The sequence below is a fragment of the Humulus lupulus genome, chromosome 8 (assembly GCF_963169125.1).
Source record: "Humulus lupulus chromosome 8, drHumLupu1.1, whole genome shotgun sequence".
Taxonomy (NCBI): domain Eukaryota; kingdom Viridiplantae; phylum Streptophyta; class Magnoliopsida; order Rosales; family Cannabaceae; genus Humulus; species Humulus lupulus.
Window position 1 is genome coordinate 13548671 of NC_084800.1, and position 71650 is coordinate 13620320.

Below are 71650 nucleotides of genomic sequence, written 5' to 3' on the forward strand. Positions count from 1 at the left end.
GTGGAAAATTCAGCGCCAGGTACGCTGGGCCAGCTCCAAGGCTGGTTATATAGAGGATAGAGCAATGGGCACCAGGGTGACTTATTAGTCCCATATCCTAGGGTTGGGCCCAAGACTTGACTTATAAGTTAAGAACGACATTAGCACGCTGAATGTTGGTCGAAAGTATTGACTTATAAGTCAAGGGCAACAATAGCGCGCTAAACGCCGGTCGATATGGTTATGCCCAATCAGGAGTGCATCATACACTTGTTCGACCTAATGATCGAGGAAAACTAAAGCGTCAGGTACGCTGTAACGACCTCCTTTCTTAACATACATATATATAGTGTAAAAACTAAGTTTAACCTGAATACGACAATACTGAAACTCTGAATTCACAAAAAAAAAAGAACTTTATTAAACAATACATAAAGTCAAGTTGGTCAATCCAATTGAGCATCGCTTATGCGTGGCCCTGACTATTCAAGATTGGCATTGGTCGCGTGTTACTGACCTAAGAGCCAGAAACAGCATAAGCGTCATGAACGCAGAACCGATAAAAGATTAGATCTAATCGACATCTGCATTAGATGACTCAATATGAGCATTAATACCGGACCGACCCTAAGTTCGATGAAAACTAAAAGCGCTTGTCTAGTCTATGACTAGTTACTCAGAGCCAGGGCCAAAGGCCTAGGTGACTGTTTGTCACATGGCTAAGGGAGCGATACCCACGGTTGTGACTCTATGGTCACTCGGTAGGTTTATGGTGGTGACTAGTTCGTCAGATACCTACCTCGTGTAAGCTAATGAAAGGATCACTTATTTATAAAGTCCAGGTGACCCTATCGTCCTGTGGCTAATGAGAACGGAACCCACCTTAGTGACTTCTACAACTGTCACTATTTTATTATGGACTGAAAGTCCTGGATGGTTATTATGATCATCGTTTGATATTGTATTCATGCAGTATTGAGTTTTCTTGCTGGGCTTTGGCTCATGGGTGCTATGTGGTGCTGGTAAAGGGAAAGAAAAGCTAACCCAACCTAGAGTGGAGAGCTTAGGTGGTGATGTGTACATATGCGGCCGCTTGACCACCACGGCCAAGGAGTTCTCAGGGGAACTAGGGGGTTTACCCTATTTTTGTCGCTTAGATCGGCGGGTTGTAAATTTTATAATGTAGTGACCATTTTGCATTGTAAATAACTTGTAAACGTTTTTATGGGCCCATGAACAATTTTATGTTTTAAATAAAATGTATTCTTTCCTTTTGATTGGTTTTCCACCTTAACCTATTAATAACACCTAGCAGCACGTTTTTAACCAAAGAACTCGGTTAGCGAGTTAAATTCACGGTTCAAAGTTCACCGTAAGTGTTTTGGGGTAACCAGGGCGTTACAGTCTACTTCGGGATCAACTGCTATAAAGAAGTTTACAACTTTAGGAACTCTCAGAAGTTCCATCAAAGTTATGAACTTCTATGATTAAAAAAAAGTAAAAAAAATAAAACCTTCTGATCTCACCTTTATTAATTATAGTTGCAAGTTTGTCTTGTCAGCTGGCAAACAATAGCAAAAATCTTATAACTAAGAATACCTAATATGTTACACTAATAGCTATCGATAGATTAGTGGAGTTGATATGTTACTTTATTAGTATCTCAATGTGTATGTTGCTGTCATTTACTAGTTTTGTTGTACACTGTAATGGTTGTTGTCGTTTACCGATTTATTGTCATTTGTTTAGGCTTCTGGAATTCTTTTTCCTTATTTTCCTCAAGTCATCAATGTCACTTTTTAGGCATACTGTCGTTATTTTTTAATTTTTTAAAGCTAATGTCTTTTGGTAGGTATCTGTTTCAGGTTGGCCAATGAGTAACTTCTTCAATGTTGGTCTCATTGAAGTGTTCAGGTTGAGACACGTGGAGGCCAAATTAAGCACCTGCATCATCTCATCATCAAAGCCTTTCCCTCTCAGTAAACTGTCAAACACTTGGTTGTGCTTCTCTTGGCTCCTTTTTTGTTGCACCCACCCGACCAACTCACATGAGATCATATTTGGCTTCAAAACCTCACCTGGCCTCTTCCTAGTGAGAAGTTCAAGTAACACAACTTTGAAACTTTACACTTGTTCTCTCAAAATTTCCAATGACTTACGTTTGTTGTACGAGGAAAAATAACTGATGCTACTACTGTTGGGTTTTATGCCCTTATAAAACCATGTCAGACATGTAGCACGATTTCATATTATCAATAAAAGTAGTAGAAATCATTTAGTTTGACAACCGTGTTGCTTGCTTGTTTTATTACATGATTATTGAAATAATACAAACATTTATAAAATCCCGAACATATGGATAGTTACAATTATAGTGACTAGGTCACAGTGGATTATAATTGTAATTATATGTTCAAAAGAACGAGTCCTAAGATTAGATCAGTGCATTGGATTTTCACTGATTAGGCAATCTACGATATGATCTACTTACACATTCAGGGTGTGATGTCTTGTCCAAGGCTTTGACCAAGTATATAAGATCAGATGTATTTAGTTACATCGGACTAGGACCGATATTGATTATTGATTGATAAATAAATATCGTTGTTATCAAATCTAATCAATGTCACAACGTTGACCATATATTAAGTCGATCTTAATTCTGAGTGATAATATTCTGCTAATTATATTATTTAAATCTTTTGACTTGTTCGTTACCATCTTACTCTACGGTCTAGCCCATACTTACATCTTGGAGATTTATTAGTGTAATTGAGTGGGAGTATTATTCATAAATACGAAATCTATAACTTCTGTATGAGAAGTGAAAAGATGATTTCCTTAATTGCTTTGTTCAAAAGGTTAAATGATTGAGATCTCATTTCTGTGATTAAGTTCATGGGAATATCATTTATAAGAAACTTAGTGGGAGTTAAGGATAAAATACTAATGAGGAGTAAAATGGTAATTTGCACCCAGCTCATTAGTAAGTCATCGATAGAGGATTGACTAATTGTAATGGTTATAACAATGGATAACGTATTTATGGTTTTGAAAATACGTTCTATGAATTTAAGAGTTCAATTCCGAGTCTATAGTGGAGTCACGAGGAATTAATCAGGTAGTGAAATTATTCGTAAATAAATTCACGGTAACTTGTTGAAGCTTGATTTCATGGATCCATGGTCCCCGCATTACCTTTGAGTAAATCATCTAGAATGTCTCAATTAATTGATTTAATTATCAATTAGGATTTTTAAAGTTGACTAGGTCAATTTTGGAAAATTTACATAGATATGAGATTTAGTGAATAAAAGAGAATCTTTGGGTAAATTTATTAATATTGATAAATTGGTATCAATATAAATAAATAATATTAGATCAAGTTTCAAATTATAATTAGTTAATTTGAATAAGGATTTAATTAATTAATTAAAAAAAATAAAAAGTTTTGAATTTAGGCCCAGTTGGGATTTAAATTCAAAACAAAGAGATTGGGCCCAAGTCCATTTATGGCAACCCAAGGCTTTTAATTTTGTTTATTATTTTTAATTAATTTAAATTTAAATAAATCTCATTAAGTTGCCTATATAAGGAATATGATATCTAGGGTTTTCGTAAAGAAGTGAGTTTCAGTTGATTGGTAAGTGAAAACCTAGATAGTCTAACCTTTCTTGGCCACTTCTTCTTCTCTTCAAGATCTCTATCTCATGTGTTGAGAACCAGCCCACACTAGTTCTAGGTTGATAAAAGGCTTGGTGAGGAAGACTGTGTTGCTGATCTTGTTCAATCTCTTGATAATACTCTGCTACAGAAAGGAATCAAGGGTTTTTATACCCGGCTCGAGAGGAGCCTAGGGGTATTTTGGGGATTTTGTAATTTAGTTCTTGTGAGATGATGGTAACTGGTGATTTGGTAACTTGTGTAACTGGTAGTAACCGTAGAGAGTAACAGGTTTGGATGGAGAAATGGTAGAATTGTAATGGATAAGAAATGACAAAAGAACCTTTGAGGTTTAGCTAGGAAAGGGATATTAGAGGAAGGGTAGAATGGTCAATTGGTTGAGGATAGATAAGTATCAGCTGAAGGAAAAAGGTGGTCATGTATAATACTTAGTTGGAAATTGGTTTATGCTGAAAGTTGAGGAAAGTCTAGATGAAAAGAGAAGAAGAGGAAAGCTGAAGTTGGGAGACCTAAGAGGAGAGTTTTGATGGTTCAAGGCAACTAAGTTGAGCATAAGCCAAGATTACTCAGAGGTAAGGATTTTTCTATGTATTGTTTAAGTTTCAAGTCTGTTTTCTTTTAGAGAATAAGCATGAATTGAAAGAAGATAGTGGCTGGTTTTGCATGGAATTCAGAGTTGGAATAATCAAAAGGAAGGTGATTTGAAGCTAAAGTTGAGGAGAATTCAAGCTGGGTTCTTGACTGAGGTAAGGGTTTATCATGTTTAATTTTCGTAATTGGTGTGGTTTAAGACTTTAGAGGCATGAATTATAGTTTTGGAAGCCATGGTTTAAGTTTTAGGAACTTGAAACTCAAGATAGGATCTTGGGTGTGCTTGTATGATTGGGGTTGTTTATGATGTTTATAGGTAGTTAAAGGGTTCATTTGGGGTTTTGAATTGATTTTGGGGCTTAGGTACTTGTTTGGGATGATTTGGAATGGTTTTGGTTCGGGAAAAACGCAGGGAAAAACCCAGATTTCTGGGCTCGTGAAGGAGAGCCGCGGCCGCGGCGCAAGGCTGATTCTGGGCAGGGCAAGCTCTCTGACTTGCTGGGCGCCGCGGCCCTCTAGGGCAGCGCCGCAGCGCTAGGCCATTTTCAGAACACAAGATTTTACAATTTTGAGCCTTTGCTCCGGGGGTTCGGGGGATGTCTTCGGTGTATTGTTTTAGGGATTTGGGAGTTCCGAGAGTGTGGGATTGGCCCCGGAAAGTGGTTTTGGATTGGCTAGCATTAAAGAGTGTTTTATATGTGTTGTGACTATGATTTTGGAGAGGCTTGTGCTAGAGGACCGTGCTTGTGACCGTGGTGCATCGGAAAGCTCGGGATACAGGTAAGAGAACTGTAGCACATGTAGAGCAGGGCTCGGGCCCTTAGTTTTGTTGCAGGGCGCGACCCTAGATTGTATTATTGCTAGGATGTAGCATTACATGAATGATTATGTATTTGATTGTTATTTGAGAATGCTAAATGTGGAAATAGCTGAATGAATGGCAAAGGGCCGGGAACGGCGAAAGGCCGAGAACGGCAGTGGGGCCGGGAATACCACCTAGCACATGGAGTGCTCGTGGCTAGGGTGAGACCCCAATGGATACATGGGTTATCCTTACGGTGTAGACCGAGATTCCAGGTTTTGGTAACGCTCCTGGGACGGCATGGCCGTATGTGTGTTAGATTATATGGACTGTCTGGCTAGATTTGAGATATCTGCTGTAGTGACTGTATGTTATGCATATGTTATGCACTGTTTTAGTTTTCTTGCTGAGCTTTGGCTCACGGGTGCTCTGTGTTGCAGGTAAGGGCAAAGAGAAAGTCAACCAGCCATGAGTACAGAAAGCGTGGGGGCAGCGCATACATGTTCAGTCTGCCCGACTGTCTTGGTTGGGGATATTTTTTGAGAAATGGCTGTATAAACCCTAGTTTTGATGGTTAATTACTTATAATCTCGTTTTGAGTTGTAAATATTTTATAAACTGAGTTATGGGACCCCGAATGTTAAACTCTTAAACTTTTAATGAAATAGAGTAACTTTTAAAGATTACAGCCTAGACTTTCACTTAACCACACTCTGCTTTTAAAAACCTTGTTTAGCGAGTTGGATACACATTTTAACTTCACTTAGTAACGGCTCTGAGGTAGTAGGGCGTTACAAGCATGTTCTAGGAATTTGCATGTTTGTTTGATAATATGTAAATTGCATGAAAATATATAAAGATCCTGCAATGAGTTTATCCAACAACTACTAACAATCTCTGTTGTAATTTCACCATTCTCGTATGTAATGCCCCGGATTCCTTAATGTGGTTTAACGACTGGATTAGTAGGCCGGGAGGGCCATAATTGCTTAATTATGCTGTTAAACGTGTTTATGAATGTTTATGAGAATTATATTATAATATAATGTTAATTGTATGCATGTCGGTGATATATGTTGAGACCACATTATGATGTGGGTTTGTTCGAGCTGTTCGACATGAGACGATCGTAGATTATTGATTAGCGGTTTAGTCACAACGGGATTAAGTGTCGGGACTTGGGTTGAGTCTCGGGGTGATTTTGATGATTAGAGCGTTACCGGGAGATAAAGGGTAACGGGATGTGAATTATTGGTGTTTATGATTTTCGAGAATAACGGGAATTGGAGAGCGTTAATTATGATTAACGAGTTAGGAGGAAAGTACCAAAAATGCCCTTGGGAGTCTTTAGAAACCATTAATTGACCTAGGGGTAAAATGGTCATTTCACCCCTAGGATAGATATAACCCTTATTCAGCTGAAAAAGGTGATGGAAAAACAGAGTGTTTTTTAGAGTCCTCCCGTACCTTTTTCTCTTCACTGTTCTTTGTGATTTCTGAACCAACTTTGAGGATTCTAGCTTGGGAAGCAAGCCTTGGGAGTTTGGGAGTGTGTTCCATCATTGAAGAGCATCATAAGCCAAGCTTTGGGTAAGTTTCTAATCATAGTTTCTCTGGTTTGCTCTGTTTTAGTTTTGTTTTACAGCTGAAATGTTTAGGGTGAATTCATGGGTTTTGTTGGAAGTTTTGGCTAGGGTTCCCATGCTTGAGATGTTTGGGATGTGTTGGGATGGTTTTTGGGTTCATTTGGCATCAAGAATAGGCTTTGGAAGCTTGGGAATCGAGTTAGAATCGAAGGAGATGAAGAAGGTCGGTTCAGGGGTGTTCTGGGCTGGAGGTAGCGCTACAGCGCCCACCCTAGGGCGCTATAGCGCTCCTCAGGGAGGTTTCTGGCACTTGGGCGGTTCTGAGTATAGCGCTGTAGCGCTAGGGGTTGAGCGCTGTAGCGCTACCCTGTTCCTTCCAAACCCCGTTTTGAGTGTTTTTAAGGGTTTTTGACTTGGGGTTTCAATCCTTAAGGCCCGGGATCGATTCTACTCACCGTGTGGGCATGTTTCGAGGTCCCGAGGATGGTGCTTAGGTTAAGACCCTATTATTGTGGATTCTCATTAATGGAGGTTATAATTGGTTGTGACTAGGTAACCGCTAAGGAACTAAAAGACCGATCGTTCTCAGGGGTCGTTTTTATCATACTTCTCGCTCGAACTTGAGGTAAGAAAACAGTGTATGAATACAGTTGCACCCTGTACAGGTATATGACATGCATGGTTTGATATTGAGGCATGTTGTTTGTTATATGTGAACATGGATTGCATATCAAATGCTAATGATTGCTAATCACCTGTTTAAGACACTGACTAGTCAGGGACCGACTCTAAAGTCGATGATCACGCATTGAGTGGCTCTATGGCATTAATGCGGGACCGACCTAAGGTCGAAGAAACTTACAAGCGCTTGCCTGGTCTACGACCAGATGACTATAGCCAAGGTATATGACCCCGGTGACCGTTTGTCACGTGGCTAAGGGACGTTGTCCATAGTTTCGACTCTAGAGTCGTGAGGAAGGTTATGTTGGTGACCAATCACCATGCACCTGTCCTGAACATGCTTATGAAAGAAATCACCTATCAGTTAAGCCCTGGTGACCCTATCGTCACATGGCTAGAAGGAGCGATGCTCATTACTGTGACTTTTGGCTATCGTCACCTATTTGTTGGACTGATAGTCCTGGATGATTATTATGATCGTTGTTGGTATTACATCATGTTCTATTGTGTTTTCTTGCTGGGCCTTGGCTCATGGGTGCTATGTGATGCAGGTAAAGGAAAGGAAAAGCTTGGCCAGCCTTGAGTGGAGAGCTTGGGCGATGTAATGTACATACAGGGCCGCTTGACCGCCACGGTCAAGGAGTTCTCAGAGGGACTAGGGGTTTACCCTATTTTTTTGCCGCTTAGGCCGGCAGAGTTTGTAAATTGAAACTGTAGCGACTCTTTTGTAATACGAACTACTTGTAAACATTTTAAAAGGCTCATGAGCAGTTTATTTACTTAATAAAATGTACCCTTTCCTTTTACTGGTTTTCCACCTTAACCTGATAATAACACTTAGAACACGTTTTTAGCCAAAGGACTCGGGTAGCGAGTCAAATTTCTGGTTCACCGTTCTCCGTGACTGTTCTGGGGTAGCCAGGGCGTTACAACTTGGTATCAGAGCAATGCCAAGGTTAGGGTTCCTGTAGATTGGCTGGGTATGTACACACATCGTCGAAGACAAGCTCGACTCATGGTTTGGTAACTATCTAAGTGGTTACATGTATAATTGTTTAAATGTGATATATATGTGTTACCTGCGTGCATGAGGTATTATGTTGAGCTTGTGCCCTGAGATATTATATCCTCAGCAAATGTGTACTAATTAGTACTGAGATTGCTAGCGCCTGCTTATTAGCATGGTTGTTTATAAGTTATTATGTGATACATGCTGAGTGCTGAGTGCCATAAACATGTATCTGCTTGTGAATACTGAATGACTGTGGAATGTAATAGTTGTCTGTTGTTCTTGGACCGTGAGGCGGCAAGAGGTTTAGTTATTACTACCTGACTGGCCGTATTGATTATTGTTTCAGTAAGGTATCAGTGACAGAATGAATTCAGGACAGACAGACATGTCAGCTGGCCAGAGTGATCCAGGCCAGAATAATAACAGTCAGGGTCAAGAGAATGACCAATCTCAAGTTCCACAGCCAGCACCTGCAAACTGGCAACAGTTGTTTAACGATTTGCAGGCTACAGTGTTAAAACAGGGAGAGGAGCTTCGTCTCCTAAGACAGCAGCAAGTGCCTGTAGTGGCCAGTGTTGCAGAGGCACCTTCTGTGTCAGTGCCAGTTATTGGGCCACTGCCTGGGGTTGAAAACAGATTGGAACCTCTTTATGAGCAGTTCAGGAAACAGCAACCTCCTGTGTTTGAAGGCAGTGCTGATCCCACCAAAGCTGAACAATGGATGAGCATGCTTACCACTATGCTTGACTTTATGAGGGTAGTTGGTAATGAGAGGGTGGCCTGTGCTGCCTATATGTTTCGGGAAGATGCCCGGATATGGTGGGAAGTGGTTGGCCAGACCAAGGATGTTAATCTCCTGAGCTGGGAGGAATTTCAGACCTTGTTCAATGAAAAGTATTACAATGACGCCATTAGAGCGGCGAAGGCTGATGAATTAATGAGGCTACTTCAGGGAAACTTATCAGTGACCGAGTATGCCTTAAGGTTTGACCGTTTGGCAAAGTTTGCCAAGGAGTTGGTGCCCACTGATGGGACCAGGAGAGAGCGTTTCTTACAGGGGCTACAGCCCAGGTTAGCCCGAGATGTGCGCATCACCACTGTGGCAGGAGTCACTACTTATGCACAGGCGGTGGAGAAGGCACTTACAGCTGAAACTGCAGAGATTAAGATCTGGCGTGAGAATGCAGCCAGAAGGGATTTCAGGAGGCCAGGTCCTCCATTTGTGGGTTCTGGTAGGGGTGTTGGCCCCAGTGATCAGAAGAGGAAGGTTCCTGACACCTTCCCAGTTCCAGGTCCTGACAGGAGACCTCGTGGTGTTACAATAGGTCGTCCTGGGGGCAGTGAAGCCTGGAAGTCCTATCCCGAGTGTCCTAGATGCAAGAGGCATCACTTGGGAGAGTGTAAGGCAAGGGCCTGCTTCTCTTGTGGAGCAGTAGGTCATCTGAAAAAGGATTGCCCTAAGGCAAGAAAGGAAGAGCCCAGGAAGGCAGATAGCTCGGCCCCAGCGCGAGTGTTTGCTTTGACTCAAGCAGAAGCTGAGGCTTCTCCCTCAGTTGTTACAGGTCAGCTTCTTAGTGCAGGAACTGTTTATAATGTATTGATTGACTCTGGTGCTACACATTCCTTTGTTGCGAGTAGTGTTATTGATAGATTGTGTAGACCTTGTGATTTCTATGCTGTGGGGTTTGGTACTTTGTTACCCACTGGGGAGCTGGTTGTATCCAGGAGGTGGGTCAGATCTTTGCCAGTGATAGTGGAGGGCAGAGAGTTGTCAGTGGATCTTATAGAGTTGGTTATGACCGACTTTGATATGATACTGGGTATGGATTGGTTAGCCAAGTATGGGGCAACCATTGACTGCAGGAGGAAGATGGTCACCTTTGAACCTGAGGGTGAGGATCCTTTTGTATTTGTTGGTACTGTGCATGGACCCCGTATTCCTATGATTTCTGCATTGAGGGCTAGGGATTTATTGCAAGGGGGTTGCATTGGATTCTTAGCCAGTGTGGTTGATACCACCAAGGTCGTGCCAGTGAGACCAGAGGATACTAGACTTGTGTGTGAGTTTCTGGACGTGTTTCCAGAGGATCTGCCAGGGTTGCCACCACACAGAGAGATTGAATAGGTCATAGAGTCTATCGAATAGGGCATTGAGGATATGATCCCTACATAGAAGATTGTCATCCTCTCTCTTCCTTCTTTTCTCCACCACCTCGGGAGTGTCTTTGTCGGATGGCGCTAGGAGAGATTCAAGGGTGGACTCTAGGATGTAGGCGATCTTGATAATGGTCAAGAAGAATCTCACATTGTCTTGCCACCTAGTGAAATTGGATCCATCAAACCTTTCCAACCTCACTAGGTCTTGGTTCATGATCTTGATTGTGTCACCTTCCATTGAAACAAACAAGGGATAAACTTTTGAATGTTAGAGATAATTATATTGCTTCAATGGAAATTGGAAAAAACTATTACAACTCTAAGCAAAAGAATGCAAAAGACAAAGTGATTGATTAAATATGTTACAACTCTATTGCAAAAAATACATGTAAATATAGAAAGATGTAGATGAAGAGAGTAATAGAAAATACAACTCTATAACAAAATGATACAAATAAACTAAAGGATGAAGAACAAAAGATATAGATGGAAGTACAACTATATAGCAAAAAGATACAACTAAGTATAAAAGAATAAATAAAAAGATGAAACAAAAGAAGTAAAAGAATAAGATAAAAGCAAGAACAAGAATAGAAACAACTCTATCATTCACACCACTAACGTGAAGAGCATTGTGGATCATCAACTTGAACAAAGTTTACAACCTTTGTTCAAAAAGTTATTTTCCCATATCTCAAGCACTGATGGAACTCTCACAATCAGAAATAACTCTATGGAATAAACAAGTCTCTAGGTGAATTTCTAGCCAAGTGCTCTAGTGGATAGAAATTGATGTGTCTTACAAGTGAGCAATATGCTCCTATTTATAGAGTTTTGAGACACCCTTTGAATTTCAAATTCCACCAACCCCATAGCTGTTACCAATGTTTAATTGGATGTGTATGGAATTAAAAATGAATTTTTGGAGTTACGTGAGTTGTTAGAACCGTTCAAAATGAAAAAGGGAATTGGGTCTGGCTGTTAGCTTCTTTGGCCGTGGTCGTGAGTCTCTGTTCTCTAGGCTGCGGCTGGAACACTTGTGGCTACAGCCACAGCCCAATTTTAGCACATCTCTTTTATGCAATTTTCCAAACAACTCTATACTCTTCCCACAAACACATTATGGGGTTAAAATCATGTCTCCTTTAACAAATTCAAATCAAAATGTGTAACTGTTGACCTAAGATTTGGCCAACTGACACGAAGTTAGAATATACTTGATATGAATGAAAGAGATGAGAAGAACGTAATAACACGAGTAAATAAGACACAGTATTTTATAGTGGTTCGGCCCCAGGACCTGGTAATGACCTACGTCCACTTAGAATGATATTGATATAAAAATAAGAAGAGTGATCAAAGAACTAGGGTTCAATGAGTTTCACCACTTTCTGAAGAACAATACAGTATTACTAGGATAATTACTATAATCTCTCACGATTCAAAAGCCAAAAGTCCCATCCCTTTAGCTATCTCTTGCTATTTATATGCTCAAGGGGGATTACAAAAGATTGTTACAGATATTCTTTCCTGAATAATCGGGTACTCAGGAGATTGTGTGAGATAAATTCGAGATTCATAAAGATCTTCCCATTAATGTCGCCTTGTACGCGGAACCATCGACCAGACTGGTCGCAGGTAAGACAGGCTTGCACTGCTTCTAATGTGTCCCCTGGTCGATACTCTAGTAAAACGTTTCCAGGTGTCAGCCACGTGTCCAGGGATCACTTGCCACGTTACCAATGCTAATTTTAAGGATAAAAGTAACATCAAATCTATACATTATTGAGTAATATTTTAGAGTTACAAATTTGTAACTTCAAATGTGTTACAGATTTCAATATTTACACTCTTTTATATGTTATAATATGTGACACTCATTATCACATTATCTAATCTAAATATCATATTATAAAATAATATAATATTAAGTTTTAGGAGCACTTCCTTATTGTAAAAAATAAAAATCACCATGTGTGCATCTAAACAACAATTTTTTTTTTCAACAAATTATATTTATTTAAAAAGGTTCACTATATTAAAAATATAAAGAAATGGATGACTCATCATATCTTGTAGTTTACATTTTGCTACAATAATGTTTCGATATTTAATACTATTACTTTTTAAATTAATTTCTCTATTTTTTGTTCTTTATTTTCATTATTTCTTTAGATATGAAATGAAATATGAAATAAAAATAAATAAGTATATTGTAAAATAATAATAAAAAAAAGAATGATATGCCTTGTATTTGTAAATATTTTATTAATTTATAATATATTATTTTTCTACTAAAATTTTAAGATGGTAATTTTGATATTTTATCAGAAAAAAAAGGGATGGTAATTTTGATAATCCCATTATTCAAGCTGCACATTTGTCATTATATTCTAAATTTTGTATGCTATTATTCAAATTCCATTCCACCGTCTTCTAAAAATTGGTTTAGCTGAAAAGTAAGATTTTTTCTCTTTGAACACATTATTTATTAAAATTAAAGTTTGTATCCGTGAGAAACGGAACAAAAGTTTGAATAATAGTAGAAAACAGAAGGAGAAACGCTCCAAAAGAGAGTTTTCTTTAATATCTGTATCAAATTTGGCAGCGAAAGCGGGAAATTGGCGATCTAGCTCCGTTAACGCGAGCTTCAGTAGCTCCGTCCGAGAGCCCCAACAATGGGGATGATAGAAGATGTTCAATTGATTGGGTTGCAGATATCGCCGGCCGGTCCCAATGGGACTAATTCTTCTGTACCTGCACCTACCCCCGGGAAGGAGCAGCAGGCCGCCGGCGTCGGAATCCTTCTTCAGATCATGATGTTGGTTCTCTCCTTCGTCCTTGGTCATGTCCTTCGTCGTCACAAGTTTTATTATCTTCCCGAAGCGAGTGCTTCCCTTTTGATAGGTAACTTATCTGATCATCAAGTTTCTGACCTAGTTTTTGTGTAGTGAGAGTTTGAGATTGTTGTCCAGGGTATGCGGAATTTAGGATTTTACAATATTAGTTTTGTGGCAGGTTTAATTGTTGGCGTACTTGCTAACGTTTCAAACACTGAAAATAATATCAGGTCCATTCTTTTGTTCAAATTAATCCCTAAATCCTGTTTTGTTTGTTTTCGACTGAATTTGAAGGGAGAAAACGTCAAACCAATCAGTTTTTTGTTGGAGCTGACCCATCACATGTCAATTTGTGCAGGGCTTGGTTCAATTTTCATGAGGAATTTTTCTTCTTGTTCCTCTTACCTCCAATCATATTATATCCAAACTCTTCTATGTGCATTCTTTTATACATAATTTGTATTATTTGCTTATGTTGAGGTTAATTCACCTTCTTAGAATACCAGATATTGTTTTTCTTAACAATCTAGCTCTCACTCAATCAGGGTTCAGTCTTTCACCAGTAAGTTCTTTCTTTCTATCTTTTTTGGTGTGTGTGTTCTAATTTATAACCTCCATGTATGATTCCCTTTACTTAATGGCTACCCTCGTCACAGAAACCTTTCTTCTCAAATTTTGGAGCCATTGTCACGTTTGCTATCTTAGGAACTTTCATATCTTCAATTGTCACTGGTGTTCTAGTGTAAGTTTCTCTCATTCATTAAATTATTTGACTTATTATTTATTGTTTCCTTATGAAGAGGGAAAAATCCTTAATCAATTGACTTTTGCGACTTCTTCTCTAAGTATTACTTTTGTTGCTGTTTCTTCATTCATGGTGCAGTTACCTTGGTGGTCTGGTGTTCCTCATGTACAGGCTTCCATTTGTGGAGTGTCTGATGTTTGGTGCTCTTATATCAGCTACTGATCCCGTTACGGTTTTGTCCATATTTCAGGTGCTTTAGTTGCTCTTCTATCATCTATTTAATTTATGTCTTATTTTTTATATAATATGCTGTAATGGTGAAGCTGTTAACTGCAGGAACTTGGGACAGATATGAACCTATATGCCTTGGTTTTTGGAGAATCTGTTCTGAATGATGCCGTAAGCTTTTACTACTACATTCAACGTTTAATGTTTTTAGTTTGTATTTCTGCCTTTGGAGATTGACTATGTGTGCGGTGTATTCTTTGTTGAATGTTGTTCCACAATCTGGTAGATGGCAATTTCATTGTACAGGTACGTTGAACACTACACAATTTTTTCTCAGCTCTAAAATTATGTTTGAATTTTAGTTTTAATTCAACTACTTTCTGCTATACAGAACTATGGCCATGGTAAAAAGTAATGCAACGTCTGGAGAAAACTTCCTCATGGTGATTCTGAGGTTTCTTGAGACATTTGTTGGATCATTGTCTGCAGGTCAATTTCTCATTTTACGGGCTTATTATATCTTGGAAGATAGTATCAATTTTAACATTATTACTGTGAATTTATATTATGCACTGGTACACCCCATTCTTTTTTCTCATTTGTATTTATTAGTATTCTTCTCGTTACCAAGGTTAAGATATGCACGGCTTTTATGATACTATTTAATTATTTATTTTAAGAATAACCTGTTTCTTCCACTCAAAAAAAAAAGAAAGATCAATCTATTTTAGGCAAGCTTCTTTGTCAATTTCTTGGCAGAATTTTAGTTTTATGGATGAAGAACTCATCAAATTAAATATTACCTTATTAGATTTTGCATAAATCAAGGTAACTTAGGTGAGTGGTGTAATGACTCTGGAAATGAGTTGCAATCTCGCTTTCTGCAGGAAATACATTAAATGAAATGAGTTGCAAAAGAATCACAATCTCGTTCTTTATGTTTTGTTTCATTATTGAAGTAAACTTTAAAGGTTTTAATACACTGCACCATAAGTACTTTCCTAAACAAATTTACTAATTTTCATGGTTTATTCTGCAGGCGTTGGTGTTGGATTTATTTCTGCTTTGATATCCTTTTTTGTTGTTGATAGTTTGTTTAATTAGTCCTTTATTTGGCCTAACATGTTATTTTTTATAAGTTTTTCTAGCAAAAGGTATTGTGAAACCTTAATTCTCAGAACCTTTTTAAGTATGCAGGGTTGGACATTGAAAAGTGAGTATTAAGATAACGAGTTCTGTTGACTTGCGACTTATCTGAATTTCTTTACAGCCATAACATTTTCCTCTTTTTTTTTTCCCTCTGTTCAGTCTGCAGAACTTGGAGTGCTGTCTTTTTGTTCTTTTTCCATATTTCTCGTAAGTGATCTTTGTAATCATAACATATATGTATACCCCACACACACACAAAAAAATTTAATTTCCACAGTTTTGTTTAACTTACTAGATTTTAACCTAAACTATCTTCTTTAGGTATATGCTTGCAGAAGGTCTTGGTCTCTCTGGTATCGTGTCAATATTATTCACAGGAATTGTGAGTGGAAGTGTACATATTTTTCAAGTTTAAATATCTACCTTGTGTTGGGCTTTGTAAAAATATTATTCTTGTTCTGTCTTAGGTCATGAAGCATTACACGTACTCTAATTTATCAGAAAATTCCCAACGATTTGTATCTGCCTTTTTCCATTTGATATCATCACTAGCAGAGACATTTGTGTAAGAGAGCTTATGTTGTCTTTATCCCTTGTCAGGTTACTGAAAATTTTCTACTCATGTCCTTTATTAAAGCTTGCCCTAAATTTTATGTTTCATTGTCAGGTTTATATACATGGGTTTTGATATTGCCATGGAACAGCATAGCTGGTCACACGTCGGATTCATTTTTTTCTCGATTGTATCCTTACATAGATTTATATATTTATTGTTCTATTTATTTTATGTTTATAGAAGCTATATGTTTCCTTTAACTGGCTTCTTCACTTCCTAGATATTTATTGTAATTGCAAGGTGCGTGTAGTGCATTCACTAAATTACAAAACTTTGCTGATGAAATTCCCATGATAATTATTATTATTTAATATTAATATTAATATTCGTTTTAAAGTAGGCCTTTCTGGCTGTGAAATAAACTAGTTTGCGTAATCATTGTTTGTAGGGCGGCAAATGTTTTCTCATGTGGATATTTGGTCAATTTGGTTAGACCTGCGAATAGAAAAATACCATTGAAACATCAGAAGGCCCTTTGGTACAGTGGTAAGAAATAGTGGAATTGACTGATTATTTGGAAATTTGGATTCTTAAGTGGTGATATTTTCTTATTATAGTTATGTGTTTGGGTAGGACTTCGAGGGGCTATGGCTTTTGCTCTTGCTTTGCAATCTGTTCATGATCTTCCGGATGGACATGGGCAGACTATATTTACTGCAACCACTGCCATAGTTGTTTTGACGGCAAGTGATGGGATTTTGAGTTTGACTATTTTTTAAATGCATTATGATACTTAGTACCGTGATTTTCATGTTATTGTCTTATACGGTCTCAGGTATTACTGATTGGAGGCTCAACTGGCACCATGCTTGAAGCTTTACAAGTTGTTGGTGATGACCATGATGGTCCATTGGGTGAAGTAAGTGTTGCAAAACTGAAAAATTTGGATGCTCGTTTACTAGGATATTGAATACCATGACCAATAAAATGAGTAATATATTATGGACATTAATCGCAACTTCAGTAGTATTATTTCACTAATTATCTGGAAAATGAATGACCAGCTAAGAAGCCATTCTATCTGTTTCACATGAAAGTATTTTTAAGTAAATGGGTTAAGGAAGAAAATGTTGGCCTTTTAAATGTTCCAATGGTGGAAGAAAGTTTTAGTTTTGGATTGACTGGGGTATTAAAGACAGATATTTTGATTGCTGAATAGCTGGAAAATTGAGTTATAGATTGCTGTTGTGGTAGCATCGGATGCGAACAAAAAATATAAAAATTCAAAATTTCTGGATAATTGCAACTGATTTATTTATATTGGGTGGGTATTTTGTCATAGTCACAAGTGGTCTAGTTTTGCTGGTTGTGCTCTGGAAGAGTTTTATAGTTGATACTATTTACAAGAAATTACATGAAAAAACGTGATAATTATTCGTCACTTGTTTGGATGCCTGTTCTTTTTCCCAGAGTTTTGAATGTCACTTGTTTGGATGCCTGTTCTTTTTCCCAGAGTTTTGAAGAAAGTCATGGGTATATTGTCCCATCTACTCGGAGTTTTGATGGGAACCATGGGTATCATGCTCCTTCTTATGATGAAGAAGAGGAGGCATCCTCTGGGAGCAAGCTAAAGATGAAACTCAAGGAGCTTCACAAGAGGTATGCAACACAAATTTGTTGTCGTTGGTTCATTTTAATTTATATATTGCTCAACTTATGGTTATATGCTTTCCTCCTCTCTTTTTCCCCCTTTTCCTCCATTCTATTTTTTCAGCACAACATCGTTTACAGCATTGGATCGCAACTACCTTACCCCATTCTTCACGAGTCAAAATGGAGATGAAGATCACGGTAAATCTGACTCTTCTTTTTCTAGTTCAAGATCTTCTGCTGACCAAACATAGCAGCATTGAGATCTTTTATGTCTTACATTTTTCAATTGCTCTCACATATCTACCTTGTCATGACTTTGATTTCATTTTATTCTTTTTTTTTTGGTGCAACAGATGAGCCCATGCCTAGTTCTAGAAGTAGAAAAGTGAGTTTTCATGGTCATACCTAATATGTGATATTTCATTGAGGAACATATATGATGCAAGATGGAGTCCACTTGTATATACCTTACAAACTGTTCCCCAAAGCATAGCTGCCAAGGTGAACTCACAGAGCACAAAAATGTCGTTTCCTTATAGGGGAGATATAGTGTCATAGGGGAGACATTTATCTACAGCACGAAGACTGTTTTAGCACAATTGGACCATTAGCTATCAAATTCGTCCATCATATTGATTGACTCACCACTAATCTATTACACAGCATTTGTAAATAAAAGATTTGGATATTTGGAAATTTAATGCTCACACATGATTCGTCCACTGGATTTGAGTGTAGGGTGTTGCTCATCTTTTTAATCTTTTTTTTTTAATCTGTTGTGCTGCAGTCGGGTTATCATTGACATCTTTTTCTTGTTCTGGTCACAAGGAGTTTGTGGCTCAGCGGTGTCTTTAAATATAAACCAAAGAAAGTGGTTAATGTGTCGTTATCATGAGGAGGAGCACTAAGAAGTAGTTCATGATCTCTCTAAGAAAGTGGTTGTTGTCTTCTATTTTTTTGGGTAACTCTGTTCATTAACAATCGTATAGTTGCACCTAAATTCTTTTCTTTGATGAAGAGTCTTTGTTAGTGTTTTGATCAAAATAACCCTCATTTTGGTGGCCCTGTTGGAGGTGGACTGGACTACGTTTAGTGGAGATGGACCCTCAGTTGATTTCTCCAGTGTACCTAAGATGCTCGAGTCTCTAATAAGGGGTGTAAAGCCCATTTAGACGGAGATTTTTGGGCCTGGTCCGCTTGGAGCTAATGTTCATCTAACTTGAAGCCTAATACAAATCTGACTTTTCTGTAAACCGCTCTGGAATATTTGTGTTTAGTAGTTAATCTGCTGCTTGAACTTGGAACATTAATACAAGGTACTAGATAGGCATAAGCACAGTAGCTAGAGCCAACAAATTTTTACGGACATCTTATTTTTTTGTTTATACATATTATTATTACTGTTTCAAATGTATATATATGTTGACCATGATTTTGGCTACTGTTTCAAATGCATATATATGTTGACCATGATTTTGGCTAAGGACAAGTAGACGTCAAAATGACATTAACTTTTGAATAGAAAATAACGATACAAATAATTTTATAGTTTTATAGTGGTTCAGCTCTAATTTGTTGGTAATAGTCTAATTTACTTAGAATTGTGATATATGTAGTATACACTTAAGATCAAATGAATTTGAGCTAACTGAGTTTCTTAAGTGTAAGTAAAAAAATATAGAGTTTCTCCCTCTAGAGAATACAAACTTTCTCTCTCTAAGCTCTCTCAGAAAATGCTCCAAGTAACAGTCCCAAAGTCTTAAAAAGATCAGATCCCGATGTCACGAGTTCTTTATTTATAGGTTCATGCATCGTATATGAAAAACATCTTGTTTTGAGGGGGCCCTTGTTTCAACCAATTTTAATTAATAAATAATAAACAAATTCAAATTACAACCATATAGCTATTATTTCGAGATATCTGAGAGATTCGCGCGGTAGTTACGAGCGATTCGACTTAAAGTTGTTACTGAGATTCTGTAAAGAAGTCACTGGGCTGTCAACTCCTGAGATTTTGACATAACTGGTCGGATGAAACCCATTCCTGAGATGTCTGGTCGGCTATATCACGTTGTTGAAGTAACTGGTCGGCCAAAGCACATTACTGATCGGCCAAGACACATTACTGGTCGGATGAACTACGTGTCCGGTCAAGTGAGTCCCTCTCCGAGATGACCAGTCGGCCAATCCGTGCGTCTGGTCGGGTGAGACTTCTCCTTGACCAGACAAAAATATTCTCTGATGTAGCTGGTCGGACAAAACACCTCCTGAAGTAACTGGTCAGCCAAAGCACCACTGATCGGGCTTGGCACATCACTGGTCGGGCAAATCACTTATGACCAGCTAAAGTTATTTCCTGACTAGTAATATCACAACTCCCCAGGTCAACTCTCAACATTTGCACTTCTTCAGTCAACACATTTATTGACTATTAATGTGTAATTTACTGACCATGCATTGCCACTTGTCCCATTCGATTGCCACATCATCGAACAAAATTTTGGGGATAACAATATATTTAACGTAAAGATTACTCTGTAAGGGGCCGTTTGGTACGAGGAGTTTACAGTTTTCATATTACTGGCAAAGTTGAAGAGGGTAATCTGATAGTCTGGAAACTTACATCATTGTGTTTGATTGTGTACTTTAATCTTATCTATGATTCCTAGGAATATCACTTTCTGTGTTTGGTTGTGCATTAGAATTTGTTAATTATTTATATTTTCATAAAATTAATATAATAATATATTTCATAAAAATAATTTATAAACAATTTTACTCATGAAATATTTTTTAACAGAATTAAAAAAATACATATATTGAATACTAGAATCAAGTATCATTTTTAAAATTACAAAAATACCCTTATTTTATTTTTAATAACATTTCATTTGTTATTTTAAACTAAAGTAATAATATAAATGTTTTACAAATCAATTTCTTTAAATAAACAAATGTTATTTATCATTTTATAGTTTGATATATGTATATTTGTTTTATATTATAACCTTAAAAAATAAAATAAGTCATTAACTAAAAATTTATTAGTTTAAGATTTTTTTTTTAAATAATAATAGTTTTGAAGTGTTTCACATTCTTGGGTATCTGAAAACTACTTGTCAGATGAGTTTCACTTGAACCTAGAATCAAGATAAGTTAAAACTCCTGAATTACAAAGAAAAAATCAAACTCAGTACCAAATATGAGAAAATGTTCAGATTTTCATTCACGTGTCTAAATTTCTACATACCAGACGACCCTAAAACAACTGAGATATATTACTAAAAAGTCTAAAACCAGTATAGCTTGTCTGGAGAAATTTTGAGATAAAGATGCCTTTAAAAGGTTGTTCGAGTCGTTTAACTAGTAGTACTAGAAATACTCGAAAATAAAATGAGCCCAATCATTTATATATGGTAAAGGTGATCATGCAAGTGAGTGTGGTATTTATACTTGTGCAAAAAAATGAAGGAAGTGGACAAAAAATGAAGAAATGAGATATTATCAGCTAATTATGTTTTCTATAATAATTCCCAAAAATATGTTTTTTTAATTATTATTATAAATATATATGTTTTCTCCCAAAAACAAAATAATAATTATGAATTACTAAGCATATTGCTGTTTGTTAACAGCAACTCAATTATTTCTTAATTGCAACTCATTGACATAGTATTCTTTAATTGTCTTATCAAGACAAAAAAAAGAAAACATGGAAAGCGAAAATACTCAACACCCCTTAATCCTTATTATTATAATCGATTGGATTTAATAGTGGGTAACGCTTTGTTTTCTTTCTTCTTCTTTAATCGATATGTTTTTTACGGTAAACAAGTGACACGTAGGCAGACTGCTTCCCTTGTACTTTTGAAAAAAGAAAAATAACCGTTACAACTTGATACCCCACACCCAACGGCTAGTTTTTGTTCCTCTACAGACTCCATAACGATAACCATTATTGTCTTCACTCACTTGCGCGCTCATCGGGGTTTCTTCTTTCTCACTTTCCCATCGGAACCGCTTGGTTTTTCTTCTCACTCGAAGGATCTCGTGTGGGGTTCTCTTCCGTCAAATCTCCCGATTAGAATTCCTTATCCAAATCTCAATTTTACAGGAAATTTAATCATGGGAGAATTAATGGTTGAAGTTCGAGCATCGAGTACCGGTGTAGATGAGGCGGCGGCGGCGGAAGCGACGGATGCTTATGCTCCTCCCCCTCCTCCTCCGCCACCTGCTCATCCTCGGCGACCGAGGGTTAGGGAAGTGAGCTCTAGATTTATGTCACCAGTGGTCTCCTCTTCTTCCTCCAACTCCGGCGATCATTTCTTGCCAGTCAAATCCCCCCTTCATAAACATAATCTGGGTTCAACTCCAATTCCAAATCATGCTGATCATCAAGCCAGACCACGGTCTTCCTCTGCTAATAGGCGGCGTAGGCAACTCGATATGGAACCCTTATCTTGTTCCGACGAGAATAGAACTACGGATTCCGAACCACCGGCTCAAATTCAGAGTTCTGAAACCCCTTTCCCTCTTGAACAGGTTCCCAATACTCTAAGACGACAACGATCTACAAAGCTTCTCAAAGAGAATATCGGAGGTAGACAATTCCATCATCCCCCACCGCATCATTCTTTATTGAAAAGTGGACATGGAAAAGGCGGTGGCGCCGCTTTCTCGACGCCCGCAAGGCCTGATACGCCAATGTTATCGGCTAGTTTGGATCGGACAATGTCATCAACAGCGGGGAGATACAGACTGACGCAGCAAAGGTCTGCCAACATCGCTTCCTCAGCTGCTGCTAAGCTCTTGCAGTCGAGTGTGATGTCTTTACCTTCTCAATCCTCTGAGTCAACCCAAGACGCTAATTCTACATCCCAAGATGGTCGTTGTTCGGTGAATGCTCTTCCCCATGACGGCAATCACAATCGCCTGAGCTCTTCTATTCAATCTCTACCGGATTTGCGCTCTTCCATGTCGGAGACAGATATGTTGCCGACTGTTTCTGGTAGACTACGGGGGGAGAAAAATGGTATTAGAGGTGGTGGTAGCGGTAGTGCCAATTCAAGTACTGATTCTCTGAAGTTCTCTTTCCCTAACTCCCGCTATATGAGTTCGCCATTTAATTCAGCGGCAGAGGGTGGCGAGAAAGGAGGGACTACTGTATCGAAGACATTGGCGAACTCAATGAAGATGGGGGGCCCCTGTCTGCCTCCAGTCCCGCCATGTGCGAGTACGAAGTCGGCTATGGAATTAAAGAAGGCAAAGAAGGTTTCTAGTCATCAAGAAGATGTACATTCCTTGAAATTACTTTACAATCGTTATATGCAGTGGAGATATGCCAATGCAAGAGCACAGGTTTCCTTACAAGCACAGCAAAGAGAAACTGAGGTTAATCATCTTCTTAACTTTTAGCAAGTCAATTTCTTATTCAATAGGAAAGACAGAAACGATACAAAGAGTCTCACAGTTATGTAGTTACAAAGGTTGTCAGCCACTCTAACTTAGAAAAGTAGTTCGAAAGAATGAGTGATAACTCCCATTAATACTTTTTTTTGCTGCTTGAAGATTGACAATGAGTGTTTCTCTGACATCAAGTAATATATTTTTCATTTTCTCTTGTAGACAAGTAATAACCCATCAAGTAACATATTTTTCATTGTCTCTTGTAGACAAAAGTTAATTCTCTCAGGGTAAAGATGTCAGAGCTATATGATTCTGTGACGAGGAAACGTACAGAACTTGGGATTTTGCAAAGAACGAAAACTCTATCTACAATTCTTGAAGCCCAGGTAAGACTGCTGGCTGTGATCATTGGATGTGGCTTACATATTGGATGTACTCCACTTGCTTACACTCATCGACTTTGCATTTTAGGTTCCATATTTGGAGCAATGGTCTGCTCTAGAAGAAGATTATTCAATTTCTGTGGCTGAATCCATTCAAGCTTTACTGAATGCCTCAATTCAACTTCCACTTGGCGCGAATGTTAGGGTATATTTTTCATATCCAAGTATTCTTCTACAGTTCAGTAAATCTTCAAATCGCTACGCTATACTCATGAGATGAGATATAAACCCTGTAGGTTGATGTGAAAGAGCTTCAGGAGGCCCTGAACTCGGCTATGAAAGTGATGGAGATAATAGTTTCCCAAGTTCAACATTTAGTACCAAAGGTACGGTTCAAGAAAGATCTCTGCTAGAGGAATAAAGAATATTCACATTAATATCATAGTTTGTAAAGAGTATCCTTTCACAGAAAGAAAAGAAAATAAAAATTGCTCTGCTTATGAAATATGCACACAATTTGTGTACTACAAATCTGATTTTCCAAAGTGTATATTTTGTTTTGGTTTGCTATTTACAGGCAGAAAAAGCAGAGATTCTTATATCAGAACTAGCCAGAATAGCTGGTGGTGAAAGAGCTCTTGTGGAAGAATGTGGAGATTTGTTGTCAAGAACATTTGCATCACAGGTATGCATGCCTCAATCTGTATATTGATATATTTGCCTTACGTTCTAGTAGTTCCAAATCTTTGCTTTAAGTTCTTTTTGTTTGAGATTATCCGAACACGTCATAATAGCTTGCGTTTGGTCTTTAAGATTAGATATCTTAATCTTATGAATGCTCATCTTCTCTTCTTTACTTTTTCTTCTAGGTGGACGAGTGCAGCTTAAGGAGTCAAATAATTCAATTGCATAGAACAACATGTGCTACTAAGGATAATGTTTTGATGAGAGAACTAGAAGTGAATAACTAATCACCGCACTCCTTTACCTGAGGCCGACAAGGTGTACATACACATAAGTTTTCATTAACAAAATCGTTTGTTTGTTTTTCCACCTCAATTTTTGTGTTGTTTACAAGGGTAAAAAAAAGCTGAGATACACCAGCCAATTCTTTCATTCTTTGCAATTTTCTATCAGCCTTGTAATGATGGATTTGCTTTTGATTTGGAGTTCACATATATTGTAACAACATGGCAACTTTAACTGTTTGTTAGATCAAAGCGTTGCTAGTAGCATTGTTGTTGTTCATAAATCAAGGGATAAATATGGTAGCTATATATGTCTTTTTGTTTTTTTGGCCAATAAATGACAAACTTTTTCGACAGCACATCAGCCATTTCTAAATGAGTATTGCTAAAGTGGTGCCTAGCATCATTTTATGTTGATTGGTGTATTTCATATCGGGTGCCACATATGTGCGATCTGTTATAGCATGTAATTTGGTGGTGTGGTGGGCACCAATAGTATCTTTTAACATTAATCTCTTTAAATTAGAAGTCACTTGAAATCTATAAAAATAATTTAAATTCCATTCCATGCTTATCTTTTTACCTTTCAAAACAATATCTCAATTTGCTATCTATATTTTTTTTTGTCTGTCCTCCATGAAAGCAATTATTTAAAGTAAATATAATGTTTCAGTTTATAGGATTTAATTAAAATAATATGTATTTCAAATTTAAAAATAAAATAAAATTATTACAAAAATAATAATATTTATATAACAAAAAGAATTATTTCACAACTTGGTACAAACTAGTATCAGAACCAAAAAAATCATTTTTTATTATTGAAAACCTCTTTTAAAAGTATAAGTTATTTTTAGGTTTTTCAATAAACAATTTCCCAATAATTTTGTGAAAGTCATATAACTCGATGAGTTGTTGACATTTTTGAGTGATTCAAAAAACGTGACATCTAATTTTTCCTAATAACAACTTCCCAATTATTGAAAACCTAATAACAACTTCCTAATAACAAAAACGTGACATTTTTTAGTGACATTTTTTATTATTGAAAACCTCTTTTAAAAGTATAAGTCCTTTTTAGGTTTTTCAATAAACAATTTCCCAATAATTTTGTGAAAGTCATATAACTCGATGAGTTGTTGACATTTTTGAGTGATTCCTAAAACATGACATCTAATTTTTCCTAATAACAACTTCATCCAAAAACGTCACATAAAAGATGGGATTTTGGCTAAGTTATACTCAATAATTAAATTTATGATATCTGACTTTTGGACTGTAGGGGTATTAAAGTAATCTCTGCTATAATAAATGTCGCATGTGTGTGTATCATAATTTCAAGTTTACCACTTTGGTTCATATTAATTCCTAAAATATTTTATGAAGAGATCTTAAGCTAAAGATAAGTAACCAAATTAAAATATATTACATTATTAATATATTAGAATGCACATAAAAGAGTAATTGTTATTATTATTGATTTATATTATTCTTAGAGTTTGGCCAAATAAGTAACTATTATTGTTATTCAATATAAGTAATATTTTTCTATGGTTAATGATTTTTATCTTGAAGCATGATAATTGTCCATGTTTTGATAAGTGACTTTTGTCTCGAAGCATTCCATGGTTTGGTAAATGTCTTTTGTCTTGAAACATGAAAATTGTCCATGGTTTTGTAAATCATAATTGAAACATGATATTTTGCGAGACATTAATTTTCCCTACAAGTTGTCGTTAACTTTTGTGGTGATATAAATATGTATATATATTAATAAAATATGCAATTTCAATAAACACTATCGGCTACCAAAATAGCCTCCAAGCAAATAGGTATAAACCCCACATTGGTAATGCGACCAAGGGAAGAACAAGCAGACTGAGTCAACCAATTGACCGCCTTGTTCTCGGATCGTTTTACAAAAGAGATAGAAACATTTGATAAGGATTGTAACAGAGCTTACAATCATCAACAATAAGTCCAAACGGAGAATTTAAAAAGACTGAATTACACAAAGCTTGTACTAAAACTAGACAATCAGATTGCGCACTAGTATGAGTGCCATGAAGTTGCCAAAATAATGCAAAATTATGAGGTTGGGCCATGATCCAACTTAACACCTCCTTTAAGCTAATTGCTTCAGCAATTAGAGGTTCCACATTCCCCGAGTGAAAACCAACAGCTGCCTCCAACAATCTCCCATCATGGTCACGAACCAGCCATCCAAAGCCATATTTATTCTTGGAACTAAAGATTGAAGCATCATAATTAAACTTAACAGTACCAATATCTGGTTTAGTCCAACGCTCCTCCACACCAGCCATGTTAGCTGACGCATTCAGGTGTTCGCAACCATCTTCATGAGCTAATTTCCATGAGTCAAGAAAAGTAATTGCATTACTTACCACCCGTGCCGCTATTGGAGTTTTTTGGCTCCACACCAGATCATTATGGGAACGCCAGATTGCCCAACACACTACTGAAATGCGACTGACAATATTAGTAGCATACCTCTTGCATAAATCTTCATACCAGCTAGGAAATTCAGCCAACCTTCCTAAGTAAATCCCATAATCACTTGAGATAGCAACTCTTAGCGAAAGAGCATTCAACTAAACAGTGGAAAGTAGTTTCCTGAGCAGCAGAGCAAACCGTGCAAACATCTTTCATAGGGACAAACTACCCTTCAGATTAGAGAGAGTTGGAAGGCAATTGGTCAAGGCTCTCCACAAGAAATTTTTAACTTTAGGTGGTAGTTAAAGATGCCAGAATTTACGCCAAAAGCCAGAGTTGTCTGTTGAACTCCACCTATCATTAGCCTCCTGAAGAAGTTTATAAGCACTTCTAACAGAGTACACCCCAAAAGTGTCCTTTGTCCGGTACCAAAAAGCTCTACCTTCATTCTCACTTAGAGGAATACTATAAATAAGAATTTTGTCCCTATCCTCAAATAAATTATCTATAATATTGTTGCGAGATTTTAATGCTACGCAAGTATACGTAATCGCAATTCGTAATAAAACCGGTAAATCTGGATATCGTCCCACAGAGACTGATTTATCAATTACCAAATAATTAATTTATGATTTCTATTTGGTTAATCGAATGTTTGATTTTCAAAATGTAGAAATTAAAGCATAAACAAAATAACTACAGGTAAAACTTAAAGCAAAATTCAAAATAAAAACATAAAGAATTCAAGAAATTAATTCAATAGAAGAATAAAATTAGGGAATTCAATCTCATCAACTATCAACTCTAATATTCATCAATGCAAGAATTACAATCTGTCTTCTTATTAAGATGGCAAGTTAACAAAATCTTTTTATATTCAAGTTACGAAATAAAAAACTCAACCTAGAGCAGAATTTTCTATATTTCAATGACAAATTAAGCATTAAGAGGCAATAAGAACAATAACTCAAGAACCACACAAATAATCATGATACTTTCGTTCAATGATCAATTTTATGTCCAATCAATTATAGCATATCAAAATCTCAATTTTCAGGTTTTGATTCAAAATCATATAGGTTATGAAAATAGATGGTCAATCAATTTTCAAACAATAAACATTAATTGACAAGATATCAATAGAGGAAGAAAGCCAATAAAACTTTGCTTTAATTCATAAAATAGTTTCAAGTGATTCAATTAAAATCCCTAATACATAAATTAGTTCATGTTCATCATTAAGAAATCCATAAACTAGAAATTAACATAAAGTAAAGATAAAAAGAAAAGAACTCTATGTCGATCTAAGCTATTCTCCAAAGTGATCCCAATACTCTTCTCCCAGTCTAGGTGTAATGCCCCGGATTCCCTAATGTGGTTTAACGGCTGGATTAGTTGGCCGGGAGGGCCATAATTGCTTAATTATGCTGTTAAACGTGTTTATGAATGTTTATGAGAATTATATTATAATATAATGTTAATTGTACGCATGTCGGTGATATATGTTGAGACCACATTATGATGTGGGTTTGTTCGAGCTGTTCGACATGAGACGATCGTAGATTATTGATTAGCGGTTTAATCACAGCGGGTTTAAGTGTCGGGACTTGGTTTGAGTCTCGGGGTGATTTTGATGATTAGAGTGTTACCGGGAGATAAAGGGTAACGGGATGTGAATTATTGGTGTTTGAGATTATTGAGAATAACGGGAATTGGAGAGGGTTAATTATGATTAACGAGTTAGGAGGAAAGTACCAAAAATGCCCTTGGGAGTCTTTAAAAACCATTAATTGACCTAGGGGTAAAATGGTCATTTCACCCCTAGGATAGATATAACCCTTATTCAGCTGGAAAAGGTGATGGAAAAACAGAGTGTTTTGAGAGTCCTCCCGTACCTTTTTCCCTTCACTGTTCTTTGTGATTTCTGAACCAATTTTGAGGATTCTAGCTTGGGAAGCAAGCCTTGGGAGATTGGGAGTATGTTCCACTAGTGAAGGCCATCATAAGCCAAGCTTTGGGTAAGTTTCTAACCATAGTTTCTCTGGTTTGCTCTGTTTTAGTTTTGTTTTGCAGCTGAAATGTTTAGGGTGAATTCATGGGTTTTGTTGGGAGTTTTGGCTAGGGTTCCCATGCTTGTGGTGTTTGGGATGTGTTGGGATGGTTTTTGGGTTCACTTGGCATCAAGAATAGGCTTTGGAAGCTTGGGAATCGAGTTAGAATCGAAGGAGATGAAGAAGGTCGGTTCAGGGGTGTTCTGGGCTGGAGGTAGCGCTACAGCGCCCACCCTAGGGCGCTATAGCGCTCCTCAGGGAGGTTTCTGGCTCTTGGGCGGTTCTGAGTATAGCGCTGTAGCGCTAGGGGTTGAGCGCTGTAGCGCTACCCTGTTCCTTCCAAACCCCGTTTTGAGTGTTTTTAAGGGTTTTTGACTTGGGGTTTCAATCCTTAAGGCCCGGGATCGATTCTACTCACCGTGTGGGCATGTTTCGAGGTCCCGAGGATGGTGCTTAGGTTAAGACCCTATTATTGTGGATTCTCATTAATGGAGGTTATAATTGGTTGTGATTAGGTAACCGCTAAGGAACTAAAAGACCGATCGTTCTCAGGGGTCGTCTTTACCATACTTCTCGCTCGAACTTGAGGTAAGAAAACAGTGTATGGACACAGTTGCACCCTGTACAGGTATATGACATGCATGGTTTGATATTGAGGCATGTTGTTTGTTATATGTGAACGTGGTTTGCATATCAAATGCTAATAATTGCTGATCACCTGTTAAAGACACTGACTAGTCAGGGACCGACTCTAAAGTCGATGATCACGCATTGAGTGGCTCTATGGCATTAATGCGAGACCGACCTAAGGTCGAAGAAACTTACAAGCGCTTGCCTGGTCTACGACCAGATGACTATAGCCAAAGTATATGACCCCGGTGACCGTTTGTCACGTGGCTAAGGGACGTTGTCCATAGTTTCGACTCTAGAGTCGTGAGGAAGGTTATGTTGGTGACCAATCACCATGCACCTGTCCTGAACATGCTTATGAAAGAAATCACTTATCAGTTAAGCCCTGGTGACCCTATCGTCACATGGCTAGAAGGAGCGATGCTCATTACTGTGACTTTTGGCTATTGTCACCTATTTGTTGGACTGATAGTCCTGAGTGGTTATTATGGCCGTTGTTGATATTACATCATGTTCTATTATGTTTTCTTGCTGGGCCTTGGCTCATGGGTGCTATGTGGTGCAGGTAAAGGAAAGGAAAAGCTTGGCCAGCCTTGAGTGGAGAGCTTGGGCGATGTAATGTACATACAGGGCCGCTTGACCGCCACGGTCGAGGAGTTCTCAGAGGGACTAGGGGTTTACCCTATCCGCTTAGGCCGGCGGAGTTTGTAAATTGAAACTGTAGTGACTCTTTTGTAATATGAACTACTTGTAAACATTTTAAAAGGCTCATGAGCAGTTTATTTACTTAATGAAATGTACCCTCTCCTTTTACTGGTTTTCCACCTTAACCTGATATTAACACTTAGAACACGTTTTTAGCCAAAGGACTCGGGTAGCGAGTCAAATTTCCGGTTCACCGTTCTCCGTAACTGTTCTGGGGTAGCCAGGGCGTTACACTAGGTTTGCAAAAAGTGCTTTTTTTCCTCTCCAAAATTGTGATTTAAATCTGATTAGCGTTTCTCCTAAACATGAAATGACCAAAACATCCTTCACTAAAAAATTGTGTTTTTCACATTTCTGGACATATCCTACGGCTGCAGGATGGCATTCCTATGGTTGCAGCTTTTGCTCTGAAATGCTCGTTTTGCCATTTTTTTGTCTTTTTGTCGGGATTTCCACCTAGATTCCATACAAAAACCCCCAACTCCTTCGACACCTGAAAACACACTGAAACAAGCATTAAATAGAACAAAACAAACCTAAACACCTAAAAGCACACGAATAAACGAGTCTAAAACTCGTTTATCAAATATCATCATCTCTCTGCCCAACTTTGAATAGATCCCTATCCACCCTGCCTTACAATGCCTCATGGTTCAAATGCACAAAAGGATCCTCAAAATGAGGTAACCACGATTGGTTAAGAATTTAGATCCCTTGACCCGAACCCGCCCTCCAACGCACTCCCATTTTCACAATTCTCTTAGCCTCCCAAGTGCTTCTCCAAATGTAGCTCGGATTACTACCTACCTTAGCATTAATGTAAGAACTATTGGAGTAATATCGGGCCTAGAACACCTTCCCCACCTATGAATGAGGTTGAGTAAGAAGTCTCCAACCTTGTTTTCCCAACAACGCTAGATTAAAATCCTAGAGATTACGAAAGCCTAGTCCACCTTTATTCTTATGAAGACACAACTTATCCCATTTCTTCCAATGAATTCCTTTTTCACGAGAAGAAGATGTGTGCCACCAAAATCTGCTCCTGAGCCGGTCTACATTCTTGTACAATCCCTCCAGTAATAAGAACACACTCATAGCGTATGAAGGAAGGGATTGAACAACCGTTTTCAATAAAACCTTTTTACCCACCCTAGATAAAAGCTTGTTATCCCAACTTTGCACCTTGTTTCTCACTTTATCTTTCAAAAAGCCAAAAACCACATTTTTACTACGACCAATAGCACTAGGCAAACCCAAATAAAGACTACCTTCATTGGCCTCTTCCATGTTAAGAATCAACTTAATCTCCTCTTTAGTACTTGACAAAGTATTAGAACTAAAAGAGATAGAAGATTTTTGGAGATTGACTTTTTTGCCCGAAACCCTCTCATATTTCCTCAGCAATTCTAAAACTTTGGTTGCCTCTAGAGCATTAGCATTACAATACAAAAAAAATTCATCCACAAAAAGCATATGTGTCATAAACAGGGCACCTCTAGCAACCTGACACCCATGCAATAACTTTTTCTCTTCAAACCTACGAACAAGTGCAAAGAAGCCTTCCGCACAAATAATAATTAAATACAGGGATAAAGGATCTCCCTGTATGATGCCTCTAAAATGTACAATAGGCCCGATTACCTCGCTCCTATGAGTGATATTATAACTAACTGACCGTACACAGGCCATGATCAAGTTCACCCAAATATCCGCAAAACCCATTTTCCTCAAAATAGCTTCAATAAACGCCCACTCCAGCGTATCATAGGCTTTACTCATGTCTAGTTTTAAAGTCATATAATCCTGAGAACCCTACTGCATTTGCTTAAGATGATGAAGAACCTCAGAAGAAATCATCACATTATCAATGATAAGTCTCCCCTGAATAAATGCGCTTTGATAATCTGAAACCACAGAGGACAATAAACCCTTCATCCTGTTCGCAAGCACCTTCGAAATCACCTTATACAATACATTACAGAGTGCAATAGGTTGTAAGTCCCCCATAGCAACTAGATTCTTCTTCTTAGGAATAAAAAACAAATTCATGTCGTTCAAATTATTAGGCAATACTCGCTGAGCAAAAAATTCTGGAACTGTCTTTACCACATAATAACCGACAATATTCCAACATTTTTTATAAAATGTTGGAGTCATTCCATCCAGACCAAGGGACTTGTCAGGATGCATCTGAAATAAAGCCTCCTTCACCTCTTGACCCTCCACTGGCCTCAACAAATTCATATTTTGTTCTGTAGTAACCGAATATGGAATACAATCCAACACATCGTCCTCCACCAAACCTGAGGTAGCAAAAATATTAGTAAAATAGTCTGCCATAAGTGATGAAAGGCCATTATCCCAATCTACCTAATCTCCATTTTCATTTTTAAGCCTGTGAAGCAAATTATTTTTATGACGCGAACTAGCTGAGGCATGAAAAATTTTAATATTTTGATCCCCGTCTTTGAGCCACAGTTGCTTCGATCTTTGTCTCCAATAAATTTCCTTCTAATATGCAATACTTCAGCAAGACCTTTTTTCGCATTTTCATAACCAGCCACTGAGACAGAATCAACTTTATTTCTCAGCCTTTTCATCTGGCTTTTACACTGAATAATACGCTTGTTGACCCACGATTTGGCCAACTGACATGGAGTCAAAATATGAATGATATGAACAAATATAAAGAAAGTAATATAATGACGAAAGTAAAGAAAACACAGCAATTTATAGTGGTTCGGCCCCAGAATCTGGTAATGACCTACGTCCACTTAGAATTATATTGATATGAAATCAGAAGTGTGATCAGAGAACTCAGGTTCAATGAGTTTCAGCACTTCACTTAAAGCAATACAAGTGTTTTGGCAGAAATTCTATCTCTCTCCTTTTTTCCTCTCGTCTCAAAGGAAAGGTCCCCTCCCCTTGAGCTATTTCTTGCTATTTATAGGCTCAAGGAGGGTTACCGATTATTTGTTGCAGATATTATCCCCTGAATAGTGGGATACTCGGAAGATTGCATGAGATAAATTCGGGATTTACAAGGATCTTCCCATAAATGCCGTTCTGTTAATGGAACCACTGACCAGACTGGTCGCGGTCTAGATAGGCCTGTCATGCTTCTGGTGTGTCTCCTGGTCGATACTCTAGCATATGCTTCCAGGTGTCAGCCACGTATCAAGAATTTATTTGCCCCGTCACACATGCTGATTTACCTGATAACATTTGCCCCCCAAAGTTTATTTACTACGAACAGTAAATAAACTTTGAACGAATGACTCTTCGGTAATGCCTCCTGACGTGTCAGAACCCTTCGTGCGCCCTTGAAAAAAGCAACCCACTCCTGTCTATTCAGGACTTTTCAGTTTCCCAGAAACAATTTCGACGGCTATCACGTTTCCCCATACTTCGAAAAGGGAAACTTAATGATCACACCTTTTGAATATCAGAGACAAACTTATATAAGATCACCAGAGCCATTTCTTTCCTTTTCACGCACGCCACTACTCTGCTGAAAAACTCTAAAAACCATAGCTTTACTTTCTCCGGCGAACTTTCCTTTGTGCTTTTTAGACTCAGACGGTGGGCTCCTTGACTCCCGAAGCTCTCATTTCCATCTCCACGACCATTTTCCTTGGTAAGTTTTTTTGAAACTCCATGCTTCTAATTTTTTGTAGTGCACTGTTTAAGTCTCTCGGTTTTTAGTTTTTGAATGCCTGCAAATAGGATATTTTTGTAGGCAGAGTAGGCTTATGAGTAAGTTTAAGACCTAGGATCAATGCTTTTTAGGACGTAAAATCGAAGTAGTATTTCGATTTTTAGGCTAGTTGAAAATAATTTTTTTTCCCGCCCTAAGGGGAGTTGAAAAAGCTTTTCAGGAAAACTTTTCACTTTCACCCTTTTGATCCGTTTCTTAAACTGTTCGCACAGAAAGACTTAGTTTCTTGTTAGAATAATGTTATATAAAGGCTTAGCTTTTATATTCGACCAGTGTTATTCTGAAAGCCTTCTAGATTCCTCTGACCTCGCCTCCCCATTCTTCTGTTTGCAGATTTTAATGCCAGATTTGTGGGGAGGTGAGAGACCCATCGACGACGACCTCCTCGCCCAACTGCTCGAGGGAGAAGATCATCCAGCACCGCCTCTACCAGATACCTTTCTCACGAACTTCTTCCAGGCCTCACCCTTCTCCTCCAATGGCTCGTTCAAAATCTTCTGGCAAGAAAAGGCCCGAGTCTGAAAGTAACCCTTCTTCTCCTGCCCAGCCTGATTCGCAGGCGGGGGCTCCCTCGACCAGTGGTTGAGAGAATCTTGTTCCTGACCCTAATATCTAAACTAGGGCTCGTCCTCGCCATCGGAATCCGCCTGATGTCGAGTGGTATACTCCCCCAGCCAGTTCGATGACCCTCCGGATGGTCGCCAACTGCTTCAGAAGATACCCCCTAACGGGGGTAACCATTACGCGCCCCACTGCGGATCAGAGGGCTAATCGTCCAGGAGGAGCGAACAACGCCTGGTCCCGGTATCACATTGAAGCGGGGGCTTATCTCCCTCTTCATCCTTTCTTTGTAGGGGTGGCCAACTATTTCGGCGTCGCTCCTTTTCAAATAACTCCTAACAGATATAGGATGTTGCCTGCACTCTATGTCCTGTACAAACTTAACAAATGGCCAGAACCTTCACCCCATGAGGTTAACTACCTCTTTGACCTCAAGTCCAATCCTCAACACAACGGGACGGGCTTTTTTCACTTCTGTCACCAGGAAACTGGCCGGACGTTTTTGAGTGGCACCACCCATATATCGAACGTGGGGCATTACAACAAGGAGTATTTCTTCACTCCGGATATATCCAGTAACAGCTTGGCCTTCGCGAGAGGAGGTATAAATTTGTCTTTGCCTTGGTCGATATTTTATCACGGAGTATTTCCTTTCATCATTTCTCAAACTTGATCTGTTTTTCAGGCCCCTGGTTGCGTCCGACCCCAACACCAGACATGGTGTTGAGGTTTAACACCCTGGCCAAGATGTCTGCTGCAGCCAAATGTGTCAAAAATCTGACACTAGAGAAGAACTTGAGGTCTTCTGGCCTTCTGGCTTCTCGCCATGAAAATAGAGGGTCCGTAGCGGACGATCCTACTGCCGAGGGGGTTCCCGAGCAGCAACCTCTTGTGCCCTCTCCTAGGAGGAGGCCCACAGGAGTTACGATCAGGGAACCCACAGGTAGCCCTTCTGCAGAAAGGCCTTCTGCTCCCCAAGGCAAGGGGAAAGAAAAGGCCACAGATACTGTCGTTGATTTGGAGGAATCTTCTGATGACAATGGTAACGTTATTTCGCTTTTAAATGATTTTCCAATCCCTTGTCATATGTTTGACGGGGATGGTAACTTTACATATGCTCCCAATCTAGGGCCAAACTTCTTCGTGCCAGAAAATGAGTATATGATTAATAGAGTCAATAGTATAGCGACCAGTAGTTGTAGCTCGGGTATTCACTTTATTATCTTCTTTCTATTGTATTACTTACCTTCACCTTTCTCTTCCCTTACTAACCGCTTGTGCTTATTTTCATGCAGACAGGTCGACTCCCAATATTTTTGACATGTACCAGGCCGAAGAGGAAGAGGAAGTCCCTCAACTTCAATGGAGGTCAAAGAAGCGGACTGGTGAAACCAGTCAAGGTCCTTCGGCTAAGAAGAATCGACCAGAAGACCTTCCTCAGGGTACACCAACTGGGCAACGTCCTGCGCCAACTGGGCGAACTCCCACTCCTCCTCCAGCTCATTCTGAACAGCAAAACACTCCTGCTCGGTCCAACCCTCCACCTGCGCCTGCTAGGGAGCAGCTTTCTCGCGAAGAGGCCCATGAGGCCAGGCTCGTGAGCCGTACCATCCGATCCGCTAAGGATCGAATTGAACGCATAGGCAAAGGTGAGCGTGTTGGGGCCGCCATGATCCAAGCTGAAGAGTTACCAGTCGATCAGATCCTAAACAGGGCTCTGAACGAGATCTCCAGTGTAAGTATTTCTTTATTCCTCGAGTCTTTGTTTTTTTTTTTTTATCCTTCGTGATAAGTCTTGACTTCTTTTTCTTTCGTTTACAGGCCTTACTTTCTGCCATTACTGCTCGTACCCGAGCCCAGGCCTACTTTGAGCAGATTGAGGCTAAAGTTCTCGAGAAGCATCAGGTGAAGGCGGCTGAGGAACTTTCGGCTGCTGAGGCCAAACATGCTAAGGAGTTGGAGACGGTGGTCCGAGAGAGGGATGCAGCGGTAACCAAACTGTTCGCGGTTGAAGCTGTAAAAGATGCAGCGGTTAAGCTGAGGGAAGAGTACCGGTCGTACAACAAAACTCATCTCCGCGAAATCAAGCATCTGGAGGGGGTAGTCAAGTCTAAAGACGAGACTATTGCTGTAATGCCCCGAATTCCCCGATGAGTTTAACGGCATGAATAGTAGGTCGGGAGGGCCATACTTGTTTAATTATGTTATTAATCGATTAAATGCATGTATATGTTGATTATATTATGATATGATGTGAAATGCATGCATATGAGTCCATATTTACAATTACAGGGGTATGATGATAATTTGGCCCGTTGAGGGTAATTTGTGTATTTGGGTGCATAACTTGATTTGTGAATGAGATTCTATTATTATGGAGATATATTCGAGCTAAGCAACATGAGACGGTTATTTTTAGTGGATTAGCGGTTTTACCATAATGGGGTCAATTTTGGGGTAATAGAAATGTTCATTTCATGATAAATTGGGAATATTTGTGATCAGGGTGAAATTTTGGAGGTTTTGACTATAATGTCCCCGGGGGTGTTTTCGGGACCCCGAGCATTAGGTTTTATTTGAGGTTACTTAAGGTTGAAGTAGCTTATTAGATAGAACATACGATAGAAAACCTTCCGTTCTCCCTTTTCAAAGTTCGTTTTACCGTTTGAGCCTTTTTGACGAAATCTTGAGTTCTAGGAGTCGGAATCGAGTGAGGATCGAGGCATAGCGATCCTAGGGAAGATTAGAAGCTTCTTAACTGAAGGATTCGACAGAAAACAACCCAATTGAAGGTAATCGAAGTTTAAGTTTTGAGTTTTTCCGAGTTTCTAAGCTTTGAATTGATTTTGTGAATTGTTGAGTTTTCGGTTCGTTCGAGCCTTGGGTTTTGAGGGTTTTGATGCATGGGGAAGCTTGGGAACTTTGTCTTGATGATTGGGGAATGTTTAGGGATGATTTTGGAGTGTTAGAAACGCGGTTGGGAATGGCCCAGGGTGGAGTGCCGCGGCCCTGTTCTTGAGGCGCCACGACCCTTCTTTGAAGAAGCAGGTGGAGGCCTTGTGCCTGCTGGGCGCCGCGGCCCTAGCCTCTGGGAACCCTGGGGGCCGCGGCCCAAGGTGCTAGGGCCGCAGCCCTTGCCCTGTTTTCGCCCCGTTTGCTCGTTTTGACCCCGGAAACCTAGTTTTAGGCCTCGGGAGTGTCCTTGCTACTTGGATTAGCTTGGATTGATCTCTTGGAGGTTAGATAATGGTTTGAGACCCTTGATTATCTTTATTATTAATGGTATCCCAAATGTGTTGTGATTAGGTAACCGCTAAAGGACTAAAAGCTAAACCGTTCTCAGAGGTTGTTCTTTTGTTCATTCTAGCTCGACTCAAAGGTAAGAAAACTGCACCCCAAAGTGTGACATGCATGGATATTTGTGAGGCATGTTGATTGTATAAATATGGACATGGATTGAATACAGAATCGACAAAAGTGTTAGTATCAGCTGTGAGGCTGTGACTTACTTGTCAGGCTCGGCAGTGTTACTGGACACAGGTCAGGAAGCGCTGACTTACTTGTCAGAACGGCCTTAGCGTGAATCACGCAAGCCAACAGAGATTAGATCTAATCGACCATTAGCATTGAATGACTCAAGGAGCATTAATGCCTGACCGACCCTGAGGGTCGATGAGCAAACAGAGCCTGGAGGCTAGTGGCTTACCTATCAGCCACTCTCCCGCTACAAAGCAGAGCTTGAAAGCTAGTGGCTTACCTATCAGCCACTCTCTTGCTAGAAAATAGAGCTTGAAGGCTAGTGGCTTACCCATCAGCCACTCTTCCGCTACAAAACAGAGCTTGGAGGCTGGTGGCTTACCTAGCAGCCACTCTCCCGCTAGAAAAGAGAGCTTGGAGGCTAGTGGCTTACTCAACAGCCACTCTCCCGTTAAAATCATGTGATGTTCATTTGCTTGTTTGAAAGCTTTATGTTCAGTATGATTATAATGATAATCATTTGATAATGTTTATGAGAAATGTTATGTTTTCTTGCTGGGCTTTGGCTCATGGGTGCTATGTGGTGCAGGTAAAGGGAAAGAAAAGCTCACCTAGCCTTGAGTGGAGACTTGATGTGGTGTTGTGTACATATGCGGCCGCTTGACCACCACGGCCAAGGCGTTCTCAGAGGAACTAGGGGGTTTACCCTATTTTTGCCGCTTAGGTCGGCGGGATTGTAAATTTCAAACACTAGTGACCATTTTGTACTGAGAACCTCTTGTAAATGTTTTGTTTAGCTCTGCAGAGCAGTTTGTAATAAAATCTCCATTTCCTACCTTAACCTGTTAATCATACTTAGAGCACGTTTTTGACCAAAGGACTCAGGCAATGAGTCAAATTTCCGGTCCACCGTTCACCGTAACTGTTCTGGGGTAGCCAGGGCGTTACAACTTGGTATCAGAGCAATGCCAAGGTTAAGGTTCCTGTAGACTGGCTGGGCATGTACACACATCACTGAAGTCAAGCTCGACTCTTGGTTTGGTAACTCTTTATGTAGTTATGTGCATAACTGCCTAAATGTGGTGCAAATGCTTTACCTGTATGCATGAGATATCATGAACTGTTATATGATACATGCTGAGTGCTGAGTGCCATAAACATGTATCTGTTTGTGCATATTGAATGACTGTGGAATATGATAATTGTCTGCTTGTTCTTGGACCGTGAGGCGGCAAGAGGTTTAGTTATGACTACCTGACCGGCCGTATTGATTGTTGTTTCAGTAAGGTATCAGTGACAGAATGAACCCAGAACAGACAGACACTACAGCTGGCCAGAGTGGTCAGGGTCAGAATAATGACAACAGTCAGGGTCAAGAGAATGACCATTCCCAGATTCCACAGCCAGCACCTGCTAACTGGCAACAGTTGTTTAGTGACTTGCATGCTATAGTGTTGAAACAAGGGGATGAGCTTCGTCTCCTGAGGCAGCAACAAGCGCCTGCAGTGGTTAATGTATCAGAGGCACCTTCTGTGTCAGTGCCAGTTATTGGGCAACAGCCTGGGGTTGAAAACAGATTGGAACCTCTTTATGAGCGGTTCAGGAAACAGCAACCTCCAATGTTTGAAGGCAGCGCTGATCCTATCAAAGCTAAGCAATGGATGAGCATGCTTACCACTATGCTTGACTTTATGAGGGTAGTTGGTAATGAGAGGGTGGCCTGTGCTGCCTATATGTTTCGGGAAGATGCCCGGATTTGGTGGGAAGTGGTTGGTCAGACCAAGGATGTTAATCTCCTGAGCTGGGAGGAATTTCAAACTTTGTTTAATGAGAAATACTATAATGACGCTATAAGAGCGGCGAAAGCCGATGAGTTTATGAGGCTATTGCAGGGAAGCTTATCAGTTACTGAATATGCCTTAAAGTTTGACCGTTTGGCAAAGTTTGCCAAAGAGCTGGTGCCCACTGATGGGACCAGGAGAGAGAGATTTCTCCAGGGGCTACAGCCCAGGTTAGCCCGTGACGTTCGCATCACCACTGTGGCAGGAGCCACTACTTATGCACAGGTGGTGGAGAAGGCACTCACAGCTGAGAGTGCGGAGATTAAGATCTGGCGTGACAATGCAGCCAGAAAGGATTTCAGGAGGACAGTTCCTCCATTTGTTGGTTCTGGTAGGGGTGTTGGCCCCAGTGATCAGAAGAGGAAGGTTCCTGATACCTTCCCAGTTCCAGGTTCTGACAGGAGACCTCGTGGTGTTACAATAGGTCGTCCTGGGAGCAGTGAAGCCTGGAAGACTCGTCCTGAATGCCCTAAGTGCAAGAAGCGCCATTTGGGAGAGTGTAGAGAAAAGGCCTGCTATTTGTGTGGAGTAGTGGGTCACCTTAGGAAAGATTGCCCTCAGATAGGGAAAGAAGAACCCAGAAAGGTGGACAGCTCGACCCCAGTTCGAGTGTTCACGTTGACTCAAGCAGAAGCTGAGGTTTCCCCCTCAGTTGTTACAGGTCAGCTTCTTAGTGCAGGAACCCCTTATCATGTGTTAATTGATTCTGGTGCTACGCATTCCTTTGTTGCTAGTAGCATTATTGATAGGTTGTGTAGACCTTATGATTTTTATGCTGTGGGGTTTGGTACTTTGTTACCCACTGGAGAGATAGTGGTGTCCAGAAGGTGGGTCAGATCTTTGCCAGTGACAGTAGAGGGCAGAGAGTTGTCAGTGGACTTGATAGAGTTAGTTATGACTGACTTTGATATGATATTGGGTATGGATTGGTTGGCAAAGTATGGGGCAACTATTGACTGCAGAAGGAAGATGGTCACCTTTGAGCTTGAAGGTGAGGATCCTTTTGTATTTGTTGGCACTGTGCATGGACCCCGCATTCCTATGATTTCTGTGTTGAGGGCCAGGGATCTTTTGCAGAGAGGATGCATTGGATTCTTAGCCAGTGTGGTTGACACCACTCAGGTCATGCCAGTGAGACCAGAGGACACTGGACTTGTATGTGAGTTTCTGGATGTGTTTCCAGAAGATTTTTCAGGATTGCCACCACACAGAGAGATTGAGTTTGTTATAGAACTGGCACCAGGGACGGAGCCAGTGTCCAGAGCACCATACAGAATGGCCCCAGCTGAGTTGAAAGAATTGAAAGTGCAGTTGCAAGAGCTGCTGGATATGGGTTTCATTAGACCTAGTTTCTCACCCTGGGGTGCGCCAGTTCTGTTTGTAAAGAAGAAAGATGGTTCTCTGAGAATGTGTATAGATAACAGGGAACTGAATAAGTTGACAATTAAGAATAAGTATCCTTTGCCAAGGATAGATGATCTGTTCGATCAGTTGCAAGGTATGAAGGTATTCTCTAAGATCGACCTTCGTTCTGGTTATCATTAGTTGAGGGTCAAGGAGGGAGATATACCGAAGACTGCTTTTCGTACTAGGTATGGGCATTATGAGTTTCTAGTTATGTCATTTGGATTGACTAATGCCCCTGCTGCTTTTATGGATATGATGAACAGAGTGTTCAGGGAATATTTAGACCAGTTAGTGATCGTCTTCATTGATGATATTCTGGTATATTCTCAGACTGAGTTGGAGCATGAGCATCATCTGAGGTTGGTTCTACAGAGACTGAGAGAACACAGATTGTTTACAAAATTCAAGAAGTGTGAGTTCTGGTTGTCTCAGGTATCCTTTCTTGGACATATTGTCAGTAAGGAGGGGATTAAGGTAGATCCAGCAAAGATCGAAGCGGTCAGAGATTGGCCAAGGCCAAAGAATGCTTCTGAGATTAGAAGTTTCCTTGGATTGGCAGGTTATTACAGGCGGTTTGTGGAAGGGTTCTCAAAGATTGCAAGTGCTTTGACTGAGCTGACACGCAAGAGCCAGAAGTTTGTGTGGTCAGATAAGTCTGAGAACAGCTTCCAGGAATTGAAGCAGAGGTTGATTACAGCTCCAATTCTGAGTCTTCCTACAGACCAGGAGAAGTTTGTGATTTACTATGACGCTTCTCTTCAGGGTTTGGGCTGTGTTTTGATGCAATCAGAGAGGGTTATTGCCTATGCTTCTCGTCAGTTGAAGGAGTATGAAAGGAGGTATCCTACTCATGATCTGGAGTTGGCGGCTGTGGTTTTTTCTTTGAAGATATGGAGGCATTATCTCTATGGAGAGAAGTGTGAGATCTATACAGACCACAAGAGTCTGAAGTATTTCTTCACCCAGAAAGACCTGAACATGAGGCAAAGACGTTGGCTGGAGTTAGTAAAAGACTATGATTGTGAGATCTTGTATCATCCAGGGAAAGCCAACGTGGTAGCTGATGCCTTGAGCCGGAAGGGTCCGGGGCAGATTCATGGTATGAGGCTGATAGCCAGAGAGTTAGCAGATGATATGACCAGGGCTGGTATAGAGTTGCTGGTGGGCCAGTTGGCTAACATTACGCTACAGTCTACATTGTTAGAGAGAATCAAAGAGGGTCAGTTGAGTGATCCACAGCTGATCAAGATTAGAGAGGATGTTCTGGCTGGAGCATCCAGAGATTATACAGTGTCTGAGGTAGGCTTGTTGAGATACAAAGGACGGATATGTGTTCCGTTAGACACTGCATTGAGGCGAGAGATTCTGGATGAATCTCATACTACACCTTACTCTTTGCATCCAGGCACCACGAAGATGTACCAGGATGTGAGATTGTTATATTGGTGGCCGGGGATGAAGAGGGATGTAGTAGAATATGTGGCTAAGTGCTTGACATGTCAACAGGTCAAGGCTGAGCATCAGAGGCCGGCAGGGTCACTGCATCCTCTGGATATTCCTGAGTGGAAGTGGGAAGACATCACGATGGATTTTGTGGTGGGCTTGCCCAGGACTACTGGTCAGCATGATTCTGTTTGGGTGATAGTGGATCGCTATACCAAGTCAGCTCACTTCTTGCCAGTGAGGACTACATATACAATTGATCAGTATGCAGATCTCTATGTGAGAGAGATCGTGCGGCTCCATGGTGCACCTAGGTCGATCGTGTCAGATCGGGACCCCACTTTTACTTCCAAGTTTTGGGGGAGTTTGCAGAAAGCCATGGGGACGAAGTTGAAGTTCAGTACAGCTTATCATCCTCAGACAGATGGGCAATCTGAGAGGACGATTCAGATTTTGGAGGACATGCTGAGAGCATGCGTACTGGATTTCGGTGGTTCTTGGAGTAAGTATCTGCCTTTGATAGAATTCTCCTACAACAACAGCTACCAGTCTACCATTGGAGTAGCACCTTATGAGATGCTATATGGTAGGAAGTGCAGATCTCCCATCCATTGGGATGAGACAGGAGAAAGGAGATACTTAGGTCCTGATGCAGTTCAGAGGACCAGTGAGGCTATAGAGAAGATCAGAGCTAGAATGCTTGCTTCTCAGAGTAGGCAGAAGAGCTACGCGGATCCTAAGCGCAGGAACGTGGAGTTCCAGGTAGGAGACTATGTTTTCCTCAGAGTCTCACCGTGGAAAGGGGTGAGAAGGTTTGGGAAGAAAGGCAAGCTGAGTCCTAGATTTGTAGGTCCATTTGAGATCCTGCAGAGGATTGGTCAGGTGGCTTACAGATTAGCTTTGCCTCCGGCGTTGTCTGCCGTGCATAATGTGTTCCATGTATCAGCTCTTCGGAAGTATATATCTGATGTGGGCCATATTCTGAGTTGTGAAGATCTGGAGCTTGAGCCAGATCTCTCCTTTGAGGAGCAGCCAGTTCAGATACTTGATAGAAAGGACAAGGTCCTCAAGAATAAGACAATACCTTTGGTTAAGGTATTGTGGAGGAACAGCAAGGTCGAGGAGGCGACCTGGGAGCTGGAGTCGGATATGCAGAGTCAGTATCCCGAGCTGTTCAGGTAAATTTCGGGGACGAAATTTCAGTAAGGAGGGGATAGTTGTAATGCCCCGAATTCCCCGATGAGTTTAACGGCATGAATAGTAGGTCGGGAGGGCCATACTTGTTTAATTATGTTATTAATCGATTAAATGCATGTATATGTTGATTATATTATGATATGATGTGAAATGCATGCATATGAGTCCATATTTACAATTACAGGGGTATGATGATAATTTGGCCCGTTGAGGGTAATTTGTGTATTTGGGTGCATAACTTGATTTGTGAATGAGATTCTATTATTATGGAGATATATTCGAGCTAAGCAACATGAGACGGTTATTTTTAGTGGATTAGCGGTTTTACCATAATGGGGTCAATTTTGGGGTAATAGAAATGTTCATTTCATGATAAATTGGGAATATTTGTGATCAGGGTGAAATTTTGGAGGTTTTGACTATAATGTCCCCGGGGGTGTTTTCGGGACCCCGAGCATTAGGTTTTATTTGAGGTTACTTAAGGTTGAAGTAGCTTATTAGATAGAACATACGATAGAAAACCTTCCGTTCTCCCTTTTCAAAGTTCGTTTTACCGTTTGAGCCTTTTTGACGAAATCTTGAGTTCTAGGAGTCGGAATCGAGTGAGGATCGAGGCATAGCGATCCTAGGGAAGATTAGAAGCTTCTTAACTGAAGGATTCGACAGAAAACAACCCAATTGAAGGTAATCGAAGTTTAAGTTTTGAGTTTTTCCGAGTTTCTAAGCTTTGAATTGATTTTGTGAATTGTTGAGTTTTCGGTTCGTTCGAGCCTTGGGTTTTGAGGGTTTTGATGCATGGGGAAGCTTGGGAACTTTGTCTTGATGATTGGGGAATGTTTAGGGATGATTTTGGAGTGTTAGAAACGCGGTTGGGAATGGCCCAGGGTGGAGTGCCGCGGCCCTGTTCTTGAGGCGCCGCGACCCTTCTTTGAAGAAGCAGGTGGAGGCCTTGTGCCTGCTGGGCGCCGCGGCCCTAGCCTCTGGGAACCCTGGGGGCCGCGGCCCAAGGTGCTAGGGCCGCAGCCCTTGCCCTGTTTTCGCCCCGTTTGCTCGTTTTGACCCCGGAAACCTAGTTTTAGGCCTCGGGAGTGTCCTTGCTACTTGGATTAGCTTGGATTGATCTCTTGGAGGTTAGATAATGGTTTGAGACCCTTGATTATCTTTATTATTAATGGTATCCCAAATGTGTTGTGATTAGGTAACCGCTAAAGGACTAAAAGCTAAACCGTTCTCAGAGGTTGTTCTTTTGTTCATTCTAGCTCGACTCAAAGGTAAGAAAACTGCACCCCAAAGTGTGACATGCATGGATATTTGTGAGGCATGTTGATTGTATAAATATGGACATGGATTGAATACAGAATCGACAAAAGTGTTAGTATCAGCTGTGAGGCTGTGACTTACTTGTCAGGCTCGGCAGTGTTACTGGACACAGGTCAGGAAGCGCTGACTTACTTGTCAGAACGGCCTTAGCGTGAATCACGCAAGCCAACAGAGATTAGATCTAATCGACCATTAGCATTGAATGACTCAAGGAGCATTAATGCCTGACCGACCCTGAGGGTCGATGAGCAAACAGAGCCTGGAGGCTAGTGGCTTACCTATCAGCCACTCTCCCGCTACAAAGCAGAGCTTGAAAGCTAGTGGCTTACCTATCAGCCACTCTCTTGCTAGAAAATAGAGCTTGAAGGCTAGTGGCTTACCCATCAGCCACTCTTCCGCTACAAAACAGAGCTTGGAGGCTGGTGGCTTACCTAGCAGCCACTCTCCCGCTAGAAAAGAGAGCTTGGAGGCTAGTGGCTTACTCAACAGCCACTCTCCCGTTAAAATCATGTGATGTTCATTTGCTTGTTTGAAAGCTTTATGTTCAGTATGATTATAATGATAATCATTTGATAATGTTTATGAGAAATGTTATGTTTTCTTGCTGGGCTTTGGCTCATGGGTGCTATGTGGTGCAGGTAAAGGGAAAGAAAAGCTCACCTAGCCTTGAGTGGAGACCTGATGTGGTGTTGTGTACATATGCGGCCGCTTGACCACCACGGCCAAGGCGTTCTCAGAGGAACTAGGGGGTTTACCCTATTTTTGCCGCTTAGGTCGGCGGGATTGTAAATTTCAAACACTAGTGACCATTTTGTACTGAGAACCTCTTGTAAATGTTTTGTTTAGCTCTGCAGAGCAGTTTGTAATAAAATCTCCATTTCCTTTTTATTAGTTTTGTACCTTAACCTGTTAATCATACTTAGAGCACGTTTTTGACCAAAGGACTCAGGCAATGAGTCAAATTTCCGGTCCATCGTTCACCGTAACTGTTCTGGGGCAGCCAGGGCGTTACAATTGCCACTCTCGAGGGCAAGGTGCAGCAGCTGGAGCTTGACAACTCCAAGAATCTGGGGAAGTACAAAAGGACGACACTCCGATGTTTCTATAACTTCTGGAAACACAATCAGGGTGCTGACTTTAGTTACCTTTTGGAGGAAGTCAGAGCTGCGGAGTTGGCCCGGTGCGCTGCTCAACTGGCTGATGAGGAGGCAAGAGCTGCGACTCCTGCAACCCCAAGCGTCGTTGGTTTGGAAGAAGAAACCATCGAGGAAGTGACTGACCAGGTTGCTGCCCAGGACCCTCCTGCCCCCCATGCTTCTTAATTTATTATTAACTATTTTTCTTTTTTTTGAACATGCGACCCACGGGTCGTGATGTAAAGACAATAGTTTCTTTTTAACTTTGCTGCACGGGCAGTAAGTCTTTTTGTTTGAACAGTTACATCCAAGTAGCAATGCTTGCGGTGTAAAAGCTTAACTCTTGGTGCTATAATATTTTTAATTATTATAACGTTTGTCCGTATGACCGAACTTAGCATAGTACTTTGGCATGATTTAACAAAACATATATTTTGAAAAAATACTCTAAGTACTTGAAGCATGCTTTCACTCATTTTGTTCATGTGTTTACATACCTTGAGAGTATGCTTTGCTATCGATGTGCCTTATATGCCCCCCAAGAGATCGAGGAGCTTTAGGTCCTTGGTCACTTGCCTTGACCTTTGCCTGTCCGAACATTCCTGTTCGTGCGGAAAAATGATACTTGTAATACAGCAAAACAACACACGTAATGAACAAATACTTGCAAATGTAAATTCACAAAGGTTGGCAAGAACGACTGGCTGAGCACAGTCCCTTATAATTTCGTATTAAAAATAGACTAATCATGTCTTTACGAATGATTCTGAAACAGAATCTTACATATACGAGCAGTTAGCCATACATTGTGGCTAACCCTCTTTGCAAAACTTGTAAAAATTAATAGAAAAATTTAAACAAGCCAGTCCTTTAAGAATGGCTGTTTATTGATAATACTTGCACAGGTGTTCTCCATTCCAGTAGCGCGGAACGAGATCTCCGTTTAAGCGTGCAAGTTTGTAGGTGCCTGGGTGAAGGACTTCTTCAATCTGGTAAGGTCCTTCCCAGTTAGGTCCGAGCACGCCAGCAGTGGGGTCGCGGGTATTTAAGAAAACTCGTCGTAGCACCAAATCTCCGACGTTGAATCTTCTCTCTTTAACTTTGGTGTTAAAGTACCGGGCGACTTTTTGCTGATAAGCAGCAACTCGGAGTTGAGATTTTTCTCGTATCTCGTCAATTGAGTCTAAGGACTCCAGCATTAGCTGGCTGTTTTGGTCTTGATCGTACGTTAAACGCCGATGTGAGGGGGGATCTATCTCGACGGGTAACATGGCCTCATACCCATAAGCTAAGGAAAATGGGGTACGTCCTGTGGCTGTTCGATGAGATGTTCTATACGACCAGAGGACTTCAGGTAGTTGTTTTGGCCATGCTCCTTTAGCTTCTTCAAGTCTTTTCTTCAGGGTGTCCTTGAGGGTTTTGTTTACAGCTTCGACTTGCCCATTCGCTTGGGGGTGTGCGACTGAAGAAAAGCTCTTAATTATCCCATGCCTTTTGCAGAAATTGGTGAACAGGTCGCTGTCAAATTGGGTCCCGTTGTCTGAAACTATCTTTCTGGGCAAACCATAGCGGCACACAATGTTCTTGATGACAAAGTCGAGAACTTTCTTGGTCGTTATGGTTGCGAGTGGTTCAGCTTCAACCCACTTTGTGAAGTAATCAATTGCCACAACTGCGTACTTTACTCCTCCTTTTCCTGTTGGCAGTGATCCAATTAAGTCTATTCCCCATATTGCGAAAGGCCACGGGCTCTGCATCTGCTTTAGTTCGTTTGGAGCTGCTCGTGGGATTTTGGAGAACCTTTGACATTTATCACATCTTTGTACGTACTCCATTGAATCCTCATTCATTGTTGGCCAGAAGTAGCCTTGTCGGAGAATTTTTTTCGCCAAGCTCTGCCCCCCAGCGTGATCTCCGCAGAAGCCTTCATGTACCTCTTTCATGAGTTCCTTGGCCTTCTCTGATGTAATGCACCTGAGCAGTGGCATTGAATATCCTCTTCGGTACATAACACCGTCGAGTAGTATGTACCTAGTAGCTTGCCTTTGCAGCGTTCTGGCTTTGTTTCTATCTGTTGGCAATGTCCCATTTGTCAAGTACTCCAGGTAAGGTGCCATCCATGTATCTTCTATACGAATTTCCATGCTGGCTTCGGCTGCATCGATGCTTGGTTCACTCAATCTCTCTACTGGGACTATGTTCAGGGCGTCTGCCTCTTTAGCACTTGCGAGTTTGGCCAAGGCGTCTGCATTCGAATTCTGGTCTCGCGGAATCTGCTGGAGGGTATACTTTGTAAACTGTGCTAGAAAATCTTTCGTTTTGTTGAGGTAAGCCATCATCTTTAATCCTCGCGCTTGATATTCTCCCAGGAATTGATTCACGACCAGCTGAGAGTCGCTGTAAACATCGAGCGCTTTTATATTCATATCCCTGGACATTCTCAGCCCAGCGAGGAGTGCCTCGTATTCCGCTTCATTGTTTGACGTTGCGAAGTCAAACCTGATTGCGCAGTGAAATCGATGCCCTTCGGGCGTTATCAATATCACTCCCGCTCCAGCGTGAGATCCATTAGACGATCCATCCGTGAATAGCTTCCATGAAGGAGTCTTGTCTTGAGGCATGGATGCTTCAGGCTGTTCGCACAACTCGTTGTTGGGGAGTTCGGTGAACTCCGCAATAAAATCGGCCAAGACTTGCCCTTTAATTGCTGTTCGTGGTGAATAAGTTACGTCGAACTGTCCTAATTCGACCGCCCATTTTAACAGTCGACCAGCCGCCTCTGGTTTTTGGAGGACTTGCCGAAGGGGCTGGTCGGTCAGAACTGTGATAGGATGAGCTTGGAAGTACGGACGCAACTTTCTGGAGGCTAGAATTAGGCAATATGCTAATCTTTCGATCGGAGGATATTTTAATTCTGCACCGATGAGCCTTTTGCTGACGTAATAAACAGCTTTCTGTACACCTTCTTCCTCCCGTATTAGTACCGCACTAGCAGCAACTTCGGTAATCGCCAGATAAATATACAAAGTCTCTCTTTCGATTGGTTTTGATAGGATGGGAGGTTGCGACATATCAGTCTTTAAGGTCTGGAACGCTTGCTCGCAATCTTCCATCCACTCAAACTTCTTATTTCCCCTGAGTAGATTGAAGAATGGAACGCACTTGTCAGTTGATTTTGAGATGAATCTGCTCAGGGCAGCGATCCTTCCAGTCAGGCTTTGTACATCCTTGATTTTCTTCGGTGACTTCATGTCGATCAGGGCTTTTATCTTGTCGGGGTTGGCCTCGATTCCTCTTGAATTTACTATGAACCCCAAAAACTTCCCCGATCCGACTCCAAAGGAACATTTGAGGGGGTTTAGTTTCATCTGATACTTGTTCAGCACGTCAAAGCATTTATGCAAATCCCTCACATGTCCTTCTGCCTTTTTGGACTTTACGAGCATGTCATCCACATATACTTCCATGCTTATCCCAATTAGCTCTTTGAACATGTGGTTGACCAGTCGTTGGTAAGTCGCACCTGCGTTTTTCAGTCCGAAGGGCATTACTTTGTAACAATACAAACCCGTATCGGTCCGAAAGCTGGTGTGATCCTCGTCAGGGGGGGTGCATGCTGATTTGGTTGTAACCTGAATATGCATCCATGAACGAGAGGATCTCATGTCCTGCAGTTGCATCGACTAGCTGGTCGATCCTCGGGAGTGGGAAGCAGTCTTTTGGGCAGGCCTTATTGAGGTCTGTAAAATCCACACAGGTCCGCCACTTGCCGTTTGGCTTGGGGACCAGCACCGGATTTGAGACCCACGACGGATAAAACGCTACCCTGATGAACCCATTTTCTTTAAGTCTTTCGACTTCTTCTTTTAAGGCCTTTGATCTATCTTTATCGAGCAGCCTTCTTTTCTGTTGCACCGGTGGAAAGGCTTTGTTTATGTTCAGGACATGGCTGATTACTGCAGGGTCTATTCCAACCATGTCTTTATGGGACCAGGCGAAAACTTCTTGGTTCTCTTGCAAGAATCTTACCAGTGCCTGCTTTGTGGTAGGTTCTAAATTTTTTCCAATCCTTACGACTCTGGTTGGGTCTTTTTCATCGAGTTGGACCTCTTCCAGGTCCTCGATGGGTCCTATATTTTCTTCAAAATCCCCAAAGCGAGGATCCAAATCTATATCCTCACTTTGGGCAACACCCTATTTGGTGACTTTACCACCTGATTGGGTTTGACCGTCCTGTGTCATCTGTAATCGTTCTGGGGTTGCGCTCCTCAATGCTCCACTTTTTGCCTTTGTAATTGATGCGTTGTAACATTCTCTGGCCTCTCTTTGGTTCCCTAAAACGCATCCTACCCCTGCGTCTGTTGGGAACTTCATGGCTAGATGCCACATGGAGATGATGGCCTTCAGTTCAACTAGTATGGGTCTTCCAATAACGGCATTATACGCTGAAGGACAATCGACCACTACAAAAGTGGTGAGTAGTGTCCTCGAGGCAGGCGCTGTACCCGTTGTTACTGGGAGTTTGATCATCCCGGCTGGTGCGAGTCCTTCTCCAGAGAAGCCGTATATGGTTTGATTGCAGGGCTCCAAGTCTTTCACAGACAATTTCATGCGTTCCAGCGTTGATTTATACAGGATGTTCACTGAACTTCCTGTATCGACCAGTATTCTTTTTACCATCATATTGGCCATCTGGATATCCACGACCAGCGGATCGGAATGTGGGAACCGGACGTGCTGGGCATCGCCCTCAGAGAAGGTTATCCCGTACTCCTCTGAGCGGGCCTTTTTCGGCGCGCGGTCTTCCACAGTCATCATCTCGATGTTCTGGTCGTGGCGTAGAGTTCGAGCATATCGTTCTCTGGCCTTTCCGCTATTTCCCGCGAGGTGCGGGCCTCCACAGATGGTTAAGAGCGTTCCGGCTACGGGGGCAGGCTGTAATGGTGGCGAGCGCTGGCGTGTAGACGCCTGCTCGTTGCCACCTGGAGCTTCTCGTTGGGAAGTTCCCGAGGCCCGTACGTACCTTCTCAAGTGTCCTTGTCTTATAAGGAACTCGATTTCGTCTTTTAACTGGTTGCATTCATTGGTGTCATGTCCGTAGTCGTTATGGTAACGACAGAACTTGGTGGTGTCTCTTTTCGAAATGTCCTTTCGAATGGGCCCAGGTTTCTTGTAAGGCACACTAGAGCTCGTGGCCTGGTAAACCTCTCCTCGAGACTCGATGAGGGCAGTGTAGTTAGTGAACCTAGGTTCATAACAATTACCCTTGGCACATTTATTGTCGGAGGTGGAGGGCTCGTTATATGGCCATTTCCTGCCATTTTTGTCATTACCGTTGCCGTTTTTATGGCCTTTGTCGTTGCCATTAGGTTTGGACCCATTGGCGGCTTTGGAAGGTTCGGCGGCCTTTTTTCCCTTGTTCGAGGGTTTCCCATCGTCAGCAATGGCTTCCTCGAGCTTTATGTAACGATCGGCTCGATCCAAGAACTCTTGGGTTGTTTTAACTCCGTCCTTACAAAGACTTTTCCAGAGGGGCGAACGGCGCCTCACTCCCGCGGTTATAGCCATCATTTTTCCTTCGTCTCCGACTGTCTTTGCTCCGGCTACCGCTCGCATAAAACGTTGGATGTAATCCTTTAGTGATTCCCCATCCTGCTGGCGGATCTCGACCAGTTGGTTTGCTTCGGTCGGGTGGACACGACCTGCGTAGAACTGTCCGTAGAACTCCCTTACGAACATTTCCCAGGAAACTATGCTTACCGGTGGGAACTTAAAAAACCATTCCTGCCCGGCTTCAGAAAGTGTTGCAGGGAAGATCCTGCATCGAGCGTCTTCGGACACTTTCTGAATGTCCATCTGGATTTCAAACTTATTCACATGCGAGACGGGATCCCCGTATCCATCAAAGTTCGGGAGAGTAGGCATTTTGAACTTGCTGGGAGTCTCTGCGTTGGCTATTCTTTGGATAAATGGAGTGCCCTTTCTCCTATCGTGGTCGATGTAAGAGGTCCTTCCTCCGACCAGCTGTTGCACAACCTGATTTAGCGCGTCTATCTGGGCTTGCAACGCAGTAGGAATAGCTACGGTTTCTGCTGCTGGGGGAATGCTATCACCATGCTTCTCCCGACGATCATTGAGTATGTCTCTTAGATCTTCTTCTCTTATTCGTTGCTCGCTACCTCTGAGCAGGTTGAAGACATTATTTTGCCTGGGTTGCCCCCCAGCATCTTGTCTATTTGGTTGGTCATCTTGAGGTATTTGGCTCCTGCTTTTACCTCTATTTCCGTTCCTTCCATCAGCATTGCCCTTGCCTGAGTCAGCCTCGTTGTAGCCGTGGCCATCTTTGAATTTTGATTGGCTGTGGTAAGATTGGCTGTTCCCTCTATTCCCGTCTCTGGCAGAAGCACCTCGAGCGTTAGAGGGTGGCCTGCGCTGGTCGCGATGTCCCCTTGCATTATCATGCCGTGGGGGTCCACGGACCGCAGAGCCTAACTCTGAGTCCCTCCTGTTACCAGGAGGGTAGTGACCTCTGTTCGCTTGGGGTGGCCCATCATTCTCGCGGCGTCTAGGACTACGAGGCTGTCGCTCAGCCCTATTCTGCCTTTGCTGCGGGGGATTCCCTCGAGAAGCTTGGGATGGTGGATTTGGCTCGGGGCCCAGTGGGATGTCGTCCTGGGGCATTTGAGGCTGCTCGGGCCTTTGCGGACTTGATGGATGGATTGGTGGGCTAGGATTGGGACTCTTCTGAGGTGGCCCATTCTCAGGTTGGTTAGGCTGCGAGGCAGGCGCGGCCTGATTTCTGGCAAACAGCAAGGCCGCTTCAAGGGCTGCCATGGCCTCGGTCTGGCGGCGATCTACCTCTGCTTGTCTCTCGCTCAACTCCGCCCGCTGACGATCAAGTTCCTGCTGCTGCCTTGCCATAGCTTCTGCAGCAGTCTCTTGATTGGCTCTCAGACTAGCCAGTTCTTCTTGCAACGCGCCCAGGGTGCTCTTCAGCGTCGCGTCGTCCATTTCCTCCTCTTCAAAATCCAGTTGCGGCTCATCTTCCGCCATGCTTGCGGGTGGAGGAGGTGGTGGATTCAACGGTGCGGCGGCAGTTTGGCCAGTTTTCCTCCTGCTTTCGCCATCGGTTTTCTTAACAACAATGAATTGTCCTCTCAGTGAAAGCACCAGAATGTTGACCCACGATTTGGCCAACTGACACAGAGTCAAAATATGAATGATATGAACAAATATAAAGAAAGTAATATAATGACGAAAGTAAAGAAAACACAGCAATTTATAGTGGTTCGGCCCCAGAATCTGGTAATGACCTACGTCCACTTAGAATTATATTGATATGAAATCAGAAGTGTGATCAGAGAACTCGGGTTCAATGAGTTTCAGCACTTCACTTAAAGCAATACAAGTGTTTTGGCAGAAATTCTATCTCTCTCCTTTTTTCCTCTCGTCTCAAAGGAAAGGTCCCCTCCCCTTGAGCTATTTCTTGCTATTTATAGGCTCAAGGAGGGTTACCGATTATTTGTTGCAGATATTATCCCCTGAATAGTGGGATACTCGGAAGATTGCATGAGATAAATTCGGGATTTACAAGGATCTTCCCATAAATGTCGTTCTGTTAATGGAACCACCGACCAGACTGGTCGCGGTCTAGATAGGCCTGTCATGCTTCTGGTGTGTCTCCTGGTCGATACTCTAGCAGATGCTTCTAGGTGTCAGCCATGTATCAAGAATTTATTTGCCACGTCACACATGCTGATTTACCTGATAACAACGCTCATGGAAATTTCCAGTAATATTCTGCCCCCATTCATGTAAAGCACCCTTACAAGCCTCAATCTTTTCTTGAACAAAAACAAAACCACTATTTATCCAATTGGCCCGCACAATATCAAGATATAAAGGCTCTCTAAGCCAGGCATTCTAAAAAAAAATATATATGGCCAATTGGAGTGAGTAAAATACTTGAGATCGAGAAAAATAGGGTTGTGATCTGATGTTGAATTCTCCAAATTGAATAGGCGAGCAGAAATAAACAAGGAATGCCCACGTGAACACGCCAAAGCTCTATCAAGCCGAGCCTCAATCCAATGAGCAGTACGTCTGCTCTTCTCCCATGTGAATGGGTGCCCAAAAAGTTCCAAATCAATTAAGTCACAATCCCCCAAAGCTTGTTTAAAGCTCTTTATAAGCCAAGAAGGTTAAGTATTACCTCCTTTTTTATCTCCTTGACTAAGAAAATTGTTCAAGTCACTAATAACACATCAAGGCAGTGAAGACTCATCTTTTATACTCCTCAACAAATTCCAGGTATTCCTTCTAAAGGAACGATTTAGTTATCCATACATGCCTGTTAAACGCCAGTCTTCCATACCTTTTACCTTTGTTATACTCTCTATGTGATTCTGGGAAGATCCCAACATCTCGGCTTCATCCTGAGATCTCGAAAGCATCGCCAAACCCCCTCATCTCCCAATCGGATCAACTACGAAAAAACCTTCAAAGTTTAGTTGTCGAGCTACAACCACCACTCTGGACCGAGAACATAACGTCTCAATAAGAAAAATAAATCTGGGCCATTTTTGATACACTGTATCCTTTAGGAATTGAATAGTCCCTGGGTTGCCAAGCCCACGAAAATTCCTGCTCAAAACACTCATAATTACTGGTGAGCCCCATTCTCGAAGCCCACCAATAGCACGTTTTTTGAAGGCCTAAATTCTACTGAGCCCGTTACCACATCTGTACCCCCATTAGGCCCAATAAGCCCAGACACCTCTTCGTCCTCTGTACGACGTCGCTTAGGGTCCACAATTTCCATTACTTCAAGTTGACTTTCATTTGTATTTCACGCCTGAATACCTACTCCCTTGCCAACTTTTGAAATAATATCCTCCTCCATTCTCTGCCCGTGATTATAATAACTGCTCCTATGATCCTTGCCCTTCCCATGATTACTGGTATCACACAATCCCCTAAATCCCTCCCCAAATCGCACCCCTCCTACATAACGGGATTATCTCTTCCACCTTGTATCGACGGACAATGGTCGGACCATGATGAACCATTTGATGAAACGATCCAGAGACTAACCATTTAGCTCCCCACGCATACTTGTTAGGTCTAGGTGCTGCCTTCATGAAAACGTCGTATGGTTTGATAATTGTTTCTGCAAGTTGATCAAACAAATAAAAACAATATCGTTCTGAATGGCCAATGATGCCACAGATAAAGCAAAAGGTTGGGACAAACTCATATCGAAAATTAACCCAAAACACATCCCCCTCCTTTCTTTTTGAATTTCATTCTGCGCTTCAGAGGTTTATTGATATTCATTGTAACACACACCCAAAGATATTCCCTCCATACCCCTATAAAATTGTAATGCACTGGTTATTCCAAGACTGTTACTGTGAACTTTAAATAATGCTTAACTTGTTAAACGAGTCATTAGATTACAAATGTGCATCTAGGTGTCATTAATAAGCCAGGGTGAAAATCCTGATCAAAAGGAATGAGTATATTTAATTTAAAAATGTTAAACTCTATATGGGCCCATAAAAGCGTGTACAAAGTTATTTACAATCCAAAATGATCATTACAATACACAAAATTACGACTCGCCGACCTAAGCAGCAAAATATAGGGTTAACCCCTAGTTCCTCTGAGAAATACCTTGGCCGCGGTGGTCAAGCGGCCGCATATATACACATTGCCACCTAAGCTCTCCACTCAAGGCTGGATGAGCTTTTCTTTCCCTTTACCTGCACCACATAGCACCCGTGAGCCAAGGCTTAGTAAGAAAACTTATTACTACATGTATACAACATCAATAAATGATTTTGGGGCTTGCAGCCCTAATCAGATAAGTGAATATCAATAAATGATTCTGGTAATCATACTGGGGCTTGTAGCCCTAATCAGATAAGTGACTAATGAGTCACACTTTGGGGATCTGCTCCCTGAATAGATGACTAATAAGTATATCTCTGGGGCTCTGCACCTTAAGCCATGTGACGTTTCAGTCACCTGAGCCTTTTGGCCCTGGCTCTACTTAACGAGCCTTTAGACTAGACAAGCGCTTTTGTTTTCATCGAACTTGGGGTCGGTCAAGCATTTAATGCTCATGTTGATTAGATCTAATCATTTCGGCGTGTGTTAAACACACTAATATCGTTCTTGACTCATAAGCCAATACCATACGACCAGTGCTCAATACTACTGCCGAACTTGACTAATAAGTCATAACTTCACAATCAGACACCATTGTCGTCTCTAACTAATAAGTCATTACCATTCACAAATAAGCAAAGCTGCTAAGCATTTACAATGCAATCAATGTCCATATATAGAGCACGCAACATGCCTCATCAATAACCATGCATGTCACATACTGGGTACAGTTTTCTTACCTCTGGTTCGAGCGTGAAATAATAAAAGAACGACATTTGAGAACGATCAGTCCTTAAGTCCCTTAGCGGTCACCTAGTCATAACCAAATGTGAAACCCATTAATAAAATAAATCAATAAAAGGTTCATGGTCTAAAACCTCGTTCTTGGGACTTCGAATCCTACTGATAACTCTACAAAATAGAGTTATTTTACCACTTTTTATGTGCTAATTATTGCTTAATTCTTGAGTTTTTAAGTAATTTATTAAGTTTTTAAGTAATTTTGAATTTATTAGTCTTATCATGATTTTATATACTTTTGTGTGTTTTTATAGTTATTTTGTTGTAAAATATTGTAGTTAATTATTTGAATTATTATTGTTAAGTTAGTGGTAAAAAAATGTTGTATTATTGAACTTAAATATAAAATATAAATTAAGTTATAATTAATATTTTCAAAGAATTAAATTGATTTATTTTGTAGTTGAAAATATTGTATTATGATTTATTTTATATTTATTTTGTAGGGAGTTTATGCTCTTGAAAAGAAAGAAAAATAAAGAAAAAGTGTGGCATTTTCAAGAAAGAAAAGAAGAAAAGTGGCAAATGGCCAATGCCACCAATCCTCCATTCAGCCCCAGGCCCAATGAAGCTCCCCAGGCCCAACGCCATCACATGCTCCTTCAGTACCCTTTGGCCTAGTGCACAACAAACCCCATGCCTGCTTCAATCAATGCCCCCTCTTCATGAAATGCATCCAGCCGATTCAGTTAATTGATGCCATCCAAAGCTGCCACCTGCCCAGGCCTATGCCTGCCTTCAGCCTCCCACATAGACCCAACAGCCACAAAGCCAATTTTTGAGCCCAACAAATACACTTAAGTGTTCCCTTTGTCCCCTTGTCCAAAAATACCACATTTTTATCTCACTTTCTACACATTTTACTCCAAAACATCATTATTACACCCTATATTTTACCCCTATTTGCCATATTATAATTAATTAAATTAATTTAAATTGATTATTTTAATCATCATTTTTGGCTATAAATAAATGATTTAGGGTGTGTCATTTGGGAGAGAGGTTACCATACCAAAAACTCTACACATTTCAAAACCTCTCTATTATCTTCATCTTCTTCTTCTTTTCATTTTTTTTCTATGTATTTTTAGAGGAAAAATTTGGGGGTTTCTCCTCCAAATTTTCCTATTTATGTTTGTAATTTTTAGTGTGTATTTGCTATTCTAGTTATGTGTTTCTAATATTTTTAAGATTATTAAGGTGATGATGAAACATTTTGTAACTAGATAGTATTTATTTTGTATGTTGATTTCTCATTTTGTGCAACAAAGTTTATGGAATTTTCTTCTTCAAATATCTTCTTTCATCTTAAATATCATGTATTTTGGATTGTTAGCACATATTTAAACTTTGTTCTTCATTAGTGCAAATACATAATATTCTTTGTGTAAGATGTGTCATTAAATTGTACACATCCATGCTTAGAACAAAAATATTATGTTTTGCCTTATAAATAATGTTCATTGATTTATTTGTTATTTCATTAGATTGATTTACACTAAATGCTTTGAAATTATAACTTTGAAAAGTGAAGAAAAATCATATATTTTTTGAAGAAATTTGTGCTTAAAATTATAAATCTATTTGGAAAATGATAGTTTGATTTATCTTAACTATCACTAAAATTTGGGAATCAATATACCTATAAATATTATTGAACTTATATTTTGTGGATTCTAATCCTTAATAATCTTATTTTACCATCTTGATTTCTAATATTAATTTATTTTTATGTATTGTCTTAAATTTCTTTATTATTGTCTCTTATTAGATTTTATTGTCACAAATTCTCATCAATCTTTGGTACTAGGTTAGAATTTATTACTTTTGATTTAAAATAGTTTTCTTTTCGATTTTAGACAACTCCTTTGGGTTCGATCTCGTGCTTACACGAACACTATATTCCATATACGATTCGTGCGCTTGCGAGTTATAAATATTTAAAACATACCCGTTTTGGGTCCATCACCTACTAAAACGGTAAGTTGATTCGATCCCGAGCCTTAAGAATTGAAACCCCAAGCCTAAAGCTCTATAGAAACCCATCCTGGCACAAAAGGGAGGGGTGGGTCGCGACTTGGCCTCGTGAGTCGCGGTGCACCCCCAAGACAGAGAGCATCTGTCTAGGGTACCAGGGGCGGGCAGCGACGCGCCTACTTCACAGAGCCTAGGGGAGGCTCTGGGTTGGGTCTAGGTCGCGACTTTCCCTAGTAGGTCGCGACTTGACCTAGCGAACCCAGCTCCCCTGCCATTTTCTCAATTCAAACCATCCCAAAATCAAAACCAAGCATCAACACAGTATATACACCAATTAAACAACAAATCCTAAGTTTTAAACCACTGAAAACCACACCAAATAACCAATTCTAAGATCCAAACTCTCAAGCTCAAGAACTAACTCAAAAACATAAACTATGGCTGGAATCTTACCTTAAACACAGGTTTGAATCCCCGAAGTTAAAGGGTATCATTTAACTTCAGTTTTTATATAATAATCGAAGTTAAAGAGTACCTTTTAACTTCGGTTATTACATAATAACCGAAGTTAAATGTATTTTTTCTTAAAAAAATATTTTTATTTTATTTTATTATTATTTTGGTTTTTATAAAATATTTACATAATTATTTTTTAATTCTACTTTGTAATTATTTTAATATTAATAAATATATTTGAACATTCCAATAAACTTAAAATAAAATAAAATAAATTCACAAACTGTATAGACTTAATGTACATGTATATATACATTTATACAAAAATAAAAGATAAGTATCACATAAACATCTAAAGTGTTCATACAAGTTCATCTAAGTAATTATTTGAAATATTGAAATTTCTTATGTATTAAATATTTTAAAAAAATTTAGCAGAATTTTCCCTATAAATAGTACTACCAAAACTTGTAGTTCAAAGTAACATTATCTAATCAAGAGGAATGATAAGGTTACTTAAAACTAGGGACTTATGGTTATCAACGCAACACACAAATTCTCAATATCCTATTAAAAACCTACCGCCAAACCTAAAAAGTTTAAATTACAACCTTATGAATAAATACTACATATTTAAAAACATGTTCAATTAATAAATCCTAAAAAATTGGGCAGAGTTTCACATGTTTCTATAACATATCCCAATTTCATAAGTATCTATTAATTCAATACAAAGAAAAATAACAATCAACATGCATAATTCCATCCTTATGCCACCGTAACACACAAATTTTCTAAAACTTACTTCACTAGTTTTCAAACTTACTTTCCACTAAATTCAATATAAATTAACTATAATTCTATAAATATGTGCAATAATAATAAATAAAACTAAAATATTTACTCATCTTCAATTTAATCTACAAGTTAGTAACCACCAATTCAAAACCAAAATACCGCCAAAACAATAATCGTCCTAAAAAGTTTAAACAAAAATAAAGTATTAAATGATTGAGTTTATATATAACTTGTACCAAACATATTTAATATTTAATACAATCTAAACATTGAAACATATTTATACAAATGACTCTTTGAACAAAATATTAACTTGATTTTTTTTATAACAACAACATATTAATTTGTTTTTTTTCAACAACAAAATATTAACTTGATTAATATACTAAATAATTATTATAAATAATAATATTTTATAAAATAAAAAAATTATCAATTTATTAATATAATAATATTAAATTCGAATTAATAAAGAAAATTATCATAATAACATAGTTGGAAGATTCATACCTTTTTAAATAGTCAAATGCAACTCCAAATCAAGATTATCAACCTTAAAAACCTATACATTATCAATATATTACAAAAATATAATAAATCCGAAATAATAAGCAAAAAAAAAAATCATATGAATAAATATTTAACGATTTATACATATTTCAAAACTAAAAAACGTGTTTGGATGTTGAAAATCCATTAAAAAAATCTAAAATAATGAGCATTTTCGACCACCACCCATACTCATTATAAAATGAACAACTTTTTTCTCTCAAAACTAAATATATTCAGTATTCTATGATCAAGATGAGTTTTTTAGCAAAAATGATGGAGGAAATGGGAAGAAAACAAGAAAAATGATGGAAAATAAGTGAAACTATTTTATCTCTCATGGTGGTAATGAGGGTTTTCGGTCTGTTTGCGTTTCAAAATGATGAGATGTGAAGGTGGAAAAGGGTTTTAATAGGGAAATTTGATTAATCATACTTACATTAGCTTAATAATTAAAATTTGAACCAAAGTTAACCACCATATGATATCAATGCTCATCTTTCATTTAATACCAAAAATACCCCTCTCATAACACCTTTCCTCTCTATTCTCCCTCTTCCTCTCTACCTCTCTTCACCATACCTCTCTTCACCATACATTCTCTCTCACTCTCTCTTCACCATACGTTTTACACACAAGATTTTTATACTAAAATCTTGCAAGAAAGATACACATTCGGACATTGTGGATTGTTTGAGGAGAAACACCAAGCTTTGTGTTATTTTTGCTCATAGTGAAGATATTAAATGGGTAAGTGATTTTCTTTGATTCTTGTTGTTGTTGGTTGCTTTTATGATTCATAATGCTGTTTATATGTTGGATCTGTAGTTTGTTGGTATTTTTTGCTGTTTTTTTGGGTGAAAATCGTGTTATGTGAAAATCTGCGTTTTCTTGGGTTCCCTGAGTTTTTTTCTAAATGCCCGATAGTGTCCGATAGAGACCCGATACAGGCACGATAGTTGTTGAGTTTCAAGGTTAGGGATGAAGGTCCGATGGCAACCCGATGGTTGCCCGATAGTTTGGTTACCCGATGGTTATAAGGGTACGATGGCTACCCGATGGTTGCCCCGATTATTATTTTAAATCTATACACCCTTTTAAGTACGATAATGGATCGATAGTAGTCCGATATATGCCCGATTGTTATTATTAAGTTACTGCGGACCTAATAGTACGATGGTACTCGATGTTACCCGATACTTGCCCGATATTAGTGTTTTAAGTGATCAAAAAACATAAATAAAACTTTGCCTGATACCGCCCGATATGGCCCGATACTGGTACGATGCCAAAACATTTGAACTAAATTTCGACATTTTGTTGCCATTTACTGATTTTATTTCTTTGTACATGATAGGGTCAACTTTGTTCGCGTACTTAATGTATAATGGTGTTTGGGAGCGTGAAGGTAGAGATTGGGTTTTTAATGGAGCCGAAAATTTAACGTTCGAGTTGGAGAAGGACATAACTTACTCACAACTTGTTGAACTTCTGTACTCAGAGCTGGAGGTTGACAAAGTGCAGTATGACCTGAAATTAGAAGTGAATTATAAGTACATGAAAGGGTTAATGTATCGGCCTGAACTTATAAGGAATGACAAGGGTGTAAGCTTATATTTGTCAATGCTTTTGAAGAAGCCAGATGAATTTGTTCCCCTTTTTGTGACTTTGGTGGAGAAGAATATCATTGTTGATCGTAATCCTCCACCAAGTACTGTTAAGGATACTCGTAGTGAGGTTGGGACTTATGTTCCAGAAACAAATCCGGAGGTGCTGGTAGCCACTGCTATACCTGAATCAAACCCTTTCATACCAACAGTTGACCATGTAGCACAGATGCCATTTCATGATGATTTTCCTGATTGTCCTGACCCTGAAAATGATTTTGAGGGCAATGACGACCAAGAAACAGAGGTCCGTTCTCAAGCTTTGAGCCTGAGTCCACTGTCGTACCAAATACCGAGGCAAACAACATGTAGAAGTAGACCCCGTAGAGAAGATCGCCAAACACCTGGTACTAGTAGTAGTCGTCCAGACGGAACAAATGATGCTAGAGAATTTAGTGATCCACTCTCTTCTTCGACATATTATAGTAAATTCAAAGCTCAGATGTTTACAAGAGAAGACATTGAGGATAATAGTCACTATATATCTATGGGTGGCACATCGGGCGGGGAGATTCATTTAGGAAAGTTTTTCAGAGACAAGGAACATTTAAAGAAGGTTGCTGGCTTGTTTGCAATGAAGAAGGGATTCGACTTTATAGTTAAGAAGTCTGGTACTGATGTTTGGTATATTACATGCAAGGATCCTGATTGTGGGTGGAGGTTAAGAGGGAAGAAGAAGCAACTTTCTAACATGTTCGAGGTGACAGCATTTGAAAATGTACACACATGTTCCCTCGATGTTCGAAAAAAAGATAACCGTCAAGCATCACCTTTGGTAGTTGCCGAACTGATCAAGGATAAATTCTCAGTTAACGGTTCAGATTATTTAGCCTCCAAAATAAGAGAAGATATGAAGAATTCTTTCGGGATCGAAATGAGTTATGAGACGGCTTGGAGATGCAGAGAGAAAGCACTCCACATAGTTAGGGGTACGCCTGAAGCTTCATATTTGAAGTTACCTGGGTACTTGCACATGCTGCAGTTGAACAATCCCGATTCCATTACTGATTTCAAGGTAGACGAGGGTCGCTTCAAGTATTGCTTTTTTTCTCTGGGTGCTTGTAGGCAGGGATTCAAGTTTTATCGACCTGTTATATGTATTGATGGGTCCTTCTTGAAAACTAGGTATGGTGGCCAAATGTTGTGTGCCGTGGCATTGGATTCAGACAGCCACATATTTCCGATTGCTTTCGCAATGGTTGACAGTGAGAACCACGACTCTTGGACCTATTTCATGAGGAAGTTGAAACAAGCGATTGGTGATGTTGAGAACTTAGCATTCGTATCGGATAGGCATCAAAGCATTGTTCATGCTTTGGAACTTGTCTTCCCTGATGCACCCCATGGCGCATGCTACCACCACATCATTATGAACGTGGCTAGCAAGTTCAAGACTGATTGCTTCACGGATCATATTTACAGTTGTGCATACTCGTATAAGAAGACAGATTTTGAAAGAGAATTTGAAAAGATAAAAGCAATGGATGTTCGAGTTGCACTATATCTTGAGGGCATTGGATTTGAAAGATGGGTTCGTTCGTACTTTCCAGGGGACCGTTACAATGTAATGACAAGTAATTGGGCTGAAAGTTTCAACAGCAAAACTAAGGACGCAAGAGCCTTCCCGATCACTGCTTTTGTTGAATTCATCAGGTTTACTATTCAAACATGGTTTGCTACTCGAAAGGAAAACGCTGAAAAGTGTAGCACGACTCTATCACCAGTTATGGAGGGGGACTTGTCATGTCAATTTGAGAAATCTCGGTTCTTAAGCGTCGACAGAGCTGGACCTTATACATTTAATGTCCACCCCGGAGGAACAGTTCAGAGCGGTGGTATAGTTGATTTGGAGGCACGACAATGCAGTTGCGGCCTATTCCAAATCATGAAGATTCCTTGTCCACATGCATGTGCTGCTGCTCAAGAACGAAATATTAGCATGTACGCATTGTGCTCTCAATATTACACAAGAGAGAGTTGGAAGAGCACATATGAGGGGACAATTATGCCAGTTGGTGATGAGGATGATTGGGAATTGCCTGAAGACATTAAGAACATCCAAGTTGGAGTACCGATTGAGAAGAAACCTGTAGGCCGACCGAAGAAGCAAAAGGTCGGACGAATTAGGAAAAATCGATATCCTTCTAATGGAGACAAGGTTGTGATACAACGATGTTGTAGCAAGTGTGGTGGTAAAGGGCACAACAAAGCGTCTTGCAAGTACCGAGGTTAACTTGTTTTGTTTGTATTCTAGTTGACCTATTATGTTTTATTTCTGCTTGAACTAGTAATATTTGTTATGTGCTGGATTTTGCAGGTTTTTTTATGTTTTTTTCTCCATTATGAAACTCTTAAATATGTAATAATCCAGTGTTGGTTCGATAGTGCACGATGCCGGTACGACAATGCACGATATTGTTTGTTGTAGGATTATTTAAATGTATCTTACAATATGGTACGACGTTGCTCGATGTAGTACGATAGTTAATGTACGACATTAGGGTACGATAATGTACGATATTGGTCCGATAATGGTACGATGGTATGGTTTCAGTACAGTTCGTGAAATTTGTGAGGCAAGTGAGGGTACGATAGAGTACGATAGTGATCGACGATAGTACGATGCAAAGATTAAGCACATTAAAATGTAGTAATTACAAAAAGAGCAATAAAAAAACTTATACAATTCAAAAAAATTAAGATCGTTCAACATAAGTTTTGGTAGAATAAGTCTACACACCACCTTTGCCTAAAAAGTTTCATATTATTGTCAGTTACATTATCAAATGGTAGTTGTAGAAGCTTATGTTCAATATGCTCAATTACGTAACATCCGCAATCGCCACTGCATTAGAAAATAAACAATAATTTAATAAAGTTTTGTAATTAAGAAATAATAATTAATATGTGATATTTAATAAAGTTCACCTGGATTTTGTTTGCGGTACGAATTCACGTGGAATGAGTTTCCAATCGAAGGGTCTGACCTGACTCTCTGATGCTGTCAACTGAGGCGCGAGTATAACGTCATGGTTCTCAAATAAACCGGACTGTCGCAAGACCGACGGGAAAATGGTACACCAGTCAACCATCAAGCTGATCAAATCATTTTCGGAAATTGATCCAATACTGGAGTCAAAGATGTTGAGCATCCACCCATTCAGGTCTGCCTCTACAGCTACCCAATGCATTTGGTCTTTCAAGAAGAGGGCAAAATAAATGAACTCCTTGTTCTGCCAACTCGGTAAGAACTGGACTGCATCACCCCTAACCAGGTCCAATATACTGTCATCCCAACTAAATCTAGAGTAGTCAGAACCTGGAAAAGCGTCCCACCGACCCTTCAATGATTCGGGAAAAATTGTAGGCATAACAACACATTTCTGAGGGTACACGTTAGGATAAAATTCTAGACGCCTCCTCATGAGATGGAATGCTGCATCTAAATGCTACATTAAAGGAAAATTAAGTCAGTAACCACAATATCGTACCAAAATAAACAAACAAAAAACTATCAGACATGAATATAGTAACTATCGTACCCCAATCGTACCATTATCATACCCCAATCGTACATGAATATAGTAACAATAAAACCTTCTATCGTACCAATATCGTGTTAATGTCGTACCATCATCGTACCTTTATGGCAAAAACTAGTATTATACACCATCGTACCCACTAGCGTCCCACTGTCGTACCATCATCGTACATTATCGTACTACCATCGTACCTAAATTGTCCCACTACAAATTCTAAAATTATGATGGTAATAGTAACTACTTAACAAATTATATCGTACCACTATCGTGCTAATGTCGTACCACCATCGTACCATTGACATATAAACAGTTTATAATTTGACACTTATAATTATCGTACTACATTCGTACCATATCGTACCCATATCGTACCACTATATATAGAAACATTTAAATAAATTTTCAACATTATTTAATTATGAAGTTATAGAAAACTTACAGAGTCAGAAAGCCATGTCCTCGGAGTATGCAGTTTCAGGAACCAAGCAGCATCATGTGTCCCTGAGAAGCATTCCCTCGGATATTTATTCCCAATGGTGCCAAGCAACCACTTGTGAAAGGTCATAAGTAATTTACCATCAACAACCCTCAATGGATCCACATTCACTGCTGTCTTCGATTTCTTATTCCTTTTCCTCATTGCAGTGTACTCATCGAACCACCTAGGCCTCTTTCTTTCTCTCCTCTTCTCCGGTGCTGGTGGAGCTATGTTTAAGAATTGTACTTCAGAATCTTCAGTATCTCCGATTACAGTAATTTGCATATCCTCTGGTGTGCGAAAAATGTGATCATCTACATCATCAGGTCTGTAATCGTTAGGGAGAATGTCTTCATCTACAGGAGACTGAGGGCCTTCTTCAGTGGACTGAGGGTGTGGATCTGGAACTGGCCTACTAAGATCTTCCATCATTGTCATCAGCTTCTGCAATTGACCCAAGATCTCGGACTGACCTTTAATAAGGGCACTTTGTTGCCCTTCAACCTTTTCCAACCTGGCCAAAATCATAGAGTAGCCTGGTTGCTCAGCTTGGGAGGAGGTGCTGGCATGAGGTGTTGATGGGGGAACCTCAGGTGCCTCAGGTTGAGCTGGTGGAACCTCCTTAAAAATATTTGCTGCTTCTGCTTGCTCAGCTAACTTTTCAGCAAGCTTTTCAGCCTGGCTCTGTAAGGCTTCCTGTGTAGGCTGTCCATCGGGACCCACCTCTAGTTCCTCTAACCCCATGTCCACATACAATGGGGCTTCATTGTCTGTAAGGGTCCTCACATACTGTTCTTCAGCAGGTCGGGCACACAGGTAGGGGTATACTGTCAACTGCCACAAAAAACAATGCATATTTAGATTGGAAAGTAAAACAATATAAAAAATAAGTAATTTTCATCTGTGAAAAATGATAAACTATCGTACCCCAATCGTACCCATATCGTACCCATATCATGCAATTATCGTACCCATATCGTACCCATAACATAACAATATCGTACCCGTAAGTGAGAATTACTTGCTAACTATCGTACCATCATCGTACAACATCGTACCAATATCGTACCTCTACTACTACATTAACAAAGAATACATATCGTACCCCCATCGGACCATCATCGTACCAAATCGTACCACTTAGTCAGTTTTCAAACAGTTGACAAAAAACCACAAAATAGCCCCATAATCGTACTCAAATCGTACTCTATCGTATTCCTATCGTGCAGTACCCATAAAATTGCATATCTAGAAAAAATATAGAACATTCAAAAGTAAAGTAAAAGCTCACCTTTTTGGCAAACAACTTAATAAGTTGCTCTTTGTGTATCTCTACTTTCTCCTTGCTCTGCCAGTTGATCATTCTTGGTATGCCTTGGCCCAATCTCATAGCATGATCCTGACCCAACTCAATGATGGACTCAAAAGCCCAATACTGCAATGCTGCAGCATACCCATAAATAGAGTACTTGGCCTCCTTCTGAGTCTTTCCTTTCTCAATCTTCTTCTGTAAATGCTTCTTCATTTCAACAAAGTCTTTTTGACAAGTTTGTAACAACTTCTGGTATGATATCTTCCCCCACGGGTACTGGAAAAAGAAGTCAACGTCGTCTACCATCTTCAGCATGTCAGTCCAAACCATCAATTTCTCCTCACGACCTTTCAAAACACCCTCAACTAATAAGCACAAACCCATCTTGTACACCTCATCAACTATTTGACAACTCTCAAAAGTTCTGCGCAGTTGCCCTATGCTCACTGGGGAATGACCATTGAAGTACTCAAGAATCAACCGATCCGAAGTGGTCTTCGCTTTAATCTCAGCTTCAGACGGTCCGGCCTCAAAATTTAAACCAGTAACTAAAGCGAACTCCAATTGGCTAAATCTACATCTTTTTTTCCCAATATAAAACTGGACTTCGTCAGTCTTCTCCCCTCTGAATTTGTGCAACAACAACTGATGGACTAAGGCACCAGAAAAATTTAATGGTTCCGCCATGAAGAACTGTTTGAAAGGGGATTCCTTCACCCTATCCAATAAACCACACTGTATAAATTTTGCTTTAATCTTTGGAAAGTACCAACTGCCGCGCCAAGTGATACGTCCCGTAAAATGTTCCTCTACTGGAACTATCAGTTGTGGAGGTCTTAAGTTCTGCATAAAACAAATAAATACCCAATTAAATAGAATAACAAAAAAAACATCAAATTTTATATTCTGCAATATACTATCGAGCAACTATCGGAATCTATCGCACCATATCGGACACCAATGGAAAACTAGAACTATAACATTATCGTGCACAATCGTACCTCACATCGTACACCATCGTATTATAACATACACAACAATTTGTTCCCACTATCGGGCACACATCGTACCCTATCGTACCTCCATCTTCAACCTCAAGTTATCAGAAAACACAACCTATCGTACCACCATCGAACCACTATCGTACCCCTATCGTACACTCATCTTCAACCTGAAGTTATGAGAAACACAAATACTATCGTACCCATATCGACCCACTATCGTACCTCTAAAAAAACCCAGAATTTTTTTTCAAAATTTTACGGTTTATCAGATTTCACACAGTCAGATTTAACACAGTCAAATTCAACAATACATACTATAACATTTTTCAATGGAGAAGAGATTAAAAAAAACACATACCCTAGACATTTTTGTGCAATGGGGTGTCGGTTTTTCTTCTCCGGTGAGGGGTTGGAGCTTGGTTTTTCTTCGTCTCCGGTGGGGGTTGGGGCTTGGTTTTTCTTCGTCTCCAGTGGGGGTTGGGGCTTGGTTTTTCTACGTCTCCGGTGGGGGTTTTTCCGACCGTCGGGTGAGGGAGAGAGCAGCGTCGGGTGATGGTGGGTGAGGGAGAGAGAAGCGTCGGGTGTGAGTACTTATGTTGCTCGATGGTTTTGTGGGAGTGAAGAGTTGGGATTTGGGAGGGAACGGGAAATGGGCAGGGGAAAAGCCGAAAGGTACGGTTTTTATTAAGTTTTTTTTTATCACTATCGTGTACCATCGGGTAAAATCGTGTACCATCGTACTATCGGGCAAGCATCGGGCACTTATCGGGTACCATTGTGTACAATCGTACTAATAGGTCTGCATTAACTTAATAACAACTATCGGGCATGCATCGGACTAGTATCGATCCATTATCGTACTTAAAGGGTTTGTAGAATGAAATAAATATCGGGCAACCATCGGGTAGCCATCGAACCTTAATGACCATCGGGTAACCAAAACATATCGGGCAAGCATCGGGTGGCCATCGGACCTCATCACTAACCTTGAAACTCAACAACTATCGTCCCTGCATCGGGCCTATATCGGACACTATCGGGCATTTAGAAAAAAATTCAAGGAACCCAAAAAAACGCAGATTTTCACAGACCACGATTTTCACCCAAAAAACAGCAAAAAATACCAACAAACTACAGATCCAACATCTAAACAGCAATCTAAATCATAAAAACAACCAACAACAACAAGAATCAAAGAAAATCACTTACCCATGTGTATCTTTTTTGCAAGATTTTAGAGAGGAAAGGTATGAGATTTTGTTATGAGAGGGGTATTTTTGGTATTAAATGAAAGATGAGCATTTGTATCATATGGTGGTTAACTTTGGTTCAAATTTTAATTATTAAGCTAATGTAAGCATGATTTATCAAATTTCCCTTTTAATATCAAGTTGGAGATTCTTGTAAATATTGTAAGGGAATTTGTTCATGTTCAATGCAAAATGGTATCTATTCCCATGTTATGAACTAAAAAAAAGTGCTATATATGAAGAAAATTCGAATTATGGGATCTTAACAAAATGGGCCTAGTCCAAGGTGAAACCCAACAAAGGAGGAAAGAGGCCCATAAATTGGAGGTGCATACACGTGTACGAATCTGGTAACGTCACACGCACAGCACGTGAGTCACAACACGAGCGAGCGAGGAGGTGTGATCATCACCTAGTATTACTGCATCAATTTTTTTGTTTTGTCGGGTAACATCAAATATTGAATGAACTGCATTTAAATCTATTTATCAGTTCCGCCATTTCTTTTTCCCTTATTCTCTTCTTCACTGTTACCTATCCGTCCCCGAACCCTAGCTCTCTCTCTCCTCCTCTCGCAGATTCCACCACTTCTCTGTCTGTCTGTCTCTTTCTTTTGGTTGTATCCTTCTTCTTGAGTTACAATAAAATGGAGTATGAAGGTGGTCGCAAGAGAGCCAGGTTTGATGCTTCTTTTAATGGCAATGGCGGTTTCAAGAAGTCTAAGCCAGGTTCTTCTTCCTTTCTTTCTTCTTCCTCTTTTATATATTGTAGATATATATTTATACATATATGAATTCGCTCTGTTATTCGATCTGAGTAAGCTAGGTTTTGTTTTGCTTTTATGTTCTTTTCTTCGACAAGCTTAATTACCAATTTGAGGTGATTAATCGAAGGTTTTTGTGTATTTGGGGTCTATTTTCTTATTTTTGTTTGGTGGCAAATGGATAATTTGGAGTAATGGAAAATAGAGTTGAAGTGTAGAAGATAGAACCTATTATTTAGATTTTAGAGTAATGGAAAATTGAGTTGAATTGGTATACAATACTGTTATTATCAACTGAGTGAGAGAGGCAGGTTAAATCTCAAACCCTAAAATGAAGCATTATTTTTTATTTTCTGGGTTATTCTAGTGGAACTTTGTAATAGGTTTTGTAATAATAATGATACTAATAATAAGAATACTAATATGGTGGTGTTAAATATATTTAAAAATGTGAAGATTAATAATTCACAGTAGTTTTAACTGAGGGAAATAATTAATGCTCTCAACAGAAATGGAGTCCTTTACACCTGGTATAGGAAGCAAATCGAAGCCATGCACAAAGTTTTTCAGGTTCAAATCTTAACTTGTCTAAAATAGATAGTCTAATGTGATTTTCCCTATTGATAAATTCATACCAATTTAATTAAAATCTTTACACAATTTTTGCAACTAAAATATTATGTTGTGGACTAATGGAATTAGCATTTAAAGCTGTGATACAGGTTGTACTCTCTGTTCTAATCATGATAACAAAGACTATGAACAGATACGGTTGAATGACAAGATGTAGTTCATAACTACTTGCTGCAATATATCTAAATTTAATGCAGTTGTATGGAATGCAGAAACCTATCTATCATATAATGGTCACAAATCACATGTAATCTCAAATACAATCTTTTCAAGTAAAAGGATAGTGATGTGGACCTACTGATTTTGCCACTAAGTTGTCAGTATTGTGGTGAAAGATTGTTGTATATGTGGAACCAGAGGAAAAGCTAAAAAAGAAAAGGGAGAAAGA

At 39.9% G+C, this 71650-nt stretch overlaps 4 protein-coding genes across 7 annotated transcripts in view; 3 read left to right on the plus strand and 1 right to left on the minus strand.

Moving 5' to 3' along the window:
* Positions 1-12814: 12814 nt before the first annotated feature.
* LOC133794655 (sodium/hydrogen exchanger 6-like) lies at positions 12815-19077 on the plus strand. 3 transcript variants are annotated; one of them, XM_062232002.1, is made up of 23 exons: positions 12815-12951; positions 13101-13399; positions 13511-13562; positions 13691-13750; positions 13870-13894; positions 13989-14074; positions 14216-14327; positions 14414-14476; positions 14592-14611; positions 14697-14794; positions 15345-15373; positions 15487-15518; positions 15614-15661; positions 15776-15836; positions 15922-16019; positions 16122-16197; positions 16291-16310; positions 16459-16556; positions 16644-16753; positions 16846-16929; positions 17524-17669; positions 17785-17861; positions 18017-18385. In XM_062232002.1, the coding sequence occupies exons 2-23, from the start codon at positions 13171-13173 to the stop codon at positions 18070-18072; spliced, it is 1680 nt and encodes a 559-aa protein (XP_062087986.1). In that variant the 5' UTR covers positions 12815-12951; positions 13101-13170; the 3' UTR covers positions 18073-18385. The 3 variants fall into 3 exon arrangements, with proteins under 3 accessions (XP_062087986.1, XP_062087987.1, XP_062087985.1); XM_062232003.1 differs by lacking the exon at positions 12815-12951 and adding an exon at positions 18451-19077 and having other exon boundaries at positions 12972-13399; positions 18017-18048; XM_062232001.1 differs by lacking the exon at positions 12815-12951 and having other exon boundaries at positions 12974-13399.
* A 2565-nt stretch (positions 19078-21642) lies between these two features.
* Positions 21643-24779, plus strand: LOC133794656 (protein ENDOSPERM DEFECTIVE 1-like). Its single transcript, XM_062232004.1, has 6 exons — positions 21643-23054; positions 23336-23455; positions 23541-23657; positions 23749-23838; positions 24030-24137; positions 24322-24779. The coding sequence occupies exons 1-6, from the start codon at positions 21789-21791 to the stop codon at positions 24421-24423; spliced, it is 1803 nt and encodes a 600-aa protein (XP_062087988.1). The 5' UTR covers positions 21643-21788; the 3' UTR covers positions 24424-24779.
* Positions 24780-32072: 7293 nt separating this feature from the next.
* On the minus strand, positions 32073-33740 carry LOC133795050 (uncharacterized). Its single transcript, XM_062232504.1, has 3 exons — positions 33696-33740; positions 32737-32908; positions 32073-32563 (listed from the first exon to the last, which is right to left on the minus strand). Exons 1-3 carry the CDS (start codon positions 33738-33740, stop codon positions 32073-32075), a joined length of 708 nt encoding a protein of 235 aa, XP_062088488.1.
* A 36572-nt stretch (positions 33741-70312) lies between these two features.
* The window catches only part of LOC133794659 (zinc finger CCCH domain-containing protein 14-like), a 2764-nt gene continuing 1426 nt past the window's right edge, over positions 70313-71650 (plus strand). The window contains exons 1-2 of one of the 2 annotated variants that reach the window (XM_062232006.1): positions 70313-70594; positions 71139-71199. In XM_062232006.1, coding sequence (XP_062087990.1) covers positions 70513-70594; positions 71139-71199 — 143 coding nt within the window. In that variant the 5' untranslated portion in view covers positions 70313-70512. Of the gene's footprint in view, positions 70595-71110; positions 71200-71650 lie in introns of those variants that run through there. The other variant, XM_062232007.1, reaches the window with a different exon arrangement.

Bases quoted from the DNA above. Each gene is read 5' to 3' on its own strand.
- LOC133794655 (XM_062232002.1), top strand. From the start codon at position 13,171: ATGGGGATGATAGAAGATGTTCAATTGATTGGGTTGCAGATATCGCCG. The intron at 16,311-16,458 runs GTGCGTGTAGTG...CATTGTTTGTAG, and splicing joins ATATTTATTGTAATTGCAAG to GGCGGCAAATGTTTTCTCAT. The intron at 16,754-16,845 runs GCAAGTGATGGG...ATACGGTCTCAG, and splicing joins CTGCCATAGTTGTTTTGACG to GTATTACTGATTGGAGGCTC.
- LOC133794656 (XM_062232004.1), top strand. From the start codon at position 21,789: ATGGGAGAATTAATGGTTGAAGTTCGAGCATCGAGTACCGGTGTAGAT. The intron at 23,055-23,335 runs GTTAATCATCTT...TGTCTCTTGTAG, and splicing joins CACAGCAAAGAGAAACTGAG to ACAAAAGTTAATTCTCTCAG. The intron at 23,658-23,748 runs GTATATTTTTCA...TAAACCCTGTAG, and splicing joins CACTTGGCGCGAATGTTAGG to GTTGATGTGAAAGAGCTTCA.
- LOC133795050 (XM_062232504.1), bottom strand. From the start codon at position 33,740: ATGGCTCTGGTGATCTTATATAAGTTTGTCTCTGATATTCAAAAG. The intron at 32,909-33,695 runs GTGTGATCATTA...ACTCCATGTCAG, and splicing joins TTGTCTCTGATATTCAAAAG to TTGGCCAAATCGTGGGTCAA. The intron at 32,564-32,736 runs GTGGCTCAAAGA...TTGCTACCTCAG, and splicing joins AGACAAAGATCGAAGCAACT to GTTTGGTGGAGGACGATGTG.